Source organism: Sorghum bicolor, chromosome 2 (genome assembly GCF_000003195.3).
Source record: "Sorghum bicolor cultivar BTx623 chromosome 2, Sorghum_bicolor_NCBIv3, whole genome shotgun sequence".
NCBI lineage: Eukaryota > Viridiplantae > Streptophyta > Magnoliopsida > Poales > Poaceae > Sorghum > Sorghum bicolor.
Genome location: NC_012871.2, coordinates 77407159 through 77478165, shown reverse-complemented (window position 1 = coordinate 77478165; position 71007 = coordinate 77407159). Strand labels below are relative to the sequence as shown.

General features: G+C 41.8%; 7 protein-coding genes and 1 non-coding gene across 10 annotated transcripts in view; 3 read left to right on the top strand and 5 right to left on the bottom strand.

Moving 5' to 3' along the window:
• Positions 1-2006, bottom strand: part of LOC8077522 — a 2167-nt gene extending 161 nt beyond the window's left edge. Inside the window, exon 1 of the mRNA XM_002461221.2 lies at positions 1-2006. This exon is cut by the window's left edge and continues 161 nt beyond it. Coding sequence (XP_002461266.1) covers positions 176-1663 — 1488 coding nt within the window. The 5' untranslated portion in view covers positions 1664-2006 and the 3' untranslated portion in view covers positions 1-175.
• On the top strand, positions 9011-10123 carry LOC8077521 (CASP-like protein 4B1). The gene has a single exon (XM_002463397.2). The coding sequence runs from the start codon at positions 9217-9219 to the stop codon at positions 9922-9924; it is 708 nt and encodes a 235-aa protein (XP_002463442.2). The 5' UTR covers positions 9011-9216; the 3' UTR covers positions 9925-10123.
• Positions 18178-22174, top strand: LOC8077519 (26S protease regulatory subunit 4 homolog). Its single transcript, XM_002463395.2, has 5 exons — positions 18178-18783; positions 19446-19691; positions 19881-20267; positions 20353-20493; positions 21859-22174. The coding sequence occupies exons 1-5, from the start codon at positions 18298-18300 to the stop codon at positions 21940-21942; spliced, it is 1344 nt and encodes a 447-aa protein (XP_002463440.1). The 5' UTR covers positions 18178-18297; the 3' UTR covers positions 21943-22174.
• On the top strand, positions 24579-29562 carry LOC8084980 (mitochondrial import inner membrane translocase subunit TIM44-2). The gene is made up of 15 exons (XM_002463394.2): positions 24579-24734; positions 24873-24937; positions 25632-25738; positions 25896-25970; positions 26065-26140; positions 26254-26298; positions 26384-26791; positions 26877-26945; positions 27032-27096; positions 27429-27497; positions 27572-27644; positions 27929-28033; positions 28266-28337; positions 28428-28490; positions 29099-29562. Exons 2-15 carry the CDS (start codon positions 24875-24877, stop codon positions 29231-29233), a joined length of 1425 nt encoding a protein of 474 aa, XP_002463439.1. The 5' UTR covers positions 24579-24734; positions 24873-24874; the 3' UTR covers positions 29234-29562.
• On the bottom strand, positions 30920-31000 carry TRNAL-AAG. Its single transcript has one exon. It is a non-coding gene; the product is annotated as a tRNA-Leu (tRNA).
• On the bottom strand, positions 31025-34901 carry LOC8084978. Of its 3 annotated transcripts, none has more exons than XM_021452975.1 (9): positions 34554-34901; positions 34294-34475; positions 34066-34207; positions 33786-33927; positions 33607-33683; positions 31855-33499; positions 31578-31679; positions 31360-31473; positions 31025-31194 (listed from the first exon to the last, which is right to left on the bottom strand). In XM_021452975.1, exons 1-9 carry the CDS (start codon positions 34727-34729, stop codon positions 31132-31134), a joined length of 2643 nt encoding a protein of 880 aa, XP_021308650.1. In that variant the 5' UTR covers positions 34730-34901; the 3' UTR covers positions 31025-31131. The 3 variants fall into 3 exon arrangements, with proteins under 3 accessions (XP_021308650.1, XP_021308651.1, XP_021308652.1); XM_021452976.1 differs by having other exon boundaries at positions 31025-31191; XM_021452977.1 differs by lacking the exons at positions 34066-34207; positions 34294-34475; positions 34554-34901 and having other exon boundaries at positions 33786-34053.
• Positions 43750-44635, bottom strand: LOC8084977 (senescence associated gene 20; the record flags this gene model as incomplete). Its single annotated transcript, XM_002461218.2, has 1 exon — positions 43750-44635. A coding segment is annotated over one exon (567 nt), but the record flags the coding sequence as incomplete, so codon positions are not given.
• Positions 60122-68190, bottom strand: LOC8077518. The gene is made up of 21 exons (XM_021452122.1): positions 67769-68190; positions 67309-67380; positions 66721-66764; positions 66288-66359; positions 65339-65459; positions 65167-65259; positions 64958-65077; positions 64686-64769; positions 64257-64472; positions 64119-64166; positions 63630-63722; positions 63215-63312; positions 63059-63113; positions 62491-62587; positions 62351-62415; positions 61971-62140; positions 61807-61885; positions 61456-61711; positions 61069-61114; positions 60742-60850; positions 60122-60638 (listed from the first exon to the last, which is right to left on the bottom strand). Exons 1-19 carry the CDS (start codon positions 67880-67882, stop codon positions 61095-61097), a joined length of 1917 nt encoding a protein of 638 aa, XP_021307797.1. The 5' UTR covers positions 67883-68190; the 3' UTR covers positions 60122-60638; positions 60742-60850; positions 61069-61094.

Genomic DNA, 71007 nt, shown 5'->3' with positions numbered 1-71007 from the left:
TCCTAAACAGCGTAAAACAATTCAATTCCTCAACTGCCCATGTTTACAAGGAAAAATGAATACAGTGTGGAAATAAATTACTTAGTCAAAACCTTTTGTCATCTGTCTTTGAACTCTATCTGCACTGCGATATTTCCAAATGTCTGTACCAGAGACGAGATTACCAATCAAGCCTTTACCACCACTGATGCACAAGAACGCCGCTCTCCCGCAGCGAGCTGAAAAGGTCCAAGCACTCCTCGTAGGTGTTCTCATACTTGGGCGACCGCTCGCCAGGGCAGCACTTCTGCCACCGATTGTAATGGCACTCCAGGAAAAGCTCGTCGACCAAGCAGATTGCGCCAGTGTCAAACAGCCTTGGGATCAAATCAAACTCGGTCCCCTCCACGTCCATCTTCATCACCACATAGTCCTGCTCCGTCACGGTCTGCTTCAACCACTCAGCAAAGTCAAACGCAGGGACACTCCTGACCTCGCCGGACATCTTCTTCCCGGTGGCGGGGCGGATGCGCCCCATGCCACGGCCATTGGCCTTGGCCTCGTCCTCCTTTCCAGGATCACCATTGATCTCGAATCTGAGTGTCTCATTCTTGACCCAGGCTGCATAAGGAAGCAACGTGACACCCTTCTTCGCCGCGTATTCAGAGTGGAACGCCGGGTCAGCTTCAATGGCGAACACCTGGAAGGTGTGGTTCTGCTTAGGGTACTGCTTGCGGAACCAGCTGCCGATACTGGAGCCGTAGCTGCGCGCGCCAACGTCGACATACACGTACCGGCGCTTGAAGCTGATATCGGCCAGGGCCGGGAGGTACTTGATGTTCTTGATGTTTCTCTTGAGCGTGAGCCACGGTTTGAGTGGCTCTTCCTGGATCAGTGGCTCGGCGTGCGCGAGGAGCTGGAGCCTGTGATCCCCAACCGAGCAGTTGTTCACTGATGAAGTCCCCGTGCCCATGCCCGTGGGATGAGGAGGATTCTTCTGGAAGACAAGCTCCCGGAGTGTGGAGGAGCCGACGTCCTGGGCGTCGATCTCGCGAGATCGGAGGAGGCGGAGCGACGGGAGGAGCGCCTGGATCGAGCGGAGGCTGTAGGCGTCGGCGGCGCTGGACGTGAGCACGACGAGATGGCCCTCGGGCTTGAGGATCCGCGCGGCCTCGGCGGCGAGGTCGGCAGGGCGCTTGGCGGCGTCGAGGGCGCGTCCCGCGAAGACGAAGTCGACGGACGACGCGTCGAACGGCAGTCTCCGGTCGTCCCCCGCGACGACGAGCGGGGGCGCGCGCTTCCTGGCGACGGCGACGGCTTTGGCGACGCCGAGCTCTCGCATCGCGAGCGCCTCCTGCGCGCCGCCGAGGCAGACGGCGCGGGATGCCGGCGAGAGGGCGGCGGCGGCGAGGTGCGGCGCGAGGAGGGCGGCGTGGTATTCGACGGCCCTGCGCCAGCGGCGGGTGCGCCAGGCCTCCGGCGACGGGACGTCGGCCTGGACGACGTGGGTCCTCGTGGAGGTTGTGGCGGTTGTGGCGGCGGGCCGGTAGAGCGGCCAGCCGGCGGGTCCGGTGGATACGGCGAGGAAGGCGCCGTAGAGGAGGCGGAGCGCGAGGGCGGCGACGGCGAGGAGTAGCAGGCGGCGGAGGAGGGAGCACCGCCGCGGCGGGGAGGAGGGGTCCATGGTGGGCCCCCGGCCCGTGGTGAGGGAGTGGAGAAGGGGTTCGGTGCTGGTGCTAGTGTAGTGCTAGCGGGAGCAGAAGCGGGCGGAGGTGTGATTGGCGCCGACGAGGGAGGTGAGGAGGGGGAGGGTGGAGCGGAGGAAGGTGGGAGGAGGAGGGGGGTAATCGGAGGATCCTACTCCTTCCATGGGTCGGGTGGGATTACGTTACCGGCGGTGGATTGGGTATGGCTCCTGCGGCGGCGGTGCCATCGCCATGGGATCGGATCGGAGGCCGGACCCTTTCCTTGGGGAATCAGAGCAGAGGAGGGAGGAGATGGGAATTCGGCGCGGAGGAACGCGGCGGGTGGGGGGCCTGGCCTGGCTGGCTGGCTGGCTGATAGCGCTCGTTTGGGCCTGGGATTGCGTATGTATTACGGTCGTGCCACTCCCTCGGATGGAGCGCCCGCGACCGTCCCAAAGGCAATGGCAGTTGGAGTAAATTGGGCCCTAAACCAAGGCAAGGCTTTGCTTTCAGATTGGCTGGGCCTTCGTGTCACCTGACTGGGCGCGGGCGGGCCAGGTAAAATAACGGGGAAACGGGGACGCGCTTTTGGTTTCGGCCACAGCTTTCATGCGTGCCAGGCTGCCATGCCAATCTGCCGTAAACCGGACCCATCACCCAAGCCGTCGCCCAAATTAAATATTTGATATCTCCACTATAATTGAAAACTTCTTGGGCCATTAGACCACACAAACTCACGTCCCAATAAACTCATCTCCACCGCAGCCCACTAATTCGGCCCACTAATCTCTACCATAACCAGACCAGGTCAATCACGGTTAATCAATCTACGTCTTGTGCTAACGACGACCGCCTGCTGCCGGATCTGCCGGAGCAGGAACGACGGGAAGGGCACCAGCCTGCGTGCACGACGGGAGCGACGAGGGCGCTGAGGGGTTCTACGAGACGGAGCGGGACAAGGGGCAGTTCCTGTGCCTGGTGTGCGAGGGGAGCGGCGCCAGGGTGGGCAAGAGGTTTGCCGGGTGCGCCGCGCTCGTGCAGCACGCCGGGTCATTCGCCCGGAGTCCCGGACCAAGACGAAGCTGGCGCACCGCACGTTCGCCGACGCCGTCGGCCTCCTTGTCGGATGGGGCGCAGGCCGGATCGCTCCTCCGCCGGTAAGCATCATGTTCTCTCGTCGTGGTCCCGCGTTCATGTGCCGGTCTGCCAGATTGCTGAATGATTCGGTGTTTTGATCTTCTGAAATGCAGGCAGACACTCATAGCGATGGCGCTTCTGATCAAGTTGATCACGTAGAAATGGAGCTGTCGTGACTCCTGATGACTGCAGTCTCCGGCAACAAGCTTTTTGTTGTTTTCTCATAACTACGCGGTTTTAGAGTGGAGACTGATCGGGATGGAAACAGTGTGTAGCATGGTTCCGAGTGCATTAACAATCTACGGTTAATCAATCTACGTCTCCCTTCCTCAAGCGCGGTATTCTAATCTAAATGGTGGAATGGTTTTTTTGAATTGGAGTGTATTTCATTACTCTCCGATCATAGCTGAATCGCTGAATCGCTGGACACAGAATCTAAAATAGCAAGAAGAAAATTCTGTTGCCTTCGGATATAGGTTCAGATGGCTGATGGGTGATTTCTGAACCTATATGCATGTACGGCCTTGTTTAGTTCCGAAAAGATTTCGGATTTCAGTACTGTAGCACTATCGTTTGTTTGTGACAAATATTATCCAATTATAGACTAATTAGGATCAAAAGATTCGTCTCGCGATTTCCAGCTAAACTGTGTAATTAGTTTTTGCTTTTATTTATATTTAATGCTTCATGCATGTGCCGCAAGATTCGATGTGACGGGGAATCTTGAAAACTTTTTGCTTTTTGGGGTGAACTAAAGCCTTGTTTAGTTTGGGAAAAATTTTGGATTTCGCTACTGTAGCACTTTTCGTTTGTTTGTGGCAAATATTATCCAATCATAGACTAACTAGGATCAAAAGATTCGTCTCGCGATTTACAGGTAAACTGCGTAATTAGTTTTATTTTCATCTATATTTAATGCTTCATGCATGTGCCGTAAGATTCGATGTGACGAGAAATCTTGAAAAATTTTGGAAACTGAACAAGGCTTAAACAAGGCCTACATCTGAATGTTTGCATATTATTTCTATAGTAAGTAACTAATAAAAGTGTATGAGATCATAGTATAAGTCTCTGACTAATCATGCAACGTCTAATGATAAAATTCATGAATGCCCTTTTGCAGTTCCTTTTTCTTCATTCAGGAGGCTTCAATGTCTACACCTAGACATACACGCGATGCGCTAAGCGACATCACCAACGTCACAGGTATGCTTTTAATAATTGGGTGTTTTTTCTAATTTTGTAATCTAATTCAAATTGGTCAAAATTCTTGCTAAAGATGAAGCCTCGTCGAGGCGGGCTCAAACATCGCAAGGTCGCAATCGTCGTGCTGAGATAAACGATGAACGAAGGGAGGATATAAATAGAAGACAACGTGAGTATCAGCGTGATCGTCGAGGGAGGATGACCGAAGAAGAAAGAGAGTATCAACGTGAGTATTTGCATCAATGAACGATTAAATATTGACAAAATATTATCTGTCATTCATAGCTATCAAGATCACTAAGGACGGAGTTCTTGGCTGAAATTTTGGCGAGTCGTGCAAACCAGTGCTACGACAACATCCCTGACGATATCCAATATTTGATTAAAAAGTTAGAGAAAATATAAAGATGTCTTTATGTACTGATGATTCATAAAATATATATAGACTTAAAAACAATTAACCAAAATTAAAACTCTAAAAAATTAATATAGCATTCCCTAAAAAAAACCGTGGCGTTAGCACGGGCATTATACTAGTTTGCATAGAGTACACTATTTATGAAATAAAAAAATAGAAAGTAATTTATAACATGAATTTTTTAAGTTTAATTAATCCATAATTAGACACTAATTGTTAAATAAAACAAAAGAGTTACTGTATTTATTAAACTTTAACGCCTCCAACCAAACGCTCCCTTCAACGGTAGCCCAAATGTTTTTTTTTAAAAAAACGTTAGTCCGTACGGTACCGCTGGTACGTTTTGCTTTTTAACTCAAACCTGTATATAGGATAGTATATGTCATTTGTTTGGTTTGAGTCTATTGGTTAAACATGATTATCTAAGATATTGTTTGGTTGGTAGGATAGTTTTGGTACAATTACCTTTTCTTTGTTAATATTTTTATTGAACAACTAGAGCTTGTTGCCTAGCATCGCACTCATCATCACCACTTCTCTTATCTTTGACCGTCTTTCTCTACCTCGAGCATCGACAATAGCAGTGCCTATGGTGTGGCCGAGGCCCACCCTACTGCACCCCGCGTGCGCGATGAAAGAGCTCAACCTTGCACGGCAGTGAGGAAAAGAGAGCTCTAATATCCATGCACGTCCTACAATCATCGCCGCCACGGTCGTCACCTCGCCTTCTGCCTCACCCCACAAAGAAGATCAGGGGACTATAGAAGAGAAGACAAGAACCGCATGATGATGCCACCAGACTCCATTGTCTCGCTTCTCTGTCATGGCTAGGTGAATGGAGGAAAGGAGGGAGACACCTTGCCGTCGTCGCCAAACTCTGTTGTCACGCCTCTTTGTCACGACCAAAGAAGGGGGAGGCGAGAACCACTCACCGTTGCCGTGGAATACACATAGGGGTGGACAGGCAAGAAAGATACGTGCTTAGCCAAGCCTAGCTAACCGAAAACGGTTGTCCTTGACGTTTCCCACAAGCCTAACCTAAGGGTGGTCAATGGCTTACCTAGGCTAGACCCCACGCTCTAAACAGGCTGGCTTCCTAGATCCTAGTTAGGTTTGGCCACCCAACCAACACAGGGGCTATGTCATATATGGTTATAAACGATCTAATCATAAATAAGAATGGGTTATATGTCAATAAGCTAGGTTCTCATGATATTTCACTTGTGCATCTAAAGTTAAGTCTCAATTTAACGGAAATTATCTCCATTACCTCGTCACCATGCCGACAGGGGCGCAGCGGCAGTGCACAACGTCGAGCGTGGAACACGGTTTACACGATTTCGCTGACTCAATGACAAAAAAAACAAATTGTCTATAATAAATAGATCGCAGTTAAGGAAACAAAGCCCACATATGAAGCAATAATGGCAATGAATGAAGGGATCAAAACTAAAAATATGGGGACCAAGAAACTGTTATTAGTTTCGACGACAACGAGGGAATCTAAGCAGTGGCAAGACGGACGGGGCTACTTTTTAACATTCATCAGCATCTCCAAGAGATTAGCCAAATCATTTTCTAAAGGTAAATTTGGTTATTGTTGAAGAAAAAACGTCTCCAACATACTCTGTAAATAACTCTTTAAATTTAGCAGCTCTCCATCCCACCTTATTCGCTCTCTACTTTTGGATGGAAAAAAATTAGGTGGACTCTGGGTCCATTCCGTGTGCCATGAGCCCCCCTCCCGATAGTTGACGTGTGGCACAACTTCTAAGAGCAACTCCAGCAGAGCCCCTACTTGAGCCCCAATAGCTAAATATGGGTGTCTAGATAAAAAATCCAACTCCAGCAGAGCCCCTACTACACACCCTAAATTTGTTGGGCCAACAAAAACCTTCCCCCAGCCCCGATTCCTGTTGGGTCTAGACCAAGCCCCCATCCCCCGTTGGGGGCGTTTCTTCCGCGCGCGCTCCCACGGAACCCAGTAGCGGCGACGCGAATCTCTCAATTCGGCATCAATTTCTTCCCCGTGGGTGTGGCGGCGCAGGGCCTGCACAGCCAGCCGGAGGCGCGGCCGCGCGGATCCTCCTCTATGCGGCCTGTGCCTTCTTCCCCGGTAGACCCAGCGGTAGAATCTTCCTCCCCACAGCTCAGGCTTCTTCTCACGCTGTTCGTCCCTCCCACTGGTCCCACACGGTGCTCAGGCTCCTCTCCGGAGGCGCGGCTGCACGGATCTGCCCTTTGTGCGACTCCCCACCGTTGCTCGGCTCCTTTGGGACTCTGGCCAGGGTGCGGCTGTCCTGCGGTGCCTTCTCTTCCTCACGATGGAGCCAGCTGGAAGGGTGTTCCATCCTCTTCCAGTCTTCCTCGCAACAGAGCCTGCTAGAAGCCTGGAGATGCGAGCATGTATGAAGGATAGGACCAGTGGGCCCAAGGTGTCATAGGCTGTTGGCAAGAATTACGGGGCTCTGTTTTAGGGGCTTCTACCGGAGTTCAGTCGAGAAAACAAGGCACCAAAAAGTGAGGAGAGCACCCAAATAAAAAATAGGAGTTTTGTTTTGAGGGCTATTGCTGAAGTTGCTCTAATCAAACGGCAGCTGTACGTGACTATCATCGCACGACTGCAGCTCCCCTATCACACGTATCGGCTTCGGCTCGGCTCCTTCGATGCAGGACTCAAGTCAAGTCACAAACCAGAATACGATCAAAACTACGGAAACCGGCCCTGCGGGCAGTTGCGCGCCGTCGCCACACCGTGCCGTGCAGACTGTTGCACGCCGCCACCATCGCCGGCAGAAAGCCAGGAAGCTGCACGCCGTCACCATCTTGTACTTATGTATCTGATGGAATGACTTCCGATGGAGTCATGGAGATGGATTTGTTGGGGCTAGCCACGGTAGACGGCGAGGGCATCCGAGAAGAGGCTCAGGCGACGGCTTATGCCAACAGATCGGTGCAGGTACAGAAGGGGTCTGGGAAATAGGCTCATGCTCTGGGAAGAGGCGTCGGCGCCGGGCGCGACAGAGGTGGATGGCGAGGGTGCTCTGGGAAGAGGCACAGGCAACGACAAAGTCGTAGGTGGCGCAGGCTGCGGGTACCGACAACCATGGCATGGGAGGAGAATCACGATGGGAACCAAAGGAGCCGAGCCGATTTGGAGCCGAGCCTGTTGCTGATTTGTCTCGTGTTAAGAGTCCTATATACAACTACCGTGCAATGGAGTCTATGTCCACGCGGCATCCATCCACCGGGGGGTCGCACGAGCACGGTGTTGGACCCATCACCCATACCTCACTAGCCATCCTTTTATAGAATCTGTTGGAGTACTCTAATAGCTTTTGTCAAATCTATTTTTGAGAGTAGCTAAATCAGTAAATTTGGCTAGTATTTTTGGCTAATCTCTTGGAGATGCTCTTACTTACAAGTAAGGAAGCAGAAAAGAGTGAAGAAGAAAGAAAGTTACTCGATTCATCTCAAATTATAAAATATTTGATTTTTGGACACCAAATTTAACCACTCATTTTATTTAAAAATTTGTGCAGACAATCACTTTTTTGTCGTGGTTTGATTTATTAATAAATGTTTTTTAAGGATAACATAAATTTGATTATGTTTGTATAATTTTTTAAATAAAATAAATGATCAAATTTAGAGTAAAAAAGTAAAATGTCTTATAGTTTGAAACCGAGGGGATACATATGTAATTATGGAAGCTAAATTTGACACGTAACACCGATGGCTGCTCTACTCTGAAAAATGAATGAAGAAGAAAAGGAGGGCCCTCTCTCTCTACAGGCATGCATGAGTACTTTGGCGGTTGCTTAACACGCGACGCAAGCCGATGGAACCGATCGAGCCGCTAAATTTAAACCTAGCCAATGGATTTGATCAACGGAGCAAAAGAAAAGTAGAAAGAAAAAGGCAAATAAAGCAATCAAAGGATGCACATCAATCAATCAACAATTGGCAAAGCACGATTCACTTAAAACTATACTGTATAGTAGTAGTACTAGTAAAGCATGCGGCCACTAGCGAGCAAAGCAATAGCATGCCTACTCGATGGATCACCAATAGCTAGACTACCCATTTCGCAAAACATTTTAAAAATTTTTTCAGATTCCTGTCACATCAAATCTTTAGACACATACATGGAGTATTAAATATAGACGAAAATAAAAACTAATTGCACAGTTTAGTCGGAATTGACGAGACAAATCTTTTGAGCCTAGTTAGTCTATGATTAGACAATATTTGTCAAATACAAACGAAAGTGCTAATATTCCTATTTTGCAAAATTTTTGGAAATAAACAAGACCGTAGCATAACTAGGCCTTGTTTAGGTACCTTCTGTTCCTCTTACCTAGCTAAAATTATTTTAATTAATCTTAATAAAGTTAAACTATTTTATCTTCTTTTTAATCAGTGTATTTAGAAATTTAGTTACTAAAATAATTAAAGTTTAATTAGCTAAAGAGGAATCAAACAGAGTCTTAGTTACACCCAAAATCTAAAACTTTTCAAGATTTTCTATTACATCAAATCTTACGACCCATACATTAAGCATTAAATATAAATAAGTTTACCTGTAATTTACGAGAAAAATATTTTAAACCTAGCTAATTTATAACTAAGCAATAATCACTAAATAACAAACGAAAGTACTATAATATTAAAACCTAAAAAAGATTTCGGATAAAAAAAACAAGTTCCAGGCAGGGTCCGGCTGGTCGATATGATCATCCGCCCCTCTGTGAGTGAGTGTACGTGCAGTGTTTGCTTGGCCGCTAAGGCATGCACATGGACATGGCGATGACCACTACCACCACCACCACCACCACACCCAAAAGCACCAGCAGCAGCCCCGGCGCGTACGTCGCCAAGCCTCCCCCGCCGCCGCCGGGCTACGTCGACGTCGTCCACAACAAGGCGGCGCCGGCGGCGTACGATTCCTACAACGGACGACGACAAGGAGGCGGCGCGGCGGCCACGGCCACCAGCAGGGCCTCCTCCGACTACGACGAAGACCGTTACCAGCAGCAGGCGGCGGCGGGAGCGCGGGCGCTGGACGGGCTCCTGCTGCTGCTGCGCGCGGCCGCGTCGGTCATGTCGTTCGTGGCCGTCGCGCTCGTCGCGTCCTGCCGCCACGGCGACTGGATGGAGTTCGCGCGCTACCCGGAGTACAGGTGCCTCCTGGGGGCCTCCGTGCTCGCCTGCGTCTACGCCGCCGCGCAGGCGCTTCGGGTCTTCCGACGGATGCGCGCCGCCGGCTACGGCGGGAGATCGGGAGGCGGAGGCGGCCTCGCGGATTTCGCCGGCGATCAGGTGGTGGCGTATCTGCTCATCGCGGCGTCGGCGGCGGCTCTCCCCATCACCCTCCGCATGAGATCCGCCGTCCTCAACGTCTTCACGGACGCCATGACGGCCGCCATCAGCCTCGGTTTCATCGCCTTTGCAGCGCTCGCCTTGTCCGCCATGCTCTCCGGATTCTTCACACTCTAGCTCCGATATCCGCCGCGCGCAACCAAATTCTTTTTTTTTCTCTCTCTATCTAGAAAGATTAATTTGCAGTACAATATTAATTAGCGTGTGCTTGCGTCACCCCTCATTATATACCAGTACGTGAGTGCACGACGGATTGTTCCAGATGCCTGATGATAGTGTGCTAAGTACGTTTTGATTGCTAATTGGTGTCATCCGATATCCATGCTTATACTCAACATATAATGAGCGGGACGACGATATAGCGTTATTTCTCCAAACAAATGCAGTAATACCTTTTTTGTGCCCCTTTCTGCTCATCAAATTCTTTGTGCGATAGCAATACACACAACAACCAAGAAGCAACAACTTTTTTTTTTGCTTTTATCTCCACAACTAAAAAAACAACATGTTTTTTTAGCACTCTCCCTGCCAATTTATTCATGATTCGCCGAGAAGATACAAAACGACAGGCGGTGCAAAAACCATACATGCCTCCCTACTGACCGAGAATTATCTGGCCCCATGCCATCTCCTCGGATGTTTTTAACCACGTTCGCACATGTCATCACAACACCTGAGACAATGGTCCTGTTTGGATCCATGGGTTAAAGTTAGAGTTAGCTATTTGAGACTCAAATAGCCCTAAAGTATCCAAACATGAGGCTTAGATTGGGGTTATTTACATCTAACCCATCCTAAAAACTTATCCCCCCAAAGAGGTGCTTATTTAGGCTATTTGGGGCTATTTGAGGCGGGGCCTACAGGGAAAGAGATCGGCTGTGTCACACGGGATCCCTACTCGCGATGCCTCCCAGCCACGACCTCATCCGGTTACCAGCACTGCCGCCTCCCAGCTCGCCTCGCCGCCGCCTCTCAACCGCGCCGCCACCTCCAAGCTGCGTCGCCGCCTCCCAACCGTGTCGCCGCCTCCCAACAATGGCAAAACAGCCCGCAAGGTACCATATGGAGCAATGGCAAAATGGACCGCCGCTAGCAATGGCAAAACGACATGCAAGGTACTATGTGGATCAATGTCATTTATGAGCGGAATGAGGCTACACAACAGCCGGCCACACCAAATCTAGCTAGGAAAGAGCCAAATGAATGGGAAAGTATATTTATTGTCAATCTAACCCTTGCATCCAAACACCTTTTTGGTTAGAGTTAGTTGAGGGCTAGTCATGAGCTAGAGAATAATTCTAACCTCTACCTTAGTTAGAGTATCCAAACAGGACCAATAGCTATTTTATGATTTAGGCCTTGTTTAGATCCAAATTTTTTTTTGGATTTTAACACTGTAGCATTTTCGTTTTTATTTAACAAGTATTGTCTAATCATAGTGTAACTAGGTTTAAAAAATCTGTCTCGTGATTTATAGGTAAACTGTGCAATTAGTTATTTTTTTTATCTGTATTTAATATTTTATACATGTGACGCAAGATTCGATGTGATTGGAAATCTTGTAAAGTTTTAGGTTTTTGTGTGCATCTAAACATGACCTTAGGTCCTGCACAGTGAAAGAATGAGAGACCCAAAACTTTACCTTTCCAATAGGGAAGGCAAAAGAACAGCCCCCGAGCACGGAGCTGCGCGCCCGGTGGATTCCGTCATCCCCAATAGTCAAGACTAGCATGTGCAGACCAGCACCACGCCGCACTGCCAGCCGCCTCGCCAAGGCTGAGGCCGTCGCCATCGTTGCATCCGCGTCGGCGTCGTCCAAGGCCGCCGCGCGCAAGGCATCCTGCGTCGCTGCCCTGCCCCCGAAGGTCACCGAGGCCGAGCTCATGAGCCGCCGCGAGGAGGAGCGCCTCCACCTCGAGCAAAGGACGAGCTCGAGCAGATCTCGTGGCTGCCCATCGGAGGACGCGCATGGAACTCCGGACCGCCCTCATGGATGCTCGTGGATGCTTCCGCAAAACGCTCGTGTGTGGAGTTCGCGGCCGGTCTGATGGAGCTCGCCCTCGCGGTGCTAGGCTCGTTGGCGGTCAGTGCTCGCGGCCGCCGTCGGCTGTGGCAGAGAATTTGGTCAAGGAGAGAGAGATGCATATTTGGGTTTCAACTCCACCGCGACGCAAATTGCGTCTTTGGTTTAGGTAGTTTGTTGGAACATCACTTCTTCACTTAAAGCAAAGCCTTGTTTAGTTCATCCAAAAAACAAAAAGTTTTCAAGATTCTCCGTCATATCGAATCTTGCGGCACATGCATGAAACATTAAATATAAACGAAAACAAAAATTAATTACACAGTTTGCCTGTAAATCACGAGACGAATCTTTTGACCCTAGTTTGTCTATGATTGGACAATATTTACCACAAACAAATGAAAATGCTACATTAGCGAAATTTTAAAAAAATTTACATCTAAACAAGGCCCTATATGGAAGACGCATATTTTGGTTTGGGTACCGGTAGGCTGTTGAAGATAGCTCCTATAAAAGGGTGTTCTCATCCCTGCCTACCGCAACAACAGCTCCCGATGTCGAAGCCTTCGAGAGGGCTATGCCAACATTAATCTTCATGCTTCCTGCTGGTGGAGAAATCCAGCGAGGTACGGTGCAGGCTGCTGCTGCTGCCCACTCCTTTGTCTCTGGTTTACTACTACTTGCCATGAACTAGTCCGATAAAAATCACTCTATGAAGTAATGCATGGGTTGATAGAGGTCTCTAATAACTATATTGATCATATAGAGTGTGTTTGGTTCATTTTCAATCAAAGCCTGGCTAGCAAAACTAAGCCAGGCTAGACTAAGCCTGGCCTTAGTAAGCCAAGATAGACTTGTTTGGTTCTATGTACTACGCTAACCTGGCTAGTCCTAGAATGTGTTTGGTTGGCTAGTTTGTTTTGATACAGTCACCTCTTCTTTCAAATGGTATGGTTACCTCCATTGAAGCATTTTGTCGAACAATCGATGGGCATCGAGCAGGACACACACAGAGCTCGCCAGCACCAAGCGCTGCCGCAGCGTCGGCGCTGTCCAGGTCGGCTCCGTGCCCCCTCGCGTTCGCTGCCGCCGTGTTCACGTGGCTATACATCGCCTCGCACCACCGGCGGCGGTTGTAGAGCGAGCAAGGCCACACGCCATACGCCGTCGTCCCCATGCCGCCCCGCGTGCACCGCCCACGCCCAGCGCCCGCCAGGCACAGGCGCACGACACCCCTCGAGCAGCCGCGCGAGCGCCCTTCCCCGCCGGCCCGGACCGCGGGCCGCTACATGGGAGCACCGCGGCACGCCTCCCAAGTCCGAATAGGACCACTACCTCCTCATCCGCCAGAAGCTCCACCATGGCCGGATCTGAGTGACGAGGGAGGCCGGCGGCGGTCAAACGGACGGCGCGACCCGTGCGAAGGAAGGGAGAGAGGGTCGGTGACACAGTACGCGAAGTCTAGCGGGGAAGAGCAACGAAGTTTCGACGGAGAGGAGCTCCCGGAGTTCCGACGAAGGTGACAGAGTGAAAGACCGGCGGTAACGAGAAGGGGGCAACGGGGCTAGCTCTGGCCTGGCTCCAGAAGAAACACCAACCCTGTGTTTCTTTCTGGGCCTGGCTCCAGGAGTACGAATGGCCAGTTGAAGCCTGGCTCCAGGGGTTGGCCTGGGAACCAAACAACACAAGTCTGGCCCAACCAAGCCAAAAGCCAGGTTAGAAGCCCAACCAAACACACCCATATTATCTTACGTCTTACGTACTAGATTGTCCATAATGTGACTGCAACTCTGACCATATTTTCATGAGATAATGTATAAATCAATGTTGCTAGCGAAACCTGAGCTTCTCTTGTGGATGAGTTGAGCTCAGGAATTCGACTGGGCCTTGTTTAGTTTCAAAATTTTTTAAGATTTTTCGTTACATCGAATTTTTGAACGTATACAGAAAACATTAAATACATATAAAAAATAATTACATAATTTATCTATAATTTGTAAGACAAATCTTTTAAGACTAGTTATTATATGATTAAATAATAATTATCAAATATAAACAAAAATACTATAATAACCAAATAAAAAATTCGTGAACTAAACAAAATCTAGACCTTCCTTCTCCCGTGCCCATATGTACTTTGACATGTTGCAATCCAACAGAGCTTGCCGCCAGGAATCTCACGGGATGATGCACGAGGTATGACCTCTCAAAAAAATAAATTCAAGATTCCTCGTTTCATCGAATTTTGTGGCATATGCATAGAGCATTAAATATAGATGAAAATAAATTTTAATTATATAGTTACCTATAATTTGTGAGACGAAGCTTTTAAGTCTAGTTAATCCATGATTAGATAATAATTATCAAATATAAACGAAAATGCTACAGTATCCAAAATGCAAAAAAAAAAAAATCAACTGAACAAGGCCTACATGAGTCGCCATGTTTATATTTTTTAGCACATTATTTATAGGCATCGTTTGTTGTTTTGTTAGTCTCCATAGGAGCATACGGTGTGGATCTATATGCTCTCTTCTTCAAGCTCTATTCAATATAGATCTCATTAATGTAACTATCTTAACAACAACTTGATGTGGTTAATAAATTTGGAATTTTGATATTGTCAAAACAAAATAGGAGCATACGGATCTTCAAAGGTACTTGAGTCCGCCATAATGCAGCCCAGTTATGAAATTTTAGAGTACTCACAATGCAAATTCTATCATAAAGTCTAAATTTATTTATTACCTCGAAGTATGTGGACTTAGAGTCTAAATAAGACTTAAAGTCTTATTTTTGTACCACTTTCTTCAATAAATATGCTGTCACATCAGCAAAATACTATAAATAATATGTAATTAATTGTCTTGGACTCCGTGATAGAGTCTTGCATTGTGAGTGCCCTTAGGCCAGTCTCAATGCGTGTGTTTCTGAGAGTGTCATGCATATTAAATAGGGTGCCACATAACCAAAATTGCTGACTTAGCAGGGTCATTAAATGAAGGAGTTTCATCAGATGAGAGAGAAGTTTCATCCCATGAAACTCATGGCTCGGTTACTAGTTTATAGTCTTGGTAACTATGTCATGAAACTATGCATTGAGACTGGCCTTAGGGCACTCCCAATGCAGAAACCATCATGGTTTTTATAGATATTAATTGTAGTGCCACCTAAGCATTTTGCTGATGTGGCAATGTAGTTATTGAAGAGAGAGAGAGAGCAAGAACATAGAAACTAGGTCTAAGGCCAATTTCAATGCATGTTTCATGAGAATGTCATGCACATTAAATAGGGTGCCACATAAGCAAAATTGCTGACTTGGTAGGGTCACTAGATGAAGGAGTTTCATCAGACGAGAGATGAGTTTCATCCCCATGAAACTCATATGGCTCGGTTACCTAGTTTATAGTCTTGGTAACTGTGACATGAAACTATGCATTGAGACTAGCCTAAGTTAGAAGCCATGTCTACACAAAATCTAAGATATGAAGTGATATGATTGGCTGAGAATGAAGAGAGAATAGATAAAAAATATTCTATAGAAACTAGAGCTTGTTACCTGTATGCCATTACGAAAGATTGACCAAACCATCATGTCACTAAAAAGTTGTTTCGCACCGCTGTGCCCAACTTCATCTTCGACTATACCTGTGTGTCATTCCGTCCTCATTCCGTTCGTTTTGTGACGTTAAAGATGTCTGGCACGTGGGTCGTGGATAGAAAAATGTCCTTTTTGCCCTTTAGTTACGGGAGCGCCCGCGAGCGACAGGCCGCATCTGTCCACCGCCGTGCCTGCTCCTCCTCCTCCGCTTCCTCCACGCCCACCACCACATCCCGCGCCGCCGCCTACCACCACTGCCGCCTTCTAGATTCTACACATCCCGCGCCTGCTCCTGCTCCTCCTGCTGGGGCGCGTGCTGGACCCGGACCCGTCGGCGCGCATTGACGCAACGGCATCGTGGCGCACCCGTGGTTCCGCCACGGCGCCAGCGACGAGGAGCTGGGCCGCTTGATGCACGGCGGTGGCGGTGAGCAGGAGGATAAGGAGGAGGCGTGGTTTGGGCCGGGTGGGGAGTCGAAGGCGGACGAGGAGGACATGGAGCCGACCGTGTTCGACATCCTGAGCTTCTCCCCCGGGTCCGACCTGTCGGCGCTGTTCCTCGGCGCCGGGAAGGAGCGAGTGTTCATGGGCGAGCCCGTCGCGGCCGTGGTGGCCCGCGTGGAGGCGGTCGGGAGGAAAGGAGGGTACCGTGTGCGGAGGGATGGGAAGAGGGCCATGGCGCCGTGCGGGATCCGGACGGCTCTTCCGTGCTTGCTCGCGCCACCGTAGCGCCGTCGTCCCGGCCGCCTCTGATGGCAATAGTTTACTGCCGCCATTTACTTCTTCTTAATTTCGTGCTAGTTGGTGGTGCGACGGAGGTGGGGAAGAGGAACGCGTCGTGAGCAGCGCAGCCCCAGCTTCTCTGTGGCTCCTACGCCCGGACCGGGGCCGCCGAAATCATTGCGAGATCGGATCGATCCGCTAGCTGCCCGCAGCGCCGTGCCGTGCCTCCGCCGTCGTCGTCGTCGCGCGCCGGGCTACCGGCTGTCTCGCGCCCGCCGGACCACACACCCAAGACGTCGGCGGTGGCGATCTGGAAGAAACGTACCGGTGCGTGCGTGCTGCGTTTCCCCTGATGGCAATAGTTTACTTTATACTACATAAACAACATTATTATTATTATTATTATTATTATTATTATTATTATTATTATTATTATTATTATTATTATTATTATTATTATTATTATTATTATTATTATTATTATTATTATTATTATTATTATTATTATTATTATTATTATTATTATTATTATTATTATTATTATTATTATTATTATTATTATTATTATTATTATTATTATTATTATTATTATTATTATTATTATTATTATTATTATTATTATTATTATTATTATTATTATTATTATTATTATTATTATTATTATTATTATTATTATTATTATTATTATTATTATTATTATTATTATTATTATTATTATTATTATTATTATTATTATTATTATTATTATTATTATTATTATTATTATTATTATTATTATTATTATATACATTTTACCTTTCTTTTATTTTTTTCTTATTATCTTTATGATGTTCTATATTTTTTATGTTTATGTAGTATAAAGTGTATTATTATTATTTTTTTTATTTGGCCGTTCTGAGGACAAGAAAATTTTGTTATGGAGACCAAGTGGCATAGGGGCATTCAAGTCTATTGCCAGACCACTTAACTGCGGTTAGGCTTCAGAATGGACGGAATGGCACACATGTATAGTCGAAGATAAAGTTGGGCACAGCAGTGCGAAATAACTTTTTAGTGACATGGTGGTTTGGTCAATCTTTCGTAATGGTATACAAATAAAAAGCTCTAAAAACTATTCATTAAAATCATAATTTCTATATATAGTGTCTATAAAAATTAATAGGTATAAAAACTAGCATCGGGAGTGCTCTTAAGAATCTTGAGAACGCTGCAGGATCCAATAGTTGGTTATTTAAGTGGTCGATCAGCTCGCTCACCCTCCAAAGTATGTAGTAGAGCTAGCATACTGGCCGACGAAATAACCCATCTCTCTCTCGGGATCCAATGCAATTTTGTGTTGCAGATATTAGGCCGGACTTAATGCATGTTTCATGTAAGTGTCATGTACATTAAATAACGTATCATATAAGCAAAATTGCTGATTTGACAGGGTCATTAAATGAAGGAGTTTCATCAGATGAGAGAAGAGTTTCATCCTTATGAAACTCATATGGCTCGATTACCTAGTTTATAGTCTTGCTAACTGTACCATAAGGCCATCCTCAATGGGAGTTTCATGACACAGTTTCCAACACATCAATATTTTGGAAAACAGTGCATAGGAGTTTCATGGGGATGAAACTCTCTCTACTCCCATGAAACTATTATCATCTCTCTTCATTAATATAGCGCCACATCAGCATATTTAATGTGCATGAAACTCTAATAAAACTCTCATTGAGACTGGCCTAAAACTATGCATTGAGACTGACTTTAGTCCCAGTATATCGACTTTCTCTAAAATAAAACTTCTCTAGCATCCAGGATAAGTTCGTTCTTTCTGCAACTAAACTCAAAAAAAAAAAAAAACAACAGGTGCACACAAGGCGTGCGTGTCTACTGACACATGAAGCCCATACGGCAAGGCCTGATCCAGTATGACGACGGGCCGCAAGAAACCTAGCCCCATCAACATCACGGCCCATGCGGCCCAGACAGGGACCGTCCCTTCCCTTCATCTTGCTGGGGAAGTTGAAGTCGGAGGAAGAAAAAGGAGCCCCAGCAGCCTCGCATTTGCGTCGCATCCAAGCTCCCTTCCCTAGGGTTGTTCCCTTCCCCGAACCCAAACCCAAATCCAAATCCAAAGCAAGCACTTCGTCGGCGGACCATGGGGCAGGGCACTCCGGGAGGGATGGGCAAGCAGGGCGGCGCCGGCGACCGCAAGCCGGGGGACGGCGGCGATAAGAAGGACAAGAAGTTCGAGCCGCCGGCCGCGCCTTCCCGCGTCGGCCGCAAGCAGCGCAAGCAGAAGGGCGCCGAGGCGGCCGCGCGTCTCCCCAACGTCGCCCCGCTCTCCAAGTGCCGACTCCGCCTCCTCAAGCTCGAGCGGGTCAAGGACTACCTCCTCATGGAGGAGGAGTTCGTCGCCGCGCAGGAGCGCCTCCGTCCCCAGGAGGACAAGGCCGAGGAGGACCGATCCAAGGTCGACGACCTCCGCGGCACCCCCATGAGCGTCGGATCCCTCGAAGAGATCATCGACGAGAGCCACGCCATCGTCTCCTCCTCCGTCGGACCCGAGTACTACGTTGGCATCCTATCCTTCGTCGACAAGGACCAGCTCGAGCCGGGATGCTCAATCCTCATGCACAACAAGGTCCTCTTGTTTCTAATTTTTATCCCGCGCTACGACCCTACCCTAATTGGCCGGACCGGATCTAAGCACCATCGATCTATTTATCTCCCTCCCTCCTTCCCTCCGATCTAATGCTAGCTGGTTACTTTCTTGCTGGTCACTGGGAGAGGTTGCTTGTAGAGGCTACTGATGGAGGGTGTTTGTAATCTCTGTGCTGGGGATCTGTACCCAAAATTATTAGGGACATAAACTAGGCAAACGGCGATTGTTCATGTTCAAATCAAGGATTATGACCAACTAAGATTGTTCATGTTCATGACTCAGTACACAATCTGTTATATTCCCTGTAGTCGTTTAGTGTGGTAATTGTCCACTTACTCCTGTAAGTCGTTTAGTGTGGTAGTTGTCCACTTACTCCTGTAACATGTTTATGTTACTCACTATAATGACTTTATCTTAGGATTCATATTGTGTGCTATGTCCGACTGCTCTACAGAAGGCCATATTGCTTTTCATGTTGAACAATTATACATGTATTCATTTTAGTATCATTCGTAGGAATTTCCTACTAGACTCTTTCCCTACATACTCGGTTGTGCTCAGTAATCTTTTGTTGTGCATGCATTAGTGGATTTTTTTACAACTTGGTAGAGCTTGTTTTCTCACTCAAATGTTTACTTCAGGTTCTCTCTGTGGTTGGTATATTGCAAGATGAAGTTGATCCTATGGTATCTGTGATGAAAGTTGAGAAAGCTCCTCTGGAATCTTATGCTGACATTGGTGGACTAGATGCTCAGATTCAAGAAATTAAAGAGGCAGTTGAGCTTCCCTTGACTCATCCTGAGCTGTATGAAGACATTGGGATCAGGCCCCCCAAGGGAGTCATATTATATGGAGAACCTGGAACAGGAAAAACTCTACTCGCCAAGGTCAGTGCTCAGGCTTGCAAGCATACAAGATATCTATTATATTGCTTTGCTTAGTATTGTAGGGGCAGGTGTCGATCCTCAATGATATCTGCGTTTGCTATGTTTATCCAAATTATGCATTCTTTTTCTATGCCCCAGTTTTCAAATAGCATGTACTTGGGAAGTGATTACTTGAAACTGTCTCTGCAGGCTGTTGCTAACTCAACATCTGCAACTTTCTTGCGTGTTGTCGGTAGTGAGCTTATTCAAAAGTACCTTGGGGATGGTCCCAAGCTAGTCAGAGAATTGTTTAGGGTGGCTGATGAACTTTCTCCCTCAATAGTCTTTATTGATGAGATTGACGCAGTTGGAACAAAGAGGTATGATGCTCATTCAGGAGGAGAGCGTGAGATCCAAAGAACTATGTTGGAGCTGCTGAATCAGCTAGATGGTTTTGACTCACGTGGAGATGTTAAAGTTATTCTAGCAACAAACCGCATTGAAAGTCTTGATCCTGCTTTGCTTCGGCCAGGCCGTATAGACCGGAAGATTGAATTTCCTCTCCCAGATATTAAAACTAGGCGACGCATCTTCCAGGTACTGTAACATCTGTAAATAGTAATATTTACATTATCAATGTTCTTAATACCTTTTGTCCTTACAAAGGTTGTAAACTGTGCAGATTCACACGGCAAAAATGACATTAGCTGACGATGTGAACTTGGAAGAGTTTGTTATGACCAAAGACGAGTTTTCGGGCGCTGATATTAAGGCGATCTGCACGGAGGCTGGATTGCTCGCCTTAAGAGAACGTAGAATGAAGGTGAACCTGAACACTTATCCCTTCTTCGATTGATATAAAACTTTTTTGGGTGAATTCAAGTATTCAAATAACTCAACTTCTTATTTGCTATCGAATTGGAATTATATTTGGGTGTATTTAACTTAAACCATTGTGTATGCTAACTGGGCAGTTCTCTTGCTGTTGCCTTGCTGAAGATGTAGTTATCTGCTGCATGTTGCACAATGTCATCGTTTTTTTAGGAAAACTGGAGTTTCAAAATCTAGTTGCATATAAGAAAGTAAAGGTATCCAGTTTCAACAAGAAAAGAAAAGATAGAGCGTTATAGACCAAAATAAAACTAATAACATGTACATGCAACTGATAGAGGGAAGGCAACAAAGGCCACAAAATCACTGCATGAGTTTGTATATCATTCATCACTTGTTTGTCCTTGCTGTCAGCATATCCATCAAGTCTTTTTCTTCGCCTCACTGTATAGGAGACATGATTTGTGCTACATTGCAAAATAGGTGTGCCCTGTTCGCTTGGCTGAAAAGCCATGGCAAAAATTGCTATTCGCTGATTTGTTGTGAGAGAAAAACACTACTGAATGGCAGGTAGTTTCAGCTGTTAAGCTCAAACACTACTGTTTGACATTATTTTAAGAAGCCTATCAGATGATGCACTTTTCATGATATCAGCACATGCAAAGGGGCTGATTGTAGGAAATCTCTGTTTGCCATTCAATGGGACATTCTTAGCTTTTGTAGAGGTTTCCAGAACTGTGTAGTGCGTACACCTGTGAAGGTGAGCACAGGGTTGATGCTCCATGTCCATTTGCATAGCAAAAATTGTCATAATGTTGTGTACTTCAAATATAATACTTTGATCTGTTGTACGTGGAAATGCCAATACCTTAACAGGTTTTTAAAGCCTGAGAAACATTGGTTTCTTGTGTCTAACCATGTGAGCTGACCAATTGGGAAAGAGTTGTTTTGATGAATGGAAACTGTTGCATTGCTTTTTCCTAGAGTACATGCATGGCATGTTCTTCCACTGGATCAAGTTTTGTTGTGTGCGTCAGGGCAACTTTTTTGCACATAGATTTATGCATGAGCATATGTGGTTCTTTTCTGCTCCTGACAATCTGTTGCATGTTTGATATCTTGGTTTGTTATCACTTGCCATTGGTAATATCTGAACACATAATCTGTGCAACTCTTTTAACTGATCAAATTTTGTTAAGTACTACTAGTTCGTCAATAGGAACTGCTGTTTGGCTTCACCTTGATCATTAGATTTCAGTGTGTATTACCGAATGTGCTTGTACATGTAACTATGTCTGAACATATAGTACTTCATGGCTCCATTTGGCATTGCTGATGTTTTGTTTTGGGTACCCAGGTGACCCATGCAGATTTCAAGAAGGCAAAGGAGAAGGTGATGTACAAGAAGAAGGAAGGTGTTCCGGATGGTCTCTACATGTAGATGTAGCGAATTGGAGCCTCGTGCCTTGTCAGAACAAGTTATCCTATTGTACTAGCGCCTCTCGTCATCATGGGAGATATGTTGGGTTGGTTGCCACAATTACTTGTTGCACATTGAGCTAAGTGGTCGGAGAACGTGTATTATCCTTTGATTGTTTCTAGTAAAATTTCCCTTTTGGAGAATGCTGGAATGTTGCGCTAGAAATATGCATCGGCTACCAGTATCCTCACAAGAAACACTCATTATGTGCTCCGTTCCGCGCCCATGTGGCGTGCTGTCTGCTTGATCGCATGGTGAATTGAGCACGTTTGCATAGATGAAAATGCTGGAGATGCCCGTCAGCTTGTGATGGGATTCCACTGCAAAAGTGGCACCACGAATCAGTGGTTAGGCATTCAGATGGTATTAGGTCATCCGCGGTGAGTGCTGGTGAGTGGTGACTGGTGTCACTATAGATGAAATCTTGGATATTAGAGGAAATTGGCATGTTTTTCAATATCTATATGTAAAGCTGTCGTCTGTAGTTGAAAAGCAAATAATAAGGATACGTCTCAAGCAAACTAAAATACATGTAAAGCACGCAGAAATATATTATGAACATACCATGAACAAATGCCAAAGGTCCTCTAGCTGCACTGGTTAGAGGATTCCGGCGGCACCCCTCAGGTCTTCAATCCCTTACTAAAGTAACAGGTCGGTGGCCGTCTCGTCTCACATGGGTGCGGATATGGATACAAAATGTTACCCTTTCTGGTAAACAATTTGTTAAGAACGGTTATTTACTCCACTCACACATTGATATCGACTGTCATCCCTAGGTGTGGTATGGATTGGATTGTGGGCAGAATAGATGAAAATCATTTGCATTGATCGACTGTTATTTACATGTAAGTACTAACGGGTGAACTGACATACACATACACATACACCGTGGGTAAAATCTTAATCGTACGTGCAATTGCAGGTGAGATTTTATTTATATTTACACCCACACACATGGGATAGAGTCTAGTTTTGTTTGGTAAAACTTATCGCTTGTCTGAAAAGTCAAGTCATGACTAAAACTATTGTTCGTTGATTTATTAAAAGAAAAATACTGTTGACTGGCAGAAAAAAGTACGGCTTATAAAACAAGCGAACAGGCTTTAGTCTTTAATAATCTGAAATTAGACACTAAACGAGGGGTCCTGGTACGGTCTTTCAGCTCTTCCGCATGACAGCAAAGGAAAGCAAGAAGTGCAATAAGATGGACAAGCAGCAGCACACATCCACCTGGGAGGGACTGGGAACCCCGACCCCCTCCCCCGCAGGAAGGAATCCCTGCTGTTTCCGGGACGAAAATGGAACAAATTTGTTGGAAAATGCAGCAATGCGCCAGAGGCAGAGGCCCTTGCGTGCACTGAAGCCTTACATCATTGGGGGTTATTAATTGTTGAATCGAACTTTGCAAGAATTATTTCTTCCCTCAAAGAGTCTAGCAATGGCAGGTCGGAAAGAGGACTGACTCGGCTGATGACAGATTGGATGTACTCTCTAGTATAAAAAGCATGCAATCGAGTTGCTACTGAATTAGCTTTATTAGCTAGAGGACGTAAACATTCTATGATTTGGTCAGGACAAGTGTCAATGTGTGTTTGGTCTTTCATAAATGCCGATTGTAATTCGCTTGGGGCTAGCTAATAAAATTCTCTTTGCTACAATGTGTTTTTTTTTTAGAAATTTTTACCATGTTTTTTTTCCCTATATTCGCTCTATCAAACACATGCGGTAGGGATTACCTATCCACGCCAAAGAGCGTGGTCGCGGACTCGCACAACGGAACTGTCCTGTGTAGACTGGATAAATGTAAAATCAGGAAGAATAGAAAATAATAAAAACAGAAAGAAGGAAAGGAAGAAACAAGAAAAATGATAATTTTTTTAAGAATTACACAGTATAACACAGACATTCTTAATGCACACTTTCACCTCTATGAACACACTAAGCCGGCAGATCACGAGATTCATGAAGCTATTATAGGCGTCTTCACGGAGAAAAATACAAGCATCCATGTCAAGTCGAAAACTCAGATAATTAGGGTATGTTTGGTTCCACTTGCTAAATTTTAGCTAGCTAAAATTATTTTAGCTACTCTTAGATAACTAATGGAACTAAATTATTTTAGCTCTTTTTAGTCAATATGTTTGGAACTTTAGCTACTAAGAGCATCTCCAAAAATTTGGCTAAACTTAGTAGTCAAATTCTAATGTTTAGCCATTTTGTAAAATAGATAACTTCTTAAAAAAAAGAGGTTCACAACAGCCTTGCTATCAGATAGCTAGTGCCAGTGGTTGGCTATATATGGCCAACAAAAATCAAGGGATAACAAACTTTCTATTTTACAAAACCAAATAGCATATTTGTTGAAGCCTATTTTTCTACTATAAAAATTCTAAAAGGCCTCCATAACAAAAATAGCAAAGCTGTTGGAGTTGCTCTAAAGTGACTAAAGTTTAGCTAGCTAAAATTTAGCAAGGCGAACTAAATAGGGCCTTAGCTTGCACTACAAGAAATATAACCAACAATCTATGATCAGTTCGTAAAAAATAATAAATAAACTGCAATGGAAAAGCTTTGAAATAGAGTGGCCCATGCGAAGGCCCGTCGGGCTGGGCCGAACAACCCCGGACTTGGCTACCCGCGTCCGCGTGTGCTGTCTCTCTCTGCAACGACTGGGTACAGCCGCCGCCGCCGCCGCCGCCGCCCTACGCCAGGTACCGAGGCCTTCGCCGCCGACGAGCACCCACCACCAGGTATTCCGACCCCTTTCTCTCCCCTTGCTGCCGTGCGAAACCGAGCACCCAAACCCTAAGTTATTTGGCTATTTGATGCCTACAAACTTCTAACTTTTTGCAAAATCTGTCGGCTCTACATGTGTCCGTCCATGCTAGGGATGGCGACAACAGCGCTGCTCCGGGCTCTCCGGCGGCCCTCGTCCGAAGCCGCGCTGCGATTGGTGAGTGGAGTATGTTTTCTTTTAGCAATTTGGTAATCGTACTATTAGTATTTCGAGTAGTAAGCTATATGTCGACTACAATGGGAGATTTTTTTTCCCCCTCCTGAACAATAGCATATGGGCATTTGCTCCCATATCATCTGAAATAGCTTATGAGCATTTGCATCCTGTTGGATAGTAGCCAGCACCCACCAGTGCGGGTTACTTTTAGGGAGGTAAACGATGAAGTAACTTTCATGGGAAAAGTTATGTTCACTGTTGCAGTTTGAACATTGAAGGCACCATTTGTCTGCTAGACATGTTTTGTTTTTAATAATTAATTGGATTTGAAGATTTGTGTGAAATTGAATCATTTCATTGAATTTCTTGATGACTGCACAAACAAGGGACGAACGACAGTTTAAACTTGCTTGTACACCTTTTGTTAAGCTACAATTTGCTTGTTTGCAGTAGCACAAACAGCACGACTTCATCATAGGCTAGTTAGACAGTTTATTGATTTGATCCACTTAAAAAACAAAGTTCTCTGTGTCTTTTTCTTTGTTCAGTATGTAATCAAACCAATGCAGAATGCCTGTGAAGTTGTTTTTGCTGTATGCCTTATTTTCAATCCTTTTTTTTTGTTCATTTACTATGTAGCTGCATGCATTTTACTAATTCCCATCCCATTGCTGGTATGTGCTATGTGGTGTAGGCTACAAGGGCAAATGTGCAAACAACTAATGGATATAGACATCTGAATAACAGGAATCTAAGTGTTTTCAATGAGTTTTCTAAGCAACTAAAGGGTGAGGCCAAGAGGTATGTGTTATTTTTAAGGTCTCCATCATCATGAAAGCTTAAACAACTGAAATAATGATTATATACTGCTGAATCACCTTTCATGTACAATCATGGCGATCAGCATCTGTTCACTTTATTTTTTATATCATGATTTTTATTTTTATTTTTATTGCAGTAATCCTGAATTCCAGAAATCCATGAAGGAGTTCGGTGAGAAACTTGGTGTGGTGAAGGAAGATCTCAAAGTAAGGTAAGTTGCAAAATTATTGCACTACTTTCAGTTTTGAATCATATACACATAGTAGTAAGTTATGATATATTCTGCAACAATATCATATTTGCAGAACTAAGAAAACGACTGAGACAATATACAAGAGTGTTGATGATGTTTGGAGTGAAGCTGAGGAGACATCTAAAAAGGTAGGCCAGTGACAGTGGTCAAGGATGATTGTTTGACACTAATAACTGTACCCTATTTATTTGTTTATTTTTATGCTCATAGATTTATGAGGGCATTCTTTTTCCACTTGTAGGTTACTGCAAATATCAAAGAAAAAATGTTTGCTGCTAAAGAAGAGGTAAGGATAAATAAATATCACTCTGATACAGTACTGACTGTGATTTCGTAAACATGTATTATTTGCCTTGATGAATTGTTTACAGGTAAAGGAAAGTTTTGGAGTCGGAAAAGAAGAGAGTACAAGTTGCAGGGATGGTTCGCCTGAAGCTTCAAAACATGAGAAAACTGGGACATCCTCGCATTCAGATGGCACGTCTGAAGATGCCACAAACAGCCATACATTGTTCACTAAATTGAAGTCAACAATCTCATCTGCTTCACCAGTGGTATCCGGCGCATTTGCAAAGTTGAAGGACACAAAAGTCTCAACTTTAGCTAAGCAGGGATATGAAATCGTCAAGGATGAATTAAGCTCTAGCTCTAGCAGAAAGAAAAAACATCAAGCTAGGCATGCATCTGCTAAAGTAGAAAAGAGTACAAGAACCGATTTAGTTCTTACGCCAACAAAAAGGACAGTATTGGGTGAAAAATGGGAAGCATTTAAGAATAAGGTATCTTTAAGGAGATTGTTCAACTTTGCTCCTATGTTTCTCATATTGGTTTCCTATCTGAAGTCCTATTTTTTCTCTCTTTAAGATCCAAGGTCACCCCGTCTATAAAAGAGTGGATGAATACACCAAGCCTGTTGTAACAAAGGGACAAGAGGTACCATCACAATGCTGTACAAATGTATTTTGTCAAACCTAGTTTTCTCTTGCAGTGATATCCATGTTTTGTGTATGCAAATGCAGGTTGCTGAAGATGTCAGGGAAAGATGGGAGACAAGTGACAATCCAGTGGTTCAGAAAATTCAAGAGTACTATGTGCCCCATCATTCTTTGTTTTATCTGGTTATGGAATTTGATTGATTCAATCTGAACTATGCTATACTATTGATTTCTGTTGGCATTTAGCACATTACATTTAGGTCTTGAAAGCACCAAGTAATGCAACTGACTGGTGCATTCATGGCTGCAAATCCATTGGTGATTGCACTTCATTAGTAGCACAAATAGGGATAAAAAATAATCAATGTAATAATCTCTTTCTTGAATGTACGAATCAATTGTACACCCCCCTCCCCTATTTCATCATATGATTTTTTTTTTTCTGACGCGTCCCTGATTTTTCATCGTTCATTCCTTCTAGCTTGAATGAATCTTTGCTTGAAGAAACCTCAGCTGCGGTGACATTCAGGGAAATTCGGCAACGAGACCCGTAAGGCGTGTGCAACTTAACTTTGAGGGACTCACGGCGTAATTGAATTATATATCACCTTTTTTTTTGCACAGGTCCTTTTCTCTTTCTGATTTTGTTGCCGATGTCCAAGAAACGATCAAGCCAGTTCTAACTGCATATTCAAAGGTAACCCATGTCTTACTAACGAGAAATTCTTTCCTTGTTTGAACTAGTGTGATTGCTGACTGTCCTAAAGAGATAGGCTGGTTCTATATTACTTTTTCCTATATTTTTTTGGTGAAAGATTAAATTTGTTGCGCTTATTATGACACTGGGGAGTTCCAGATAAGTTTATAATGTGAAGTTCAAAGGGATTGATTGAGATTCTGTCTAATTTACATGATAAATCAGCCCACTCATATACACTTTCAGAATTTTGGTCATTTCACAGTTACATATTATGCTTTCAGGGTGATGTGGAGACTCTAAAAAAATATTGCACCAAGGAAGTGATTGAGCGCTGCAAAGGAGAGAGAGAAGCTTATGCATCACAGGGAATATTTTTTGATCACAAAGTAGGTCATGGTTCAACGATGTCTTGGACAGTCCCTTTCCCATAGCTTATTTGAATCTAGTATTGAAATTCAACTCAGTCACAATTGATTGCTATGTTCTGTAGTTTTTTTTCTTCATTATTGACTGTAGCTTTGTTGCTCTTAAGGTGGGAAGAAACATAAGATCCTGCTGCCTTTTTTTTTTAAAAAAAAAAGAGACCAAAATTTTTCTTATATTCCATTGCCTTTACAGATCCTGCACATTTCAGAAGCTGATGTATTGGAAACAAAAATGTTTGGATCTTCACCCATAATTATCTTACGCGTAAGTGAATTAGTGGTATGCTGATTTAAGTTTGCCCTTTTTTAGTTTAATCTACTTACAGTGTATGCTTGCTTCCAATATATATTTCAGTTCCAAACTCAGCAGATATACTGTGTCCGAGATCGAGAAGGACAAGTCACAGAAGGAGGACAGGTAGGCTTTATTTTTTCGGATATTGTAAATAAAAAAATTCCTATCTTTATGTTTGGCGTATATGGTCGAGTCATTATAAGATAGCCCAATCATGATCTCGGTGACAGATTTTGTCTCATAAGATGATCCCTCTCATCCTGACATATGATACTTGAGACAATATACCCTGATGAATGAATTTATCTGTTATTTTGCAACTTGTGTAGAACCAAGCAGTTTCACAAACACTCCACTTGACTCTGGGCAAATAATGTTTAGGTAGAATTTTCAAGGTGAAATGTTTCCTTGGTGGTTTCAAAAAGGGCAGTTGTCTCTGAACCTGAGTGGGGTGCTGCAGAATTTAGTCTTATGTTGGTAAAGTTTACTATATCATAGCTAATGCCATTGTTAGATGTGAGGTTGGTTTATATGAATAGCACAAGCTGATGTCCATGATATATATTAGTGTGAAAGGTGCGCCAGACTTCATGCACCTCTTAAATAGCTGAGTTTATAGTGTGTTGAGGAATGGTGGCATGCTCGTATTGTCTTGCCTCAGTTGGCCGGTAGACCTGTAGTTGACATTTGATTTAAGTAACAGTTCTTTTTTTGTGACTGGAATGTGCCAGGATACCATCCAAACCGTCTTCTATTCGTGGGCTATGCAACTCATGGACAGTGACGAGGTGCCAGAAGAAGAATCCTATTACCCAGTCTGGCGGTTGCGTGAGATGCAACAAGCTGGCATAAAAGCTCTCATATAGAGCATTTCATCATTTTGTTCTACTCTTCCTTCATTGAATCAGCTGCTCAATGAGCAATGTGCACGAACGTTGCCCTCGGTGCAAGAAATTTTCCACAGATTGTTTTATATATATATATGTCCTGATGGTAGCAGTTTCTTCCTATTCTTTTTTGCTGATGTATCTAACGCATGTCACTCGCAGAGTTAGCTGTTATTCTCAATGTTGGCTGAGAAAGGCTTGTAAGCAGCATATACTGATAGTAACTTTGTTTTTGCCCCAACTGGAAATGAAACACACGTCGGTGTGGTGTTGTCAAGACTGCCAGAGGCACTGGGCACTGCCAAAAATATGTGACTGTAATGCCCAAGAGGGACTTTCTCAGCTCAGCCATGTGCCCATGTGCTTGAAAATGCTTTACAATTTGCATTCGCAGATCTGGAGCTGCGTCAATTTGTAGTAGAAATACAGAACATTAATTGCCGTCCCTTTTGAGCAGGCAAGATTTGTAGCCTAGCTCAAACACAAGTCTCAAATAAGATATAATTCAAGGTTTTAACTTGGAGCACAAAAAAGATTCGATTGAATAGTGGAACGTGCTTAATAACAGCCACTTGTTAATGACAGGCGATATAATATCACTTCGATTAAAAAGTGATAAGTGCAATTTGACCCACTTGATATGTGATATGACTCATAAAGGAACGTCCATACTCGTACGGTCTGAATATATTTAATTTAATTCTGTGGTTGAAATCTATAAGGCCCTGTTTAGATTGGGAACGAAAATTTTTTGGGTGTCACATCGGATGTGTCGGAAGGATGTCGGGAAGAGTTTTTAGAAACTAATAAAAAAACAAATTATATAGCTCGTCAGGAAACTGCAAGACAAATTTATTAAGCATAATTAATCTGTCATTAGCATATGTGGGTTACTGTAGCACTTAAGGCTAATCATAGAGTAACTAGGCTTAAAAGATTCGTCTCGCGATTCTTAACTAAACTGTGTAGTTAGTTTATTTTTTTATCTACATTTAATGTTTCATGCATGTGTCCAAAGATTCGATGGGATGGATGAAAAATTTTTGGGTGGGAAACTAAACAGGGCCTAAGCCTCAACAATTCTCTACAAACAATATAAGAAGAGTAGCTTAAAACAGCGAAAAAAAACATGTGTGTTGAAATGTTTAAGCCTCTTAATTCTCTACATCTACAAACAATACAAGAACAGGAGTAGATCAAGACAGGAAAAAAGGCAACCTATAACTACAAGCCTCAGCAATTTTCTACAAACAATTAAAAGAACAAAGAGTAGCTTAAAAACAGGAAAAAGAAAAAAAATTCTACAAACAATTAGAATAGAAGAACAAAGAGTAGCTTAAAAACAGGAAAAAGAAAAAAAATTCTACAAACAATTAGAATTAAAAGAACAAAGAGTAGCTTTAAAACAGGAAAAAGAAAAAAAAATTCTACAAACAATTAGAAGAACAAAGAGTAGCTTAAAAACAGGAAAAAGGAAAAAAATTCTACAAACAATTAGAAGAACAAAGAGTAGATTAAAAACAGGAAAAGGAAAAAAAAATCTACAAACAATTAGAAGAATAAAGAGTAGCTTAAAAACAGGAAAAGGAAAAAAAATGTTGAGAGTGGGATTTGAACCCACGCCCTTTCGGGAGAGTAGCTTAAAAACAGGAAAAGGAAAAAAAATGTTGAGAGTGGGATTTGAACCCACGCCCTTTCGGACCAGAACCTTAATCTGGCGCCTTAGACCAACTCGGCCATCTCAACTGTTGTTCGCATAGAAGAATTTAATTTAATAAAATATATATGGGATCCATATTTGTAAGTATGCAGGGGCAGGGCTTCTGCAGCTGCATCACCCAATGTTACTATCCATCACAGGGGATACAATAAATCATTCATTCACTGCCATCGCTCCAGCTTTCCTCACTGTGAACCTCATTGTTGTTTGCGTGAGCCTGCTTCATTTACAAGTGGCAGTCATATTAGACTAGAGCCATGTTCAATTCACTAGTTGATCACAAGATTATCTTGTTATTCTTCTAAAAAGGACAAAAAAAACTTGAAGAAACGATCTTGTTTGAATCAACCAGGACATGTTGTTGAAATAATCATTATTTAGTTACCTTACGAATGTCATCTAATCTCTGCAGAATGGTTGCCACCTTAGAGTTGGTAGGACTCCCGGTCACAGAAGACTGAGGAGAGCTCGCTCCAGAAACTGATTTCAGTTTGAAAGACTGCAACCACCAGGCAGTATATATAATTTCAACTTTGTCAGGACAACCAAAACCATGTGATCATCGAGTTTCATGCAGGAAATGAGAATGTACGTGGTACTGACAGGATTGCCGTCCATTGCAATGTCTTTTATCTGCTTTATCAGTAAACTCCTGCTGTCCAAAATGTTTCTTGAAGGATGGATCGGGCTTGGACCATTTCGTAGCTGCAATGCAAATGACAAGAGTCTTTGTTGTGAGCTTCATGTAGTACGCATCCACTTTCGTTAATTAAACACATGAAAAGTTGGGTCACTGTTATTATTCCAGAATATGAATGTTCATGTCAAGGTGCCCTGCCTTAAGTGAAAGAAGACGCAACAACATGGAAAATAAAAATACCATGATCCTGCCGTGAGATCCAGCATCAAGCAGTGGATATTTGGGCCTTGGCACTGAAGGAGGAGGGGACATGTTCGCTAGCTCTTGTACCGCAGAGAAGAACACACTCTCGTTCTGCAGATCCTCGTGCTCTTCGCTTCGTTTCTCTGTTGAACCATGATCAGAATGTCCACTGCTACCAAATTGCTGTCTGCCTTGTTGTTGGAAACATGTGTCTGCTTGTGCCTGCGTCCGTAGGTATATCTCAGACCCGGCCTCGTCTGAAAGTATTGCAGGCACAGGGAACTCTCCAGCCTTGAGAACATTGCCTTCTGAAGCCTGCACAGCATCTTCTCGGGCTCGGAATGGCTGTGGATGCCCCGTTTCTTCAGATTCAGAACATTTCATTTCATCTCTATGAGAGGCATTGGCACTAGTATGCTCATTAGAAACCAACGTTTCTTCCGTATCCACCGGTGAAGTCTGGATGCTATGGCTATGCGCCTGTCTTATTGCCTGAATCATTTCAGTAACCTCCAGTGATTTTTTCCAAAGCGCTCTGTGTTTAGGAGATGGGGCTCGAGTCCGAGTCCCTGTATGGACTCTTTCTGACAGCCACTGCATGGGTGGAATAGGCGGAAGTGGCGGTGTTGTATCTAGTTTGGCATCTTCAGAACAAGGATTCTCAGGCAAAGCACTAGCTCGCTTCAGAACAAGACTTCCTGGCAACAGCAGGTTCCTGGAGTCAGGTGTCGTACATGTTTCAGGAGTGCTGCTGTTACTGTTACTGTTACTGCATCGATCCGTGGAAGGGTCTTCCTGTTGGTGATGTCTCTCTGCATCTACTGATACATTACAAGGTATGCTTTCATGGTGCTGCAAATAGGAGTAGCACTTGTCATTTTCAGGCAGAAGCAGGCTATGCATACTCGAATATACTGGATCAGAATGAACCAGTGTTGGCAGAAAAGCCTCTCTTGGGGTGGGGATGGCTTCAAGTTCAGGGCTGCAATCCCCAGTGCCTGTGGCTTGGCTAATCCGGAGGTTAGTAGTACCTGCCCTATCAGAGCGCGAGCAGTCGTTGTGATGCTTGATGTTGATGAAGAGCTTCCTCGGCAAGCTGCTGACTCTTGAGGCGATCATCTCAACGCTGTCTTTGTACCTCCTCGAACTTTTGCTGCAGGGTATTTCTGCGTCTGCTGAATTCTGCTTCGCCTTCAGCATGGTACTGCTGCTAAGAGCAGCACCAATTGATGTGGTAACAACATCACTGACGGATCCACTACAGGCAGTAGCACTAGCACCATGGGGATGGGGTGGTTCCTGTGTGATGATTTCTTCGTGCTCGTGATGATGAGTAGCAGCAGCAGCAGCAGTAGTAGGAAAGCGGCGAGCATCTGGAGAGAGCCATGCCTCGAAAGAGCTCGTCCTCTCGAGCTCGCTGGGGCTGGGGCTGGGCTGCGCTGTGCCGCTGCCTTGCAGCTTCTTTTCCATGTCGAGTTGAGGTGAAGACTGGACCCTGTCAACTGTTTGCTGCACTCGGAAGAGGGACCCGGCACCTGCTGCCTGCCGATGCCGATGCCGATGCTGCTTCAGCTGTCGGAGCATGGAGAGGAAGCCAGGTGACGGCGCTTCGGATGCATCTCTTTCTGTTTCTGATTCTGATCTGAGAAGCCAAGCCGCGCACAACAAATGTATAAGAAGAGAAGAACACTAAAGTAACTTTGGAAGGAAGGGGGGGCTGGCTTTGACACACAGAGAGAGAAGTGTTACTTGCAGTCAGTGACAGTGTCGGCTGACTCCGGAGGTTCAGAGTTAAATGCAGTCTGAAACTTGGGTCTGCTGGTTTCCTGCCAGAAACAAACAAACAAACAAAAAAGAGCAATACTGAATCGAACTCAAGGTGAACAATTGAGTGAGAACAAGGATTGGATTGGATTCGATTTGATTACCATGGACATGGATTTCAGATATGGCCCGCGGTTTGCTCTGACTCCGAGCGTGCCTTGCTCAAGCCTGGCAGAATGAGTCCTGAAGAAGAAGGAGGGATCGGTGTACCTCTTGAGGCACGCTCCATCGCCAGCAGCATCAAACCTGCAATTAATGCAACACCAAGATGCTTGGCTTGGATGAGGAGTAGCAGGCAGCACAGGAGTAGCAGTGCCAGTGAGAGTGAAGATGAGCATCATCGTCTCGTCTCGTATCGATCCATGATATGATATGCATGCATACTTGTCAAGGAGTGACAGCCTGGGAGGCCCGCGACAGCGCCTGATACGTTGGACGACGAGACGCGGCATCATGATCGGCGGCGTGCCTCCTCCTCCTCCTCCTCCTCCTCCTCTTCTGGGATGCGCGCGGCAGCCGAGACGGCCTGCACCACCGCAGATTGCATACGCCGTGAGCGGTGTCGTCACTTGTCAGTGGGGAGTGAAATGCATGCGCGTGTTCAATTCGTACCGGAGCTGGAGGTGGCGATGGTGAGACTGAGAGCAGCGGCGGCAGAGTTGTGGGTGGACGTCGTCGGAGGCAGGTAGAGGTCGGTCTCCAGCAGCCGCTTGGCTCTCACGGCGAGTCGTCGCCCTCGCGCCGACGCGGCCATCACTTGGTGTTGCATGTCGTCGAACACCTCCGCGGCAAGCCTGCACATCTCTCAGTCTCAGCTCAGTATGTATTATTACTGGAGTGGAGATAACAACTACGTACTAGCTAGTACGCACTCTGCGAGGTCTCCGAGCTGGCGGAGGATGGCGACGAGGCCGGCCATGGCGAGGCCCTCGAGGACCGCGTCGGGGGCATCGTTGTTGTTACGGTTGCTGCGGTTGCGGACGACGTCGCCGTGGGTGGTGCTGGTGACGCATTCGCACCGGCATCCGCACCTTGACGACAGACCCATTATATTGCCGCCACTGCTGGAGCTCACTCGATTAGCTCTCGACCGCTCCGGCCGGCCGGCTGCACTGCTACCTTCTTGTGCCTCCAGCAGCTAGCTCCACCGGCCGGCTGCGGTTAGATAGCTGCTCCATCTGCTCGGAAGAGAGCTAGCGGATCCAAGAGGATGTTGCGTATCCTTATGGCAACTTTTACTACGCGCGCGGACATGTATATAATACGTACAACACAATTATTGTACTCCGTCGTACCCTTCACTACTTCCGTAAACTTTGCTTAATTTCTTCCTTACCGATAGATGGTGCTTACTGCTTAGATCAGCATTATTTTTTTTTCACTTCTTGTATTATATATCTCGACTCGATCAGGTGCTTGATTGTTTTATTGTTCAGACAACATGCGATTTTGTTATTGTTTTCACTATAGAAAAAAAAACTTTCTTTTTTAATTTTACTAGTTGATTGCACAAAATTGTTGGCTGAAACTTTCAAAACATCCATACACCTGAAATTTGTATATATATTTTTTTTACCTACCAGTATAAGCCTATAGAATTTGGCATGGGAAATTAATCAAAACGATATATAAATCTGGCAATGCATATAATTGTTACGTTGGATCCCTTATTTCCTGATGTGTTGTTTTCAATGAAAGAAAGAAATCATTACATCATGACAAAATATATACAAGCACGTCTCACTAGAATACTAGATAGATCACATGACTGTACCTACAGCTACACCTACACCTACAAATATTGCTCAATCGTGTGACTTATTGCCAGCCTGCCTCTGCGTACCAACAACCACGTACGTACGGGCAGATCGAAACAGAATAGGCCAACCAAAACATGCATGCATGCACTGCACGTCTACTACGCGCTCTCCGAATCTACCATCCGTATAGATTCTTCCAAGCAACGATTACATATATATGCATATATAATTGTGCTGTTAGCTCAACTGCTATTTCAGTACTCGTATACTAACAATAAGCTCGTACTCAAATGTTCACCTTATCATGCAATGCATCTTAATAATTTGCAACCACATTTTCACATACCATGTGACCAAAAAATTACTACAGAGACCTGCCGGTATATATTTCACTCCTATCTATATATGCCTATAGCGTGTCGATATATATCCAAAATTTGACACTTAGCGTCCAATCAAATTTTGATTGGGTGAGTTAATTAAATCATCTCTAAATCGTCATTTATTGTAATGGAAAGTGGTATTATATATGCATGTCTTGCTGATTGACACACATCTATCAATTGATTCTCATAATCTTTTCTCTCTCTCGAAAAGCCAATGCCAAGAGCATGTCACACATATATATTAAAAGAGAAGAACAGATTCTCCTAATCGAACCCCAACAAGGTGTTTGTGTGTTCACCTCGTCAATTTCAAAGTCTGTTGGTCCATAGATGAGCTAGTGCACGTAGGACAATCTGATAGTCAAATGCTTGCATTTCAAGCAAAGACGAAGGATGGTTTTGTAAGAGTCATATGTCTATATATGTTGATGATTTATATCGAACCCAATCACTTGGACTAACATGCAAGTAAAAATGTTTTAGACGAATCCTAGTGTCATTGAAGGAGTCATCGTGGTCAATTAAGCGGGCAACGATCGGATGATCCGATGGAAGTTTTAGGGGCCACCAGATCATTCAGTGTTCACCGCAAATGCAGAAATCAAGTCCGGTGGTTAGGTGCTTTTGGGAGGCTATATATATATGTATGCAATTTGTTATCCATTTCATTGTTGTTAGAGACTGTTGAAGCTATTGCAAGAATATGATAACTCCATCCACCACTCAAGCACATATCAATCACATCCAAGCCACAGGATAGAGCTTAGTGTTCATCCTTGTGCGGTGTAGGCCTTGTAGCTTGAGATGTTGAGAGATTGAGCTTGTGTGCCTTTTTATCTTGGTGAGACAAATCAATTGATGTTTTGATGGCCTTCTAGCGATGTCAATCCTAAGGAGTGGTGGCACTTTGGTGCACAAGGAACAAGAAGACACCCTCCTTGGTGGAGAAGCTCTAGTGGGATGACACTAATGTGACCAGAAAAGTCGAGTGACGGTGAGCCTTTGTAGCTTGTGACACTTGTCTTGGTTGCACAAACCTTTTTAAAAAGCTCAACGCCATGATTGGGGGAAGTTTTGATGATTGTGAGTGTACCTCGGTGGACCTCTAATATGGTAAAGATTGAATTTGGCAACTGATACAATGGGAAAATAATTGCCTCATCTCTCTGAGTTTGCCGTCTCTTGACTATCTCTTTACTTACAACATTTATGCTTCAACATTGTGTTTGTCTTGTGTGGCATTTTTCTTTTCTAGATTAGAAAATGCTACTTTATAGAATTAGCTCTAGGTTACAAAACTTTTTATGGGTTATGTCAGTAGAACACACTAGAAAAATTTTGAGTACATAAAATGCTAGTTAATTTATGAGTTTGCAGTGTAGATCAAGAAACACCTATATGTTTAAGTTTGTAGAAATCAATTTATTCACTCTTAGGCCTTGGCCCATTGGACTCGTGGAGTCATTGTTTTCTATATGGTTTTGATCTCTGGGCCGTGCCAAATTTCTTGTGCAAACTAAGCCCATCTAGTGTTTTTTCTTTTATCTACTTGGTTGCTTCTTGCTCACCTCATGTTTTTTTGGCACCTGGGCTGTCAGGGAAATGCATCCAATGACATGCTGCATCTGCCTCCCCTTTGATCAATCAATAATTAATTTGACAATATCAATAGAGGGTCCCTCGGAGATCAAAGGTTTGAACAATGGAATTTATGATGTCCTTTCTGGTTCTTTTCTAGAGTCTATCTTCCAATAACATTCACATTTATTTATTATATGTATATACTCCGAATCTCTCAGTCATTCAGCAGTGTTTTTCTCTCACAATAAATCAGTCAACAGTACTTTCTGCCATGACTTATCAGCCAAACGAACAAGTATGCATGGACCGACCGATCAATGTGCGACGTTAGAGCTGCACATAAACCTGCTACAGATTACATACAGAGACGATAATGCATGATGATCTCTATAGCAAATATAATCTCCAACTGCTGATATGATGGTCCAAACCTGCCTACTAGTGATACGCCTATACTATATATAACCTTGTTTTTACTACTTATAATATATAATTGGTTTGAATTATTGGTGCCAATGCAATAAATATATGTAATAACAACAATACTGGTTCACACCTTATAAAAGGCAGATTGTGTCCTACAGAAAGGCATCAGGCAGCAAATTAAGCCAAAGATCTGGTGTTGCAGATCATGTATATACTGTGTTGTGGACGATCGGGTCAGCACTCAGCAGATCGATCGATGCGTGTGTGTGATCCGGTGAAGACGACCTCCTCCTGTCGCCGCCTCCATTTCTTTATGGAGCATGCAGATTGTGTGCACAACAAGATCGTATCATTACCAAGGTTATATATTAGGTGACAAATTAAATAATGCCATCCAGCTCCGCTACCTTTTTGTGTAGTGCTTCTTAACGTGGTACGTACTCCATCTCTCCCTTTTTAATTGGCATTCACGTTTTTGAGAAATTAAACATACTCAATTTTGATCAAATATATACAATATAATAATGTTTATTTATTTATTATACACAATTAATATCAGTAGATAGATCGTTGAATCTATTTACATAATAAAATTTATTTGGAGAAATAAATATTGTTAATATCTTCTATAAACCAAGTTTTTTTTTGAATTACACAAGTACAGACGCAGACGCTCAACATGCATATATATACATACTCACCGCTATGAACATACATACGTAAACCCTACCTCTATGAGAACCTCCAAAAGATTGTGCTGACATATATCAAGATTGATGAAGTCATCTTAGACGCCTCGCTGTCGATGAAAACGTCACTTACCACACCAAGAAGGAATCCGTTGGTGTTGGGCCAGCGGCCAGGCTGGAGAGGCCGTGTGGCGTGGCCCGCCCAACCAAGGCCCACGCAAAAGGACGAGTGGTTGTGCCGGGCCGGGCCTGCTCGCTCCCCTCCTTGTTGCGTGCTCTGCTCTGCTGCTGCGGCTTCCCTGCATTGGGTGCATGTCATCAGCAAAGACGAGATGACATCCCCTCAAAAAAAAGATAAAAGAAAAAAAGTTATCCGAAAGAAAAGCCAAGAATTGCTGATGTGCGTGGTCGTTGATACCCCTTCATATACCAGGACTGACTAGTACTAATAACCACACAAGGAAAAAGGAAAAGGAACAAGAAGCTGTTGTTTTCATAATAATGGTCATGAACGAAAAATCCCAAGCACCTCTCACCCATTTTGGCTAGCTAACTGTTTCTTGTTTTCCTCATGTGTTTGACTGTGTGAGAGTGGCCGCAGCCACAGTTTTCCGCTAATACATACATCAATCAATCGATCAGTGTTGATTCAACTCATATTCAAACCAAATCTCTCTCACAATATCACATATTCAGGGACTCACTTCTATCTGCATTACCAAAAACCAACCCAACACAACACTTTCACTTTCAGCATGCTCAGCATCAACAAGCTGCGGATCGGAGACAAAAATAATATTCCTATATATTCGGCAGCATATGCTATATATAGCATAGATGCCGAAGCCTAGCTACTCAGTATATATACTCGATCACTCTTGTAGTCTTGTTATTACATATCAGAGATGTGCACTATGTTTTATATATATATATATATATATATATATATATATATATATCGGTTGGTCGCCTAGGCGAGGCGAATAAAAGAGCTAGGTTAGCTTGGCTTAGCTTAGCTTTTGACAATGGAATGGATGGATTATATATGCTATGCGCCACCAACACCATACCTGGTGCTAAAACTTCTTCTTCACAAATTAAAGAAGGTTAATGTTGACCAAAATTATCAAAAGGGCTGATTGTGTCCAGAAACTACAACAAAACTAGCTAGCTTAGCCGGTTTTGGTAATTTGTCAAAATGCGGAACAGACTCCACCGTTGTTTCCCTCTCTCGAGACAATCAGAAAACATATAAAGATAGTTCAATTTGGAGTCTGGATTAAGAAAATGCAACTTTGAAAAAGAACAATCCAGCAGAAATAGACTTAAATCGTATTTCCAAACCGGTTAACCTGATTCTGTAAACTTCTCCAAATTGAAGATTGAACTTCACCATTGTGTTCCTCTCGTCGAGATGGTCAAAACCATATATAGAGCACCCGATTTAAGTATGGATGATGCTCTCGAAAAGAATTCACTTAGCAGAACTAGGCTAAACCAATCTTGGCAACCTCTAGTTCGAGATTGAGTAATATTTTGACGCGATTTCATTGTGAGTTCAACTAAATCACTCCCAATATAAGAGGATCATGACCGGTTGAGGTATCAACACAATTGAATCAAAATTAATCTACTGTTTACCTCTCTTCTACCCTAATCTATTTTAACTCCATGTTGTTCATCTCTTAATATGACGAGCAAGGATGGCATCCTAGACTTGTTGGCCTACCAAAGACAACCCGCCGACATCCTCACTCCAACAAAGTCCCTCACGGGTGAGAGCTTCGATGGATTTCTTGCTATCTACATCCTGCTTGATGGTATGATCGAGTTGATCGGCAATAAGTTAAGGGTCGACAGACAATTCATGCAATCCCTACCTCAGAATCCATTCATCCTGACACTTCAGTTGAACAGTTTCTCTACCATATAATGTCCTTGTCTTTGACAAAATACTTACCAATGAATTGCCTTTTGGGGAACACGGTGATAGAGCTGGCTTAATAATTGCATTTGTTACATGAAGATGGTGAACTCTTTATGTTTTAAAAAATAAGGTCCCCATGGAACACACGAGTTTATGAATTTCATAAGAGTAGTTGTTAGCCCATGAAATCTAAACAGGTCTTAAGTTTTTTATTTTGTATAAAATAGAATAGATAGGAAAGTGATAAATATCCACAAATCTTTCTTGTATCTAGGTGTAACTGATACATGCGTTGTTTTCCCAACACTGATTCCGATCGATCCTAATGCATGCCGCTGTCGTGGTGGTCCTCTTAATTCGTTGAGTCTTGAGAGTATGAGCATCGACGAAGAGACATAAATAAATATTCCTAATCGGCAGCAGAGCATATACTGTATATAGCATAGATGCCGATGATGCCTACTCACTCACTACGACTCAGCAGTACTATCTTGTTAACCCGTACTATGTATCAGAGTGCACTATGTTATCTCGATCGGTTGGTCGCCCCTGGTAGGCGAATGAATAAAAGAGAGAGCTTGCTTAATTACTATACTAGTAGCTTTTGACAAGAATATATACGATCGATGGAAATGGATATGGATTATGCTATGCGCCACCAACACCATATCGCGCGCAGGACTCTATATATATGTAACCTGATGCTGATCTCTCTTAAGTAATAATCCCTGTTAACGGCGTAGGCATGGTTTTTTTTTCCAACAAAGAAAGCTTTATTAAAGTCAAGGTCGTGAGCTGATTGTTGATACAAAGACCTTAAAAAACTTCTGGCATCTACATAACGATAACACACACCCAGCTTTATAATTTTTTTTTTTTTGGAAAAGACCAGACACACTAATAACACTCAATTTGAGGACTAGACTGTGACCCAAGTGTCCAAGTAAAGAACTTGTTGGCCAAAAAAAAAACCCCTAAGGCTTTAGTTGTAACTTGTAATGGTCTGCCATCTGCACAAGGATGCGGAGGAGAGACCAAATAGCGTGTGTGCGCGTTGGCGGAAGAAGAAAAGAAAAGAGTACACATTGCAGAAGAAAAGCAGAAAGAACTTGTTCCTGGAGCCCAAGGGGGCCAAGTTGTATATATGATGGCGTAACATAAGAAAGAGAAAGAAAAAGACGCTTTAGATATACAAGTCGCCTACCGGTTGAAGAATTCAGATTCAGATGCTAGTTGGATAAGGAAACGTTTGTGGCTTCTAGTGTGAAATGGATAGGAGGTTATTTTTGTTGTGGAGGTTAATTTAGAATTTATATAGTAAAAAATAGTCTCGAATATATGTGTAATTTATAATTTTCAAAAATAGAAAGCTAGCTACTCTTGGATTTTTAGTGGCTATATATATATAACCAATCACAGAGGCCGGCTTATTTGTAAAATAGTAAGATTATTTTTTATTTCTTTTTTTAACAAGTTTTTTACTTTATAAAATGGCTAAACAATATAATTTGATAACTAATTTTAGCCAAATTATTAGAGTTTGCTTTACTGTATAGGTGCAAGAGGCAAACAAGGATGGATGCCGAGAGTCAGAGTCACCAGATAGCCCATCTAGGCCTTGTTTAGTTCCCAAAAAATTTTGCAAAATTTTTCAGATTCCCCGTCACATCGAATCTTTAGACACATGCATGAAGTACTAAATATAGACAAAAATAAAAACTAATTGCACAATTTGGTCGGAATTGACGAGACAAATCTTTTGAGCCTAGTTAGTCCATGATTGGACAATATTTGTCAAATACAAACGAAAAAACTACAGTGTCCATTTTGTAAAATATTTTGGAACTAAACAAGGCCCTACTATCTATGCTATGCGGACAATGTGGACTGTGTGGAGTGGACGTTTGCTTGATAAACAAATATAAAATATTATCTTAAATTAGTATTTTAATTTTGATCGAATTTTATAAAGAAAAAGAGAGCCAGGACTTACATCATAAAATATGTTTTTTATAATATATTCATTTAATTATAAACTTTTTTTATAAATTCGATCAAACATAAGAAGTTTAAGTAAATTTGTTGAGAGACAGAGAAAGTATTTGTTTTAAATGAGGAATGTGGGATATAGGCGGGCGGCTAAAATCCTCATCCCGCCTGCCCACCGTCAACTTTTCTCGCCCTTTTAATTTACTTTAGATTTAGAGATTAATTAACTTTATGAAAATTAAAAATGGTGGCGGCATGGACTTGGGACTTAGACGAGTTGCAAGGCTAATAGCATGTTTGTTTGAGCTTATCAATCGAATTTATTAGTTATTAATAATATTTTTTATAATAAATTAGCGAATAATATTTTCTGCCATGATTTATGAGCTAAATAAATCATCAAGTTGTTGTTGTTGGATCACTAAAAGCAGAGCAGACCTATCATCGATCATAACCGAAGGATTTGACGAGTAATAATGTGACCTTTTTCCAAGCTCAAATCCAGGCCCGCATATATACTACGTACTATACGTTACTTACCTTGCTTGCTAAGGTAATATTGTTCGTTTAACTGTAACAACCATTAGATGTGATGCATGTGGCGACTAGTTTTATTAAGGCTTTGTTTAGTTACACTTAAAATTCAAAAACTTTTTAAGATTTCTTATCATATCAAATTTTACAGTACATGCATAAAACAATAAATATAGATAAAAAATAATTAATTGTATAATTTGATCATAAATTGCGAGACGAATTATGTAAACCTAGTTAGCCTATTATTAACAATAATTACAAAATACAAACGAAAGTGCTACAGCAACTAAAAACTTTTCACTAAAGTAATTAAGTAACCAAGCCTAACTTTGCTACTGTTGCTTCGCGGATTCATGCATTCAGGGTCAAGTTTGATATAGTGATGTCGCATCGTCCATGTTTGATGTGATCCGATTTATTAGAATCAATTGAAACTAAGGCCATGTTTAGTTCGTAAAAATTTTCAAGATTCCCAGTCACATCGAATCTTTGGTCGCATGCATGAAGCTTTAAATATAGACGAAAATAAAAATTAATTGCACAGTTTACCTGTAATTTGTGAGATAAATTTTTGGAGCCTAGTTACTCCAAATAAAAACGAAAGTGCTACGGTAGCCAAAAACCTAAAATTTTGCCAACTAAACAAGGCCTAATATACTTTTGCAGTAGTAAGCAATAATAGATTAATATACAATAGCAATATTATTATGTATTTTATAACAATAAGATATGTAGAATAAACGGATCGTACAAGATTCAAGATATACGTACGATGAATAGTTAAGCAGACAATAATATACAGAACACAATAGTGATGATAATGTTTTATTGGAGTAGAACAATACTAGTAGTAGGTTGCAGTAGAACAAAGCAGGAGGACACGAGAAGCAACGCGTCGACGTGGCCATAGATCGACGGCGGCGTACAATACGTAGGTGGATGGATACTCACGACTCACTAGTATATAGTAGGACGAAATTAAAGTGAAAGAAAAAGAAAAAGGCGCAAACCAAAATACTCCAATAATATACGACGACGACGACGACTTTGGGTGATGGATCTGATCTGATCTGATCTGATATGGATTGGAGATCAGAGGGCGAGGAGGAGGCCCGGCAGCGAGTTGGTGGCGCTGTCGGGGCGGCGGCTCTGCCACACGCACTTGGCGGAGGCGGCGACGGCGACGGCGGCGAGGCGTGTGACGGTGAGGTCGGTGTTGAAGTACTCGCGGAGCTGGGTGATCACCCCATCGGCGCCCACGGTCCAGGCGTGCACCCAGTAGCACCGCCCCTCGTGGCCCTCGGCGATGACGGTGGTGGAGGTGGTGGGGGTGGGGGCGACGAGCGCGTCGACGGAGCGCGGGACGAAGCGGAAGCCTCCAGAGCTGCCGCCGCCGCCGGTGAGGAGGCGCATCATGTGCTGGTGCTTGGGCGGGCCATGGAACCACCACTCGAGGTCGGGGGCGAGGAGCGACTGCACGGCGGCGTGGTCCCGGGCGTTGAGCGCCTCGTAGAGGCGGAGGACGAGGAACTTGTTGCGCTGCTCCGGAGTCTCGTTCCCCGGATCGATGCCTATCTCGTCGCCCTCTCCGGCGGTGGCGCCGCGCACTGGTGCAGCTCTCTCCAGCTTAGAAGCAGTAGACGCCGCCAGCTCCCTGAATTACGCGACGAGGACAGACGAGACGACGGTGGTTGGGTTGGACTTGGACCAACTCGAGGATTGGATTGGATTGGATTGGGTGTATAGATAAACAAGGCACAAGGCAGAGGGCAGAGGGAGGAGGCAGAGGCAGGCAGGTGCCTTTTATAGGCACACCGCACGGACACGGACACGCTTCTTCTGCCGGAACTTCCGGAACCCGCAACCTTCCGACTCCGGAACCCGCAATACGGGACGGGACACTGCACCTGCACCTGCACCTGCACCTGCACTCCACCCTGTCTCAGGCGCAGGACGGAGCTCACGCGCCGACCAGACCAGGCGTCTTGCTATTCCTACCTACCTCTGCCGACTCTTCGTTCAAATTTTTTTTAGGCGAAACAACATCGTAACACTTTCGTTTTTATTTGACAAGCATTGTTCGTAACTAGACTTAAAAAATTCATATTGCAATTTACAGACAAACTATATAATTAGTTTTTATTTTCATCTATATTTAGTGCTCCATGCATGTGCCGTAACATTCAATATGACGAAGAATCTTGAAAAAAAATTAGATTTTTGGGTGAACTAAACAAGCCCTCAAAGCACCCAAGAAATATTGTTATTATAATTAACGGTGCTTCTTGACGTGTTATCCACAAATTAATCTATTGTAACACACTAGTCCACCACTTCACACGCACGCTTCATCCACAGTTCCGATCCACACCATCAAACTGCTTCCTACTTTCTTGTCTTGGTACATACATAGTACAAATCAATACTTTGTCAACTTCTCCACAACACATATAAAAGCTAAATACTTTGTCCACCTCCTCAAGAAATCAAATCAGCCAAATGTTGCTTCCTACTTTTTTCCCCCGCATCCTTCGTACATAGAAGCATGCATGCAGTAGCACTAGGATTCGCAACTTCCGGTATGTTTTTCACACACATTAGTATAGCTCCATAGACCACTGTCAAGTCTAGACTCAATATATACTCCCTCTATAACCATATTAGTTGTCGTTTAGAACATCATTGTGCTTACCAAAGAGTCATTATTTAGCGGATATTCTTCCATATTTGCCCTTATTAAATAGGTGTTTATGGCTTCACTAGTTAGGTGGTTGTGTTTTAAGCCTTGTGGACAGAGTTCAAATCCCCACATGTGTACATTTTTTTTACCTGCACATGCCGCAATTAATTTCTTGGGCGTGGGCATCCAAAGCGTCAAGGGCAAATAGGTCAAAGTGCAGCTCCATGCACCTCTTGGATCAGAAACTCTATTTCGATTGGACAAAACTATTTTGCTAGGCGCCCTGGTCAGCTAATCTAGCCCCGCATATATAAGAGATATGCATACCATCATGAGCAAGCTCCTATTACACATTGCTCAAGAAGATTTTGTTGCGTGAAGAGCTCAAAGCTTTAGGGTTTGTTTGATTCTAAGGCAGGCAACCTTGTCTGGCATAAACACTCATCTCATACATGCAATTTTAAACATTTGAGGTTGAGATTGATGCCTGGAGATGAATTTGTCTAGAGGCTCTGAACCAAATCAGCCCTCGTTGCTTGTATGTAGAGCTACAACGAATAGCTAGCGATGAGTCTATAGGTGTATGAGGGCATTTAGTAGAGCTTTAGGGGCTGCTACAGGAGTAGTTCCCAACCAATTGCTCTTCGCCAAACTGCTTCGTGTGAGAAGTTACGGACAAAAATTGATGATTTGAGTTGTTTTTGCATAGAATAGATCTAGCTTCACCTAACTCTCTCTCTCTCGCTTGGCCCCAACACACGACCTTGGTCCAGATTGCCCCTAGAGATTGATGAATACTGGCGCAGGAAGGAGCAAACTCTAGCACGAGGAGGGCGTGAAGCCAGGAAGAAGATGCTAGCACGTGGAGGAGAGGGGCATATGCCTCTACACCCGGCCTTCAAAGGGGCGGCACAAGGAGAGGGGCCTGGTTGTGCAGACGAAGGTAGTCGCCGACGCGGTACGAGTACAGGTTGGGTAAAAAACAACATGTGAAGGGACACACGCCGCATGAAGAAGCCGAGCGGGAGGTTGTGCGGTGGAGAGAAGACGGAGAGAGAAGAAATAGAAAGAACTTAATGGGCTCCGTTCGCTTGTCTTATAAACCGTACTTTTAATTTTTTGCTAGCCAATAATATTTTTCTTTTATAATAAATTAGCAAAATAGTACTTTCAGCCAAGCAGGACAGACAAGGAAGGAAAGAAAGAAAAAAAAAGAGTTAGGAGGACATTATAGAGAATTGTAGTTTTGGCCACCAAGAGAAGTTCGTTGTGTTACGAAACATTTCTCAATCCTGGTAAACTGAAGCTAAAAAAAAAAGTTGCTCAACTATAGAATCTATAGCTGAAGCTATTTGGTCGAAGTATGGGCATAGTCTGTTATAATTTGGCGTTAGTGGGATCGGAAGGCGCGGGCATGCAACATGCATGCATATACTCCACGTACGGGCCACGTGCTCTCTGCAAGCAAATTAACGCAGTTGCTGGGCGTAGTACGTACGTACTAGTACGTTGTCCCCTCGATCGATCTGTCGAAGGCATGAGCATGAGATAGCTGCGCCTGCGCGCTGTCCAACAATTAATTAATAACGATCTGTGAAAACGTGATGCATGCATGCAAATGCAAGGACGGAATCGAAGGATCGGAGGTGCATGTGGATGTATAATTTGCTTTGGTTGTTGGTCATCGATCGATCATGCCTGGATTATATGCATGCAGAGCATGTGTGAGTGTGATGGAGCCGGCCTGCTGGTGGTCACCGCTCACCGCCACCATGCATTGCATGCAGATCGGCAAGGCAAGGGCAAACTCACCCGGGGGAGTGCCATCCGGCTGGTGGAGGTCCCGGCCCGGCCCGTGTCCCATCCTGTCCTCTCCTCTCCTGTGTCGTCGTTTTCTTTGAATTCATATAAATTTTTTTGTCACATCGAATTTGGAGCATTAAATATAAACTAAAAAATAACTAATTATATAGTTTATTTGTAATTTGTAAGACAAATCTTTTAAATTTAGTTTTATAGTTAAATAATAATTCTCAAATACAAATGAAAAACTACGGTAGTCAATCCAAAAAAAACAAATGATCGATCCAGCACCATCATGTCAGTCGCTAGCTAGTAGCTGATCTATTCTGAGAGAGGCCACAATGACGATGGAGAGGAGGTAGCTAACAGGCGAGGCGCGTCGGCGAGCGCGGGCAATGCCAATGCATGCATGCCCGGCCGGCCGCAATCAGAACCCATGATGGCATGGACGACGATGGTGTCTCCCTCTCTCTACAAAGTAAAAAGTTTTCGTTACTGTAGCATCATAGACTAACTAGGATCAAAAGATTCATCTCGTGATTTACAGCTAAACTGTGTAATTAGTTTTTGTTTTCGTCTATATTTAATGTTTCATACATGTGCCATAAGATTCGATGTGACAGAAAATTTTAAAAACTTTTTGATTTTCAGTTTGAACTAAACAAGACCTATATCTCCTCTTCAGACGCGCCGGCCGGCCGCGTCGTCAGCTGTTGACTGGAGGAGACAAGAGAGACGAGGAAGCTGCCCTGAAGCTTCCTTCCTTTGCCCATGCATGCACACAGCTACAGCACACACACCGCTAGCTCATCGATGGATGGATGTATGCTACGACGACGGCTCACACACACACGGCTGGCCTTCTTTAGTTCGCAAAAATTTTCAAGATTCTTCGTCATATCGAATCTTTAGTCGTATTATGGAGTATTAAATATAGATAAAAATAAAAACTAATTATATAATTTATTTATAATTTGTGAGATGAATCTTTTAAGCCTAGTTACTCCATAATTAGACAATGTTTGTCAAATAAAAACGAAAGTGTTACAGTAGCCAAAAATGAAAATTTTTGTGAACTAAACGAGTGCTGTGCATGTGCTGTTGCAATAGCGACGCGACGCGAGGCGACGCCTCCTCCGATCATAGATCACTACTATAGCTAGCTAGTAGCTCTAGCTGAATCATGCCGTGCACTCTCATGCATGTCTCAGCAGCCACATGGACATCATGATGCATCCCAGCTGGCCTGCCCCGGCTCCCTGCATGTACCATGCATTTTGATGGATTCCTGATCACTCACACCACGTCACCTCTCCATCTGCCCTGCCCACAGATTATATATAATACACACTACTCTACTGCACTGTACTAGGCCCTATTTAGACTGGAGATGAAAAAAATTTTGGTGTCACATCGGATGTGTCGAAAGGATGTCGAGAGGGATTTTTATAAAGTAATAAAAAAACAAATTACATAGCTCGTCGAGAAACTGCAAGACAAATATATTAAGCATAATTAATATGTCATTAGCACATATGGATTACTGTAACACTTAAGGCTAATCATGGACTAACTAGGCTTAAAAGATTCGTCTCACGATTTTCAACCAAACTGTGTAATTAGTTTATTTTTTTATCTATGTTTAATGTTCCATACATGTGTTTAAAGATTCGATAGGATGGATGAAAATTTTTTAAGTGAAGAACTAAACATGGCCTAAACACAAGTGCATCAGCCACTACCCGGAATAGAATAGAATAGAGTGCTCTCTCCCTATTTAAATTGGAGATGAAAATTTTTTGATGTCACATCGGATGTGTCGGAAGGATGTCGGGAGGGGTTTTTTATAAACTAATAAAAATACAAATTAGTCTAAAAATTACAAGACAAATCTATTAAGCATAATTAATCTGTGATTAGCACATGTGGGTTACTGTAGCATTTAAAGCTAATCATTGACTAACTAGGCTTAAAAGATTCGTCTCGTGATTTTCAACCAAACTATGTAATCAGTTTTTTTTATCTACATTTATTGTTTCATGTATGTGTTCAAAGATTTGATGGGATGGATAAAAAATTTTTGGGTGCGAAACTAAACAGGGTAAATATAGTGAATTCTGACCATTATTGAATGAAATAAAGGAAAGTACGTACAATAGATACATGTACCCTCACTAACTTTCTAACTTATTGGAATTTGATTTTATTCCGTATGATTAGATGGTGAACTCTCCATGAGTAAACATGCATTATCTTTTTATTAATCCTCAGTTGAACCGAGTTTGAACTTGAGATCTCAACATTTACATTTCCGTGAGCACGCATACTAGCAGCTACGCCAAAATGTAATTATGTAACTAAAGTTATTTTTAAATTACACATTTTTGAATCTTATATTGTATTTTGCCACTCAACAATATCAAATGAAACAATTGTTAACTGCCTACAACTTTGGTGTATATATATATATATATATATATATATATATATATATATATATATATATGATCTCTTTATACTCTACGGTTTGATATAAAATTTATTTTAATCAAATCTTATAAAAAAAGTTATGATTTTTTCATATAAAATAGTGATTATTATAGGTTCATGTCACGAACCGGCAATGAAAGGTGGACTATCACTACTAGTTGAAGTCTGAACTATTCGATTGAAATCATGAACCTACGTGATACTCTATAACTGCTGGTTCTAAACTTGTTCGCTTAAACTTATCAGCTGAATCTGTCAGTTATTCAGCAGTGTTTTTTCTTACAATAAATTAGTCAATAATATTTTTTGTCATGGTTTATCAGCCAAACAAGCAAGTTCTAGGAGAGATCGAATAATGAAGAAAGCCTACAGTACACGCACAATTATTTGTACTCACTCACACGTACTATACCACCTTACGCTTACGAATGAACGATTCGGAGACAGACAATACAATACCTTGTTGACAATGCAAACTTGCAAAGGTGTCCAGATCCTCCGCAAGTGCAATTTGATGTGCATGCGTACATGGGCTGATGGGGAACACAACACACACCTATCATTCAAAGCTAGCGATAATTATGTTAATGGATCGGCCGAAAATAACACGAGAGTCGAAATCTCCAAAGTGTCAAAGTGATAGCTAAATATATAGTATACGGAGTATATAGGTTCCATCACACAACACAAGAAAATGTATGCATGTTAGCCGCCAGTACGTAAATAGTATGATTAGACAAGAGTGTTTATGGTTTCCTTTCCTTTTCTTGCTTCGATCAATGCAAGACTAAATACTACTACTTATTGTGGGCCAGAATCCAATGCGTACGTACGTGCGTATATACTAAGGCCTTGTTTAGATCAAAAGGTTTTGGATTTTGATATGTAGTATTTTTGTTTTTATTTGACAAACATTGTTCAATTATAGAGTAACTATGCTTAAAAGATTTGTCTCACGATTTACAGGCAAACTGTGGCCTTGTTTAGTTCGCAAAAAATTTTCAAGATTCCCCGTCACATCGAATCTTTGATTGTATGCATGGAGCATTAAATATAGACGAAAATAAAAACTAATTGCACAGTTTACCTGTAATTTGTGAGATGAATCTTTTGAGCCTAGTTACTCCGTGATTGGACAATGTTTGTCAAATAAAAACGAAAGTGCTACAGTAGCCAAAAACCAAAGTTTTTGCAAACTAAACAAGACCTGTGTAATTAGTTTTTGTTTTCATTTATATTTAATGTTTTATGCATGTGTCGTAAGATTTGATGTGATGGGAAAATTTGAAAAGTTTTTGGTTTTTAGGATGAACAAAACGCCTAACTCCCGTGAAATATAATGCATTCATGTCTATTGGATCACTGCTCAAATCATATGGGACACATCTGCATATGATGCATGCATCATCCTTCTTGACTTCTTATGTACCAACCGTCATCTCATATCTCATATATACGATCGAGTAAATAAGTACGCGGTCGTAATTTGTACACATATGCGTGCATATCCGATAAGTTGTTACATGCATGAGGTGATTAGTTGCGTGCATATCTTTCAAATTGCTGTTGATGGTTGCTAAATTCATTAAAAATAGCAGTTAGTAGTGACCAGTACTCGTTTTGTCCTAACGTATTCCCGATCCCCCGGAACCTACTTACTCTTTAAATCATTATTTAGAAAGTCATTTGCATAAAAATTATTTTCTATATCTTTTCAATCTCCAACAGTTTTGCTAAATCTCATGCGCACTCTAGAGAGTCATTCTTGTCTTCTATATTTGGCTAGCGAAAAATCCGGAATAGACAATGGCTATATTTAGATGACCATTTAGACAAGCTATTGGAGAGTAATTTTTCATCAAAATCTCTATTCCTAGCATTTAGTAAGAATATAGAGAGTCTCTTGGAGATGCTCTTAGTACTCCTACTAACCGCTCGCCATTATGCTAGCTTTACTAAGTCCGTGAAAAAGAAAAATTTTGGATATCATATCAAATATGTCAGTATACATTTAAAGTATTAAACATAGACTAATCAAAAAATAAATTACATAGCTCGCCTGGAAACTACGAGAGACAAATTTATTAAACCTAATTAATCTATCATTAGCACATAACAATTACAACTAATCATGAACTAATTAGGCTTAAAAGATTTGTTTCGCAATTTAGAATCAAATTATGCAATTAGTTTTTTTATCTACATTTAATGTTTCATGCATGTGTCGAAAGATTCAATGTGATAGGTAAAAAGTTTTTGGTGGGAAACTAAGAGCAACTCCAAGAGAGTTGATAAAAATAGACGGCTAAATTCAAGATTTAGCCAACCTCTAAAATAGGAAATCATGTAAAAAAATTAAAATCTCCAACAGTCTTTCTATACGGCAAATCATATGGCTAGCGGGACATGCAAGCTATATTTACCATGCGAGAACTTCGGGATAAATGACTTGCTATTTTAGCAACCAAATACAATAGCTGTTGGACTCTCTTTTCTCTCCCAAAATAGCCAAATATAGAATACATAACATGGATAGCTCTTCTCTTGGAGTGCTCTAAGCAAGGCCTAAGTTCATCGCCGTTTCAAACAACACAGTTTTACATATATGTCAAAACTGCAAAAAAAAAACACTAATATCATTAACACATTTTTGTAGCTAGCTAGGGCAAGCGGTGGTTTCTTTTTAGCCAGCCTTGCATATGCATCCTTATATATTTCAGTTTCAAATAAAGCTGGACTTGATGAGTAAATATATTGTCAGATTTTATATATTTGGTTAGTTGTTAACTACTAGTAGCAGCTCTTTCCAAATTTCGCCATCAATACCATCTCGAATTTGTCTCTGATCCAAGGGTACGGTAGCTTCAATTCGTAACATCATCAGCTAGTGCACTTTTCTTTTTATATAGCTGTAGTATGCCTGTGTGTATTTTACATTATGAGTCAGCAGTGACCAAAGCAGTGTACTGTGTTTCCTAAAAAAAAAAAAGCAGTGTACTGTTACGTTGGTGACTAGCTAGCGAGAACGTACATTAACACGATAGATGCCCACAGCAACACGCTTCCGTCCAGAAAAAAAAGAATTCCATTCCTTTCTCGCACACATATAAAGATTTGAATTTTAATCGTTGATAAATAATTAGCTACTATTTTTAGCGCTTATAAAATACAAATTTTATACGGTTAAATTGGTAAGCCCATCTAATAATTATATATTATAAGCATAAATAAATAATATAAAGTAAATAAATAGTCAAAGTGCAGATAATGAGACCATGACGTTCCAAACTGTGCCTTATAAAATAAAACCAAAGGGAGCAAGTATATTTTTCACTTATCAAGAAGTCAAATGAATTAGGAAATATATTTATTTCATAGTAAATCTAATTAGCGACATAAATGTTGATACTTTTTTCATAAACTTCATCAGACTTTAGAAATAATTACTTATCTAGAACCTAGATAATTTTTTGGCAGAGGGATACATATAGATAGGTGTGGGAGGAAAGTTGCGTCTTGCATGACGTCCAGACAGAGAGCAACCGGAACGATTGATTGATACGCCGTCTCATCAAATCATCACTCCCAGCTTCCTGTAATTACTAAATAACTGTATCATGCACGATAACATGTCAGCTTATATTTATGTCGGCCGATTACCAAGAAAACAAGCTACTACCCGATATTATAACAAGTGTGATATATACAACGACAGACATGTTGCCGGCCGGCCGTCGCTGGCCTGGCCGGAGAGCTCGATCGATCGATATACAGGCGCCAATTGCATGCGTCTGTTGTGTTTAGACGACTTGAGAGAGAGAGACTCACACGCACAAGAAATCTCGATCATCCGTCAGTCATGATTCGATTGAAATATATGCCTCCCAGCTTATCTCATCGATAAGATAAGACAAGACAAGAACGAGCCGACCCGGTCTACATTTTAATTAATTTTAAACTAATCCATCTAAATTTGTGCTACCCCCACTACTATAAAAAATCTTTTGCGAGGCGTTTTAGAATATAACTCGGAGGCGGGCAAAATTTCTAACCGTCTCGGTTAATACCATAGATTAACCGAGACGGTCATTTTTTATTAACCGAGGCGGTTGCAAAAAACCGTCTTCTAAAATTTATTAACCGAGACGAGCACTTTAATATAACCGCCTCAGTTAATGCGTATTAACCGAGGCGGGAATTATAATGCAACCGCCTCGTTAATACATTAACCGTGACGGTCACATTACAAGGCCCGCTTCGGTTAAATGGAGGCCCAGACAGCCCATCTAGAAATAAGACAAGCCCAACCAGCCCGATATCACAAACATGACTATATATATAAATAAGTGAGGAAGTTAGAAACCCTAGATCGTTCCTCTCCCATAAGCTCGGCCTCTCCATCTCAACTCGCAGCGTCTCTCTCCCTCTCCACTCACCCAAGCCTCTTCGTCTCCCAGATCCCCGACGTGGCCCCTCCCTAACTCTCCCGGCGGCACACCCTCTCTTGCCCTCCAGGCGGCGGCGTCTGTTCCCCTCCCCATCCCGGTGGCCCTCCTCTCCTGGTGCCTAGCTCTTTTCCCCCCCAAATCCCCGGTGGGTGGCGCACGGTGGTGGAGTAGCAGTGGGTGATGGTGGCTCCAAGCTCCTCGGCGGAGGATCCAAGCTCCGCAGCGGTGGATCCATGGCGTCCAAGCCCCATGGCGGCGGTTCCAAGCTCCCCAGCAGTGGATCCATGGCGTCCGTGCACCCCGGCGGCAGATCTAGCCAGCCGCGTGCCTCGATGGCGAATCTGGGCTGGCCGAGGTCGAGTGCTTCGGTGGTGGATCCACGGCGGCGTATAGGTGCTCTACGGTGACGTACGGGTGCTCCACGACGGCGTCGGTGGCGTTGCATCAGGCATGGGGTGACGACAACAATGGCATTGGGTTTGGCAGGCCCATTAATGGGCTCAGTGGGCTCGCTAGCGGGTTATTTCTTTTTTTATTTTTTCTGATTTATTTATCGAGACGGGCAGGCAACCGCCTCGGATAAGGCCTGATTAAAACTGCGACCTTTTGTCTGAGGCGGTTGCAAAAACCGCCTCGGTTAAGCCTTTTTACCCGTCACGGTTAAATATTTCTGTAGTAGTGCCCAACACACGTTTTAGGATTTTATTACAAATATACTCGTGCGTTGCAACAGGAGAAAAACATCAAATGGTCATAGAAAGTGATGACATAATATTACATATCTATTTATATTTATCTTTTTTATAAAATTTAAATTATATAATTTATTTTATTGATAATCATGACATCTAGGGTATTAAATATTTACAATAATATATAGCTTGGAGATATATTTATTTAATAATTTAAATTTTATAAAAAGATAAATATAAATAGATATGTACCATTATGTCTTCATTTTCTATTGTCATTTGATGTTTTCTCCCATTGCAACGCACGGTCATATTTGCTAGTAAAAATAGAAATTAGGCAAACTTTATCTTACTCTAATATTATCTCTTAATATACCTTAGTATAATATTAAAACATGAGAAGTTTGTTGGTAGCTTTATTTTTTTTATTTAGATTTGATTTCTATAAAATATGATATATCAGTTAAATGTATGTAGATTATGAACACATAACAACACATTATGCAAAGGTAGTGAAGGCATCTTTTTTATATTTTTACATACTTAAATTGGTTGTAAACTATTTAGCAAGCATAAATCTAGGTAAATTAGTAAATCACTGAGATATGCAGGAATGGTGCTAAATTTTTTACCACAAATCAAGCATCACATTAAATAGACTATCATAAATGTTTTATAATAATTGGAGCAAGATAACTACAATTTCAATTTTACATTAACTACAGTTTCAATTTTACACTAAAAAGCATAGGCAAGCATCTCCAGCAAAAAAGTGTACTAAAATTTGTGATATTTTGTGTTTACTGCATGGATCTACATATGTGGAGCTGAACAAAATTTGTTTTGTAATTTTTAGATTTTTCTATGAATTACTACGCATTTATCAATTTTCAGCCAAATTAAAGAATAAAATAAAAGTAAATTAATAGGACAAACACTTTGCACCTATTTTTTATTTACTGCATGGATCTACATATGTGGAGCTGAACAAAATTTGTTTTGTAATTTTTATTTTTTTCTATGAATTACTATGCATTTATTATCAATTTTTAGCTAAATTAAAGAATAAAAGAAAAGTAAACTAATAGAACAAACACTTTGCACCTAGGTCCTTGTAGATTTTGCATTGCGAACCCTAGAAATAATTCTATTTTCTTTTTGCTCTTCTACAAGTGTTGAAGTTGTTGGTCGAGGCGAACGATTCTGGGAGCGCACGAAAACGTAATACAAGATTTTGCATTAAGAACCCTAGAAAAAAATTCTATTTTCTTTTTACTCTTCAACCAGCGGTTGTAGCGAGACTGAGGCCATTGATTCCGAGCGGGATAGGCAGGAGCGGATAGAAAGGTATTGGCAGACTGAAATTTTAGCTTTTTATAGATAGATATACATAATTTACATAGGTATTAAAATTTCCTTGGACAAATCTATTACATTCAGTTAACATAGATTAATTACCTTTACTATCATTTTTCACATCGATAAAATACGTAAGATATATTTGTGATTAATATATTATAGAATTTATGTCAACTTTTTCATGATATATATCTTACATTGGAAATTAAGACGTAGATTTGAGAGATATTTTACTTTATATTTTATTTTCATAATGGAAGAAATGTACACTTCTTCACAAAAATAGACGGCTACACATATCGATTCAAACTTTATGATCTTTGACAAATTAAAGGATTTTTCTAACTTTGCAATACAAACTTGATATGGCTAAATTTGTAATCGAATTGACTATTCAATAACTGTAATTGTATAATCATAAACAATATAATATAAAACAAATCATTGATTAAATTATACTTGAAAGACCGTGGGAGCGGTGGAGAAAGGGTGTTGACATCCTCTTCGCGCTCGTGGCATGGGAGCTATAGAAAGAAAGGAATACAAGATTATTCCGCAACGAAGCGGCCACCAACACACAAGTACTCGCAAAGATCAAGCAAATCGCCGACCTTTGGATAGAGACGGGTGCGCACCACCTAGGAGCTTTAGTCCACAAGTAATCGTCATGTGTAATCAGACTAGGAAGGCTACGTCTTTCGTATATTTGTTTCATCCCTAACGTGTCTATATACGTTGCAAAAACATATTCTTTTTAAGTATAAAGATTAGTAAATCTTTTACGTATTCGAGAAAAAAAGACCGTGTCATGTCAAGCTTTATTTGCTTTATATAGTGTGGACTGTCGACCGGAGGGGAAGCCAGATTGCACTGGGCAAATTATTCCAAGGGATTAAACTCCATTCTTTTGTTATTGGTCATACTTAGATTTGCTCGGGCTGGTTGCTATTTTATTTTATTTGATTGTGCCACGACATGGTGGCCTATCGCCGGACTGGAAAGGTTGGGCAAATTATTTCAAGGGATTAAACTATGCTTTTGTTATTTGGGTCATTTGATCGAGTCAGACGCAATTATTTATATAACTAGATATATGCTCGTGTGTTGCACAATTACTTTGCTTGAGTTGGAACTACTTTATTTTTTTACTAATGCACTTTGGAAAAAAAGGAAGATATCATGATAATTATGAAATTCTATGGCTGAATGCATGCATGCATAAAAAGATATGAAACAACAAATCAATTTTTTTCAGTGTTATAAGGAAGAATCTAAGACAATACATCACACAATAATTCTAATGTTGAATGCGTGCATAAAAAAATATGAAAAAACAAAGTAATTTTTTCAGGAAGAATATAATATTATATTTGAGGTCTACACAGAATGACAGAAAGCACCGACCGTAGATGGATCTGTCACTAACTAGGTCGCCTGGTTGGAAGCGATCGACCACTAGTGTGGGTGGGTTCGTTGGAAATAAAGAGCAAGCTAAGTAAATTTGTCTTTGTGTAGCTAGGCTAACTTATTAACTTTTGCCATAGAGACGATGTTGACTATCATGTGATCAGTATCTTCGTCGTTTGACTATAGCTCAACACTCTTACTTTTAATTTGGATAGTGGGAGAAATTATAACATACTGGCACTCACAGTCAGATGATAGTCCTCCAATTGCAATTGCATGCATGCGTGGATCGGATGATGTTTCTGATTTGTTTGTGAATCTGAGGATGCGTTGTCTCTTTTTCCTGTCCCGTCTCATCTTTGTTTCTTTTTGGTTTTTGCCTTTTGATGTGGGAAAGCAAAGTGCACTCTGACTGATACTGCATAATTAATCTCACTAGCATGTACCAGCTAGAAATTAAAGGTCAAGTAGGGCCTTGTTTAGTTTAAAAAAATTTGTAAAATTTTTCAGATTCTCCATCACATCGAATCTTTAGACGTATGTATGAAGTATTAAATACATATGAAAATAAAAACTAATTACACAGTTTGGTCAAAATTGACAAGACGAATCTTTTGAGTCTAATTAGTCCATAATTAGATAATATTTATTAAATACAAACAAAATTGGTACTATTCACATTTTATAAAATATTTTGAAAGTAAACAAGACCCGATCTACATGAAAGACCCCGCAAGAAAATTAAAAGAAGATTCTGTAAAGTAATTAGGTCCCATCATCATATTTTTTTAAAAAAAACTGGAGGGGCCTTACACGTCTGTGTCAGCTGTTAGGTAAAAGTCACTATTCCAAAACTTGAGACGATCCTGACTTAGGATCTGTTTGACACAGTGAGTTTTTTTTATCAAACACTCTTTTCGAAAACAACTTTATGAAATGAAGTTATTTTTCTTCTCCTCTCACAAAATGAGTTAGTATAAAGCTAAAAAATATAGCTTATTCTATGAGGCCTTGTTTAGTTCCCAGAAAATTTTTCAGATTCCCTGTCACATCGAATCTTTAGACGCATGCATGAAGTATTAAATATAGACGAAAATAAAAACTAATTACACAGTTTGGTCGAAATTGACGAGACGAATCTTTTGAGTCTAATTAGTCTATGATTGGACAATATTTGTCAAATACAGACGAAATTGCTACAGTGTCGATTTTGCAAAAAATTTTAGAACTAAACAAGGCCTGAGTCTATTTGGCATATACCTCACAAGGAGTGTCTTTTTTGTCGAATACTCTTTTTCAAAACAACTTCATGAGTGAAGCTATTTTTTGTTCTTCTCTCACAAAGACATTAGCTAGGATGAAACTTAAAAAACTGTTTTACCAAACAACTTTTTCAAACAGCTCAGCTTTACGTAGAAAGTTGCTCATGAAACTCTTTTCTAAAAGATAACTTCACTAGTGAAGTTGAGCTGTGCTAAACAGGGTCTAGCTCTATCTCTCATGTCTTTCTTTCATCTATGCATGAAGCTATTTTGCTAAACAACTTTTTCAAAAACAGCTCAGCTAAAAGTTGCTCATGAGAAGCTTTTTTTTGTAAAACAAACAACTTTACTAGTGAAGCTGAGTTATGCCAAACAAGACCTTAGTACAAGTATGTTTGTATTTTCCATTAACTATACTTTGTTAAGTCATAGCAATATGTTCTCCGTCCATAAATAAGGTACACTAAGGTCCTGTTCGCTTGAGCTTAGTTGTCGAATTTAACAGTCATTCAACAATATTTTTCTTTTATAACAAATTAGCAAATAATATTTTTAGTCATGACTTTTAAGACAAGCGAAGAGACTCTTAGTGCGTATATGTAAGCATGTGTGTGTTTAAAAAGATTAAAAAAAATACTAGTAGTAATTGTCGTACCAGTCACTCACAATATTCAATAACCAACGGCGTTGTGATAATCTTGGCTTGGAAACTTAAGGGAGGTTTCACGTGTCAACGGTTTTGATCACGCGCGTTCTGGAATGTGGAATCTGGAATCGGTATCACCGCGGCACCGCCCAGCGCTTGCAGCGAGCGGCGTCGAAATGATAGCGCAGCCGCGCGGGCCGTCGCTGCTAGCCCCACGGGCTCCGGTCGGTGAGGTGGTTGTTGGGTTGGGGCCAGCAGCTGGCCGATTCTTTGTTTGGTTTGACTGGGGAGTTGCTTCTGCTCTGCTCTTCTCTGCACGACCGCACACATGGCAACACGAGCTAAGCATGCCAGCCTATGCAACACAAGAGTAGTACATGTTTATATTTTTCATCCTTGATTTATATTGCCGCAATGCCACACGTATGTCGCGCTCACTCGAATTGTTAGGTTCAGTAATGCTGACGTCAAGTAAAGACAACCAAATGTTTCAACAACCACCTAACACTAACAGCACCTCCTCACAATGACAATGTTGTCTGCTTTACTGATACAGAGAATCAAACCGATGCACGGTACAAGTAAGTAAAATAAATAAATGGCTGACTGAGCTATTTCGCCCTTGTAAACGCCAAATCCAGAAGAGTGCGGAAAAACTTGTGAGGGTACACGGGAGGTTCCTCTGCGAGTGCCTGCGATTGATTGCCACCATACCACACATTATTGTCATGATAAGTTTTGCTGCTGCTGCCACAGCAACAAAAACAGTGGGCAGATAATACAGTTTTTCTGTGACCCAGCCCTTAGCTAGCTTGGTGGATCAGCACGATGGATGGAGTCATTCCAGGTACAGTGTTCACTTCGATCAGCAGCACCTGCATGCAGGGCCAAGCATCAATCATATTAAGAACGAGGCGGCTAAACTTACTACCACAAAATTTTTCATCTTCATTTGAGCACAACATTTCGCATTCATACCTCCCCGCTTCGCACGTTGACAAATGCATCAATGCGCGAGAAGCCTTCCAAACCTAGAGCACTTGCCATCATCTCGATACTCTTCTTGCACCTCTACAGAGCATCCTCGCTACAAAAGGCAAGCCAAAAGAAATGCTCACAGATGTTACTAGTAAGGCATGATATTGAGATGAATCAGGGGCAGCTGGTGTGGTGGGTAATGCCGGCAAAAAACAGAACCGACATGTGAATAAGCTTCTAGAATCTAGATTCTGTCCAGTTGAAAATTCTACTGTTATTTTAAAAGAGGGGGGGGGGGGGGGACTGGGAACAGTCATAAATAAGTACCCCATAGTTGTTGCAGGAGGTGGTGTCTAGTTGATTCCAGTGCCACCTAAAAACAAAAAAACACCTCAATCATGTTATGAGAGAAATGGCTGAGGGCCCAGCTATAAAACTTAAGCTAGGACAGACATGGTTAGCTATATTGGGTTTGGTGCTAGACGATATGGACAAGGCACACATGATGTTCTACAACAAATTGTTTACCCTCATCTGTCCCAAATCAAAGTTCACCTCAATGGCATATTGCATTTCCATGCCGTGCCAACAACTATTTAAACAAAATATCAAAAGACACACTCCTACAATAGCAACTCCTGGTACAACTTTATTTGTGAGATCATAAATAAATAAGGAAAATAGTACAAACTATAAAGTATGCATGATACTTACCTTGAAATTTCTCCTCAAGAGATAAAATATCACCACTTTCTTTCACTGTGATACTTGGATTTAACGAGTGCATTTCTCCACGCTTGCCAACTACACCATCAGTAATTTCAAGCCAGTCATTTTCACCCTTCCATACCAGATGGCGGGCTCTATCATTCCCCAATTTATTTGAAATGATAATTTCATCCGTTTCAATAAAAGGCTCAAATATTAATGACTCTGGAGGAGGGACTCGCATCTCAATTACGCCATGTGCCTATAAAATATAGCCTAGTGTTAAAAGTGTATCTGATCACTGGCATACATAGTTCCTCGATTGGCACAAAAACATGGTTAGGTTGTCTTTGGTACCCTGGACAGGCAATTAGCAGGCAGATACTGAAACTTCCTCCTCAATGCATTTGTATAGACTTCTAGGTCCTTTGGACAGCTGAAAATAGATAGTGTTTTCTTACGAGATACATCACCATTGAATAACTAATAAAACACTAGACTAGAGTTAAGTAAATGCTGACCATAATCTTTCTACACCAGTTGAGCACCCATCACGAGCTGGTTTCACACATACTGTTTCTGTTCGTAGTTTTGCTTTAAGTTCATTCCAGATATCAACAAGAGATGACTTCAGTACTTCTTCTGTTGCTCTTACATCCTTAGGAATGGTACGGACTCCATAACTAACAAGCTACAAAGTACCACAAATACTGTTAACTTCTTTGGCATGGTCACAGTGGACAGAATTTTTTGGTGAGCAATGTTGTGTTATTAACAAATTGATTTAAGGTGTTTTTATAACAGTGACATCATGGAATATCATTCTATATTCATGCTAGGAAATCAATATTTAAATACCCATAGGAACTCGTAAAAGAGTAAAAGTTGCAAAGGTTCATACATGGTCAACAGCAAGTGAACTTGCAACTTTGTCGATGCATGTTCTAGAAACTATTGGTCCTGGTCCTGCATGACAAGAGCTTTTACATTCTTTAGTTTGGCAACATAAAAATACTCTCTCTATATAAGCTAAAAGGGAACCTGTGAAAGGAACTCCTGCAGATTCCAACAATGTCTGAATGGTACCATCCTCTCCAATGCCACCATGCACTACATATAACACACAAGACATGAACACCTAAGAAAAAAAAAAGAAATAGTAAGGAACAGATGTATATTATAAATGCAACAATCAGGCGAAAGGCTCTCCATCTGGAATAGTGTCATTACTAATTATATGCTTGGTTTAATTTAAGAAAAGGAGCAATACTATTGGATAATTGGCACTTGACAGAGTCCATTGATTCCAGAAATATTACATGCAATGCATTTCTGATCGTATTGTTTTGCAATAGTTGCAACATTATACATTAGCGTGCATAGAAGCTCGACTAGATTAGTATTGTTTGGAAAAATACATGCTATAAAGACTACAGCTTCAGTTTCTTTTACATGGTTGATCCACTGTTGCAGAGAGTATTTGATAGGTTGTTTATAAGCAATGTCAAAGCCCGCAAACCAATCATGTTTGCTCAATGCTGGCCCAAGTTCATTCATTACTTGATCACGCAAACTTTTTTGTTATTTTAACTCGTTCTGGCTCAGTTACCTCAACACATGCAGCATGAACTTCTTCAGTGGTATGTCGTAACACTAACGAATATCTGCCACATAGAGTACGCCAAGTTTAGTCATTTTACCAAGTAAATGTTACGGTGCATAACTACAATATTATCCAGAAGATCCAATGAGATGCAACACTTACGGCAACGTCCAGACTTCTCTTGAAGTGTCACTGAAATCTTCATCATGGGATGAGAAATATCCATTTGCAGGAGCAAGCAAACACGGTGTCACGTCAAGCTGAAAGCAACAGAAGTTAAAAGAATCTAAAATATCGATGCATGAAAATAGAACATAGCTACGTAGGCAACAAACATGGTATCGTATCATATCAAGCTTAAAGCATGGCATGGTATGGCATACAGATCCAAGACAATGACAAGAAATTCTAGACCAACATGGCCAGAAATTTTATAAACACAATGCGGAAGCACCAAGAAATGAGAATAAAAACACAATGAATATGCAAAGTCAATTATTTTAAAGCAAGAGATCTCACATCATCAAAACCTTGGAGATTAAGCCAGACATTGGTACCACTCATAAGTGATACTTACCGCTCTGAAGTGTCCCCTCTGAAGATCACAAAAACCTTCTGTCTTGATGTACCTTTGTGGATTGCTCCTATTTGTTTCGACGGTTGTAGTTTTCTGGACAAAGCGGTCCAAGCGTTATTGCATGGAACAAGATAAGGGAATCGCGAGCAAGCATGCTGAACAACTGTACGGAGGATTCGAGAGTGAGAGAACCCAACCTGAAAAAGTATTGTTTTTGGTTCTGAAGTTAGTAACGAAATTAAGCATTACGAGCACAAAAGTATTTGCATGATACTTACATTATGTAACAGCATGATAATGAGTATAAAAAAACCTTTAGCAAAACTAATTTATACTGCATATCATACCAAAATACAAATATCCTCAATGGTTGACAGTTTGAAGAAAAGATGCACAGATAGCAGGGATGATCACGTATGCTATTCAAATAAGAATTTCTCCAAAATCAGAAATGCCAAATTATAATGTGTGATGTCATATTATTATTACCGTTGAAGCTTGTTGGAACAAAAAACTGGTTTGCTCCATCCCACTTATCTGTTACAGAGAATACAACAGGTATCATGCACTAGAAACTGCAAGACATGATCCAAACTTGAGAACAAAGAACAACAAGAATATGCTCACCAAATTAATATCTGTGAAAAGAATAGTTCCATACTTGGTATTTCCAAATTTTTCACTATTTTCAGCTGAGGGTAAAGAAGCAACAGGAGAAGGTAAAAACCAACCATCTACCCTTGCATAGTCATGCAGGCCAAGGCGACGAAATAAAAGAGAAATCCCTTGTCTTATACAATCGATCACCTCTGCCGGAAAACGTGGAGGCGAATGATAAGCAACCTAGGAAGAGATCAATGAACGTTGGAATTGATTCTAGTAAGAAAACCAGGCTTGTGAAAAAATGAATTATTTGACCGAGGCCTTGTCACAAGAAGTTCTATAAGTTTGTTTCAAATGAATCAGAAGGACTTAAGAAGCAGAGATCAACATAAAGGAGCAGATAGTTTTGCACAAATGGCCCCTAGAACTTGTATTTTAGTCTGGGCTATATACCTGTCGACTTGGAAGGTACTTCTTGCGGTAGTTAAATATTGTGTCCTTATTGGTATCACTACTGTTGGAGTACTGAAGCTCAACCTGTAAAAGGGAAAGGAAATAAAATAGGTTAATTCAGGCTGTCTAACACATTTAATTTAAACTTACCAATAGATAACAGCGTATTTCTTTTGTCCTAAGAGGACCATCCAGAATATTTGGTCAAGTTGTTACAATGTCTCCAGCATGACAGAATAAGAGAGATAAGCAAACGAAGATATGTATCATACTTCTTTTGGAAGCAGAACAACAGGCTCACTGTTGTTAGCAGTCCCAACATCAACCACGATGGTTGTAAAACTCAGTGCCCCTTCAAGGAAAACTTCTATGATAACTTTATCATCAATTCCCTATCAATCAGCAGAGAATTTAAGCTCTCAAAATTATTACTGTGTTTAACCTAAATGATTCCAGAAGTATAGTAGAAAGTAGTCTGCACCTCTGAAATAATTTCCTCAGCTTTCTGGGCAGCGTCATTCACACCATAAGCAACAACCATGCCAATGCTTGACCCAGCCCTTGTAGGTTTGACCTGTTCAAGCACATCAGAAGTTACCCCTTCACCAATCCAACCCTGAAAACAATCTTTAAAGTAAAACACTATCACTTACAATCACTTTGCCATTTTCTTTGTTTAGATTGACAGTTTTGAACCATGCCTCTAACTCTGGCTTGGCCAACTTGTCCTTCTGCTTTGTCATAGACACAATTGCAGGATACATGATCAGGTCACTAAAGAAGAGCAACAGAATTAGTAACCACACTCCCATTTTTTCTTAGCTACTGTGGTAATATTGTGATAGACAAGAAAATCTTTTGTTCCTTTTTCCAAGCATTAATTAAGATTCAGTCCACTGGAGGTGGCAGAATAATTAAACCAAAACTTATTTTCAGATAATGTAGCAGAAAAAAGCATGGTGTTGATTGCTGAAGATTCAAAAATTTTGACTCTCAATGCTTGTTTTTAAACAAAATTACATAATATGCTCATTAATAAATATAAAGATAGTGCATATCACATTGAGGGCACTATGAAATGACAAACAAGCCTCACCTCCACAAGAAAGTTTAGCACTGTTAAGAAACCTTGTGCATTGAGCTCGAGCGATGCACTATGCTGCAGCCATGTTCAAGACTAAAATAAGGAACTAGATAAATGGATCCGCTGAACTAGATAAATGGATCCGCTGACATTAAATGAAATTACAAGTTACAATAGCGAAAAAACAAGATATTGATGCACACATCACATTTCACATAGCATCTTTAGAAGATTGTACATTGTAGCAATACTTTCAACCTGCTCACTGGATAACATTTCATAAACTCCACTTGCTCAATAAATGGAACATTTTGTCCTAGTAAGTTCCACATTATCCATAATCAGCAAACAAGTTTCACGGATAATACTAGAACACTTTCCCATCAATTCAGAAAAAAGCTGGGGATGGTACTGAATAGTGGGCTTGCATCCAGGAATGCAATTACATAGAAGGATGGTAGGGAGAAGTCGATGACATATCTTGTCAGGAGCAATCTTGAAACAAACATACAATGTACCTTGTCAAAAGCACGCTGGCATTCCTTAGAAGGTGTCCCAACAAATGGAACATTTGCTTTCTCCAAAAGCTCCTGAATATTTCAAAGAGATTGTGAACATATGGATGTCAGACCCACACATATTAAGTTAACAGGTGAGTATGTAAACAACGGTCAACTAAGAGCCATTCAAACACTAGAGCTAGTGCAACGGCAAGTGAAACGTAGAATCAACAAGCACAAATCGATATCTTTTCCTTGTAAATCAGATTTCACTGGTAAAAACAAACCTGAATGCCACCATCTTCACCAAATTTCCCATGGATCACTGGGAAGACAATGTCAACATTGGTGGCAAGATGCTCCGCAAAGTCAGATAGGGAGTCAAATCCTTGGGCTAAACTACAGAAGTAAAGCTTCAAAAGGAACAAAAATCAGCTGTTGACTGGCTTACCTTTCAAGTTTGAAGTCAAAATCCGAAGGCGTGTTGGAATATAGCTGTGGGGCAAAACATGTGAAACAGTTATTTTACTCTGACTGAATATGAGTTCATAAAGTAGGAACTAGCAACCAAAGTACATGCCTCAAACAAGTTTATAAAGGATAAAAGGCCTTGCCATTTGGGTACTAGTTTTAGCAGAATTGTTAACCCAAATTCGACCAAGGGAACCTTTGTCTTATTACACTATTACAGTATATTGAAGTGGGCTCAAATAAATGTAACCATCACCAGTAGAGGTGCATAAATCCATATAGGCTGAGCACCTTGGAATGACACAAAGCTTGAGCTGGCCACAGGGAGTTTTAAAGCTAAGAAAAGTTGAGGCAATTGTATTGCTAAGCTGAGCAGATCTTGATTCCTCGATCAGGGATTCAGGGTCTTGTATAAATAACAAACAAGCAACTAGGGGCAGTTGCTATAGAAAAAATAGTGTGTGACCAACTCAATTAAAAAATGGCATAGACAGGACAACAACCAGAGTATATTCAGCTTATATTATATATTATTAACAAACAAGAGAATCCAAGCACATGAGGTCACCTGCACAGGAGATGTCGCGAAGGCCTTCATAGCAGAGTCAATGTAGTAGCAGCGGACCACCAAATCCTCTCCCTGCATCGGACGGACCATGATATTTTACTATATATCATCAACATTCAGCAAGGAGAGATACTAAGCGAGGAACACGAGTGACGAGACAACACATGGTGTTGGTGCACAGTACTACAAGCTTCTAGCTGAAATGATGAGTGAGCTCAGGATGGGATCCGGATGATCAAGTGATCATCGCAGTAGTCAGTGACTCCTGGTGTGGCGGGTGGCGCAGACCCGAAGCTAACTCGCAGTGTGGTAGTGTGTACTTGTAGCTCAAAAGTCAAAGCAGCAGCAGCAGCAGCAGCAGCAGCAGCTCCAATTCAACTCCCAGTCAAATTCAAACCCGCGCGCCATGAATGGCAATGGTATCAGATTATCAGTATGAACAAGCGAGGCGAAAACTGACCTGGATGTGATCCAGCACGGAGCGCGCAGAGTTGAGGGAGACGCCCCTCTCGCCGGAGGGCCCGCAGCAGATGAGGCCGACACGGAGTGGCCTCCCCTGCTCCCCCGCCTCCATCCCGCGCTGCTCGTGGTCGGACACCACCGCGCGGAGGCGGGGGCGGAGCGGAGCGAGGCCTCGCGCCGCGGACGCGAACCCTAGTGGCGGGGACGAGACGAGCGCGCGGCGAGGGCGCGGAGGTGGCGAAGGGTCGGAGAGGAGAGCCCGAGGCTGGGGCTGGGGGCTGGGGCTGGGGCAGGGTGTGGGAACGCGAGAGCAGCATGCTATGCGATGCGGTGGGAAGGGGACAGCGATCGAGCTGATGCGATGCGGCGGGGCGTCTGCCCACTGCCAAGTGCGGTGGGAGAGCGATGTCAAGTCAAGTGCGGAACGGAAGGCGTGGCAGCGCCCATGTTTTTCTTAGCGGAGGAAGCGGCCGGCGCCGCCTTGTCGTCTTCCCCTGGCGTCTTCCGATGCTATTAATAAACTCAAATAAACAGCTGTTGGCAATATATCATTATTCTCAGTCTCAGGTCGTGACTTCGCGAGTGCAGTGCAATGCCAAAGATGCATTTCATGATCAACGTCTGGTTTGTGTCATCCATCCGAATAGGCTAAATAAATAAATAAAACTACTCTTCTAGTGAGTAGTAGGAGCAAGTATTGATACACTTGGTCACGACAAAAAAAAATGATTTGGTTGGCAGTCTCACATTGTTGTTAATCCATGGATTTTAGTTCCGGACGGCAATTGCGAGAGTGAGTGACTACACGTCTTTCGGTTGTTTTTGTTTCAATCCATCAATCAGTTTTTTTTGTGTCCAATTGTTTCATGACACGTAGGTTCTAAAACCAGGCCAGAATCTGGTTGATAAAGGAAAATAAATTCATCCAGAATATACGGTGACCTAAAACAATTGAAGCGATTGAAATTCCAACGAACATCACTCAGATCTTATTTAAATGGGCAACATCCTGTGCTCGGGTGCATGCAACCAAATGATTATGCAACAACAAACCTCACGGGAATCTCACGTGAAAAAAAGATGAGCTTCTTCAGAATACGGAAACATAGTATTTAATATTTAAAAGGGTTAAAAAAAAGGTATGAAAGAAAATAATAACTCATACTTTCGCATGATCTGCATTGCCTACAACATTCCATTTCTCCCTTAAAGTTGAAATCCGCAAGTACAAAACAAACTGAATTAAAAGCAATTTAAATATACTAAAAATCTAGAAGACATCTCTTGGGAAAAAAATCTTAAACGAGCAAGAACACCATATTCTATATAATGTGCCTAACCAAAAGCCAAGTGGTTGACCAAGCAAAGTGCCTGATCAAGACCAAGTGCAGCAACAATACTTCTGAAACTGACCAAGAGCTAAGTGCCTCATCAAAACCAAGTGCAAGTGCTTTACCAAGTAATCAAGTATAGACGGAGGAGTTAAAAGGAAATAAAAAATAAAGTGAGAAAATAAAAACCAATAAATAGAGAAACAATGACAAAAGAACTACAAACTAATGGAAACATCGCACTAAGGCTAGTCTCAGTGGGGGTTTCACCAGGATGTCATGTATATTTATTAGAGCGTCATGTCAGCAAAACTGTACTTTTTGCATGAAACGAAGTGGAGAGAGAAGGAAGTAGTTTCACCATGGTGAAACTCCGCGGGCGTTGTTTCCCACGCGGTGAAACGAGATGAAATCCCCACTGAGGGCCAGATCGTTTCCCCATCTTGCACGTGATCCAATCATTTTGCAGCAATTAAATAATTTGCTTAGTCTTGGAAACAACAAAATGAAATGTTTCATTGCTAGGGTTATTTCATAGATGGTTTTATTTCAATCTTAATGACGTGTTGGTATGTGAAACCGTGTAGTGACACTGTCCATTGAAACTGGCCTAACACACAGAGTTTCTAGAAATCAGATTGGACCTCAACCCCTCACGCACCTCATGCACCTCATGTCAGGAGCCTTGGTCACCGAGGAAAAAACAAAAAAATTGATAAACTGCAATACATCGAGATCACCAAAGAACAGATCAAGACTCTCCGAGAACAGAACAAGAAACAAATAATAGGGATATAAACCTTGTCAAAAAAATAGGGATATAAACAACGATGGATCCACAACAGCTAAAAACACTCAATAATGAAGAACAACTAATATCTATGATTCAACTATTCAAGTATGTAGCCATCTCAACCTTAAAGGGTAAACTAAAACACTGATAACCTCAAACTCAAAATGAATATTATGCAAACAAAAATTTATCCACTAACTGGAACTAATATTTAGGATTTACGAAGCCATCAAAACCCTAACGGGAACTGAAACAATGAATCTCTGAACTCATTCAACTAAAATTAACGAAAACATTAAAACAGAAACATAGTTTCTAAAAAATTAGATAATTGAAACTGAACATTAACGGTACATCACTATTGCTTGAAAATGACACATCATACAATTACAACTTGCAAAAACTACACAACTAAAAAAAATAAAAATGTGCTGACAATGTGTGCAGAAATAATGAAATGAATTAAACTAAAATAAATTTAAAAAACAAAATAATAACAGGTTAATACTCAATAAAGAAATATATACCAAAAAAAACTAAAACTAATGAACATAATGAAAGGAAAAAACTCAAATTAATGAACTTATCTACTAATTACAGTGCAGACATGTGATCCTAACATAGACAACGTGCAAGTACTTTATCAGAATGACCGTTTGTGCTCATTAATTTACTTGCAGTTATTTAATTCCTGAATGTTTGGGAGCACAACAAACCAATAATTACACGGTGATGCCTTCATAGCTCAAGCTACTACACGCATATCTATAACTCTTATAAAGCTAAACCCCACTAGATGAATTCTCTCTTCATGCAAGGTGTCCATATCATTCCCCACTAAGTGATCCACTAAATCTTTTATCTCTTCATGCAAGATGTCCACATCATTCCCCACTAAGTCCATGTCATTCCATATTAATTATAAAAAATAACCATGTCATCTATATCATGTGAAATACTTTAAATGTTTAATATATTCACATACAAGTCATGTACATACACTATTTGTTTCATCACCAATTAATTCCTCTATAATGTAATCAAATATTAGTTTTTGTTTTATTAGCTTAGCAACTTTTTACTAGATCTAATACAATAAAATACATGCAAGTC

Coding starts and splice junctions, on each gene's coding strand:
- LOC8077519 (XM_002463395.2), top strand. CDS start 18,298: ATGGGGCAGGGCACTCCGGGAGGGATGGGCAAGCAGGGCGGCGCCGGC. Junction 19,692..19,880: donor GAAAAACTCTACTCGCCAAG/GTCAGTGCTCAG, acceptor CTGTCTCTGCAG/GCTGTTGCTAACTCAACATC. Junction 20,268..20,352: donor CTAGGCGACGCATCTTCCAG/GTACTGTAACAT, acceptor TAAACTGTGCAG/ATTCACACGGCAAAAATGAC.
- LOC8084980 (XM_002463394.2), top strand. CDS start 24,875: ATGGCGACAACAGCGCTGCTCCGGGCTCTCCGGCGGCCCTCGTCCGAA. Junction 24,938..25,631: donor CCGAAGCCGCGCTGCGATTG/GTGAGTGGAGTA, acceptor TATGTGGTGTAG/GCTACAAGGGCAAATGTGCA. Junction 26,299..26,383: donor TGTTTGCTGCTAAAGAAGAG/GTAAGGATAAAT, acceptor AATTGTTTACAG/GTAAAGGAAAGTTTTGGAGT.
- LOC8077518 (XM_021452122.1), bottom strand. CDS start 67,882: ATGGAGGCGGGGGAGCAGGGGAGGCCACTCCGTGTCGGCCTCATCTGC. Junction 66,765..67,308: donor TCGCGACATCTCCTGTGCAG/GTGACCTCATGT, acceptor TTTGCCCCACAG/CTATATTCCAACACGCCTTC. Junction 61,712..61,806: donor CTGCTAATTGCCTGTCCAGG/GTACCAAAGACA, acceptor TATATTTTATAG/GCACATGGCGTAATTGAGAT.
- LOC8084978 (XM_021452975.1), bottom strand. CDS start 34,729: ATGGGTCTGTCGTCAAGGTGCGGATGCCGGTGCGAATGCGTCACCAGC. Junction 33,928..34,065: donor AGGCTGTCACTCCTTGACAA/GTATGCATGCAT, acceptor CATTAATTGCAG/GTTTGATGCTGCTGGCGATG. Junction 31,474..31,577: donor TTGCAATGGACGGCAATCCT/GTCAGTACCACG, acceptor TGGTGGTTGCAG/TCTTTCAAACTGAAATCAGT.
- LOC8077521 (XM_002463397.2), top strand. CDS start 9,217: ATGCACATGGACATGGCGATGACCACTACCACCACCACCACCACCACA.